The sequence below is a fragment of the Pongo pygmaeus genome, chromosome 21 (assembly GCF_028885625.2).
Source record: "Pongo pygmaeus isolate AG05252 chromosome 21, NHGRI_mPonPyg2-v2.0_pri, whole genome shotgun sequence".
In the NCBI taxonomy this organism is placed as follows: Eukaryota; Metazoa; Chordata; class Mammalia; order Primates; family Hominidae; genus Pongo; species Pongo pygmaeus.
The window spans coordinates 54,486,713-54,558,801 of record NC_072394.2 but is presented as its reverse complement, the minus strand read 5'-3'; the positions used below and the strand labels follow the sequence as shown (position 1 = coordinate 54,558,801).

The 72,089-nt window shown below is 44.7% G+C and overlaps 2 non-coding genes across 2 annotated transcripts; both read right to left on the bottom strand.

Annotated features, from left to right (window-relative positions):
* Nucleotides 1–41,637: 41,637 nt before the first annotated feature.
* Nucleotides 41,638–41,699, bottom strand: LOC129022168 (U7 small nuclear RNA). The gene has a single exon (XR_008496256.1). It is a non-coding gene; the product is annotated as a U7 small nuclear RNA (small nuclear RNA).
* A 2,566-nt stretch (nucleotides 41,700–44,265) lies between these two features.
* LOC129022241 (U6 spliceosomal RNA) lies at nucleotides 44,266–44,369 on the bottom strand. Its single transcript, XR_008496320.1, has one exon. It is a non-coding gene; the product is annotated as a U6 spliceosomal RNA (small nuclear RNA).
* Between the last annotated feature and the right edge of the window lie 27,720 nt (nucleotides 44,370–72,089).

Genomic DNA, 72,089 nt, shown 5'->3' with positions numbered 1-72,089 from the left:
AGGCCGAGGTGGGCAGATCACGAGGTCAGGAGATCAAGACCATCCTGGCTAACACAGTGAAACCCCGTCTCTACTAAAAAATAAAAAACAAAAAAAAGAAATTTAAAAAATATTTGCTGGGCGTGGTGCCACATGCCTGTAATCCCCGCTACTTGGGAGGCTGAGGCAGGAGAATCGCTTGAACCTGGAGGCAGAGGTTGCAGTGAGCTGAGATCGTGCCACTGCACTCCAGCCTGGGCAACATAGTGAGACTCCATCTCAAACAAAAAAAAAGAAAGAAAACTTGCTTATTGGCATGGAAAGACGTACATGGTGATTTAGAACACCAAGTAGTCACAAGATGGTTTATGCAGTATGATCATTTTTTTGTGAAAATACCTGTGTATTTAGGTCAACAGTAGTTATTTGTTCCATATTGTAACAAGAACATTTATTTTTCTTTTTTAAAATCTGTATTTTAAAATTTGTCTAGAAGAGTTATTTGTGTAAAATTATTTTTTAAAAAGAAGTAACTATACATATTTATATTTATGTTCCATTTATATTTTACTTTTGCCATATTCTACCTACACAATTTCCCAATTTTTGTTCTTGTCTCGCTACAGCATATAAGTTGGACTCTGTATTCATTAACATAACAGTGAAGGTGAGATTTCTGTTTTTCTTTTTTTTTTTTCTTTTGCCCAGGCTGTTGCCCAGGCTGGAGTACAGTGGTGAGATCTCAACTCACTGCAACCTCGGCCTCCCAGGTTTAAGCGATCCTCCTGCATCAGCCTCCTGAGTAGCTGGGACTACAGGCACATGCCACCACACCCAGCTAATCTTTGTATTTTCAGTAGAGACAAGGTCTCGCCAAGTTGGCCAAGCTGGTCTCAAACTCCTGACCTCAGGTGATCCATCTGCCTCGGCCTCCCAAAGTGCTGAGATTATAGGCATGAGCCACCGTGCCTGGCCGAGGGTGAGATCTCATGATGTGAATGAACACAGCTTCAGACCCTGGTTCCTTAGGGAAGCATGGATCTGCCTGTATCATAGTTTCTCATTCTGTGAGTGGATTCAGCAACTCTGTTCTCACAGTCACAGTCCACGAACAATTGCAAAATCCGAAAACAAAACAGTGGCTCTATGCAGTCTTGGCAATGCAAGGAGACTTATTTAAAGAAGCACAATCAAGCAACACAAGGAATTCTGATTTTTTCCTCTATCTAAAAAAAATTAAGAGGAGTCCATTTAAAGTGATTAGCACTATTTTTATTGTTTTATTTTTATAGATGAGATCTTGCACTATCACCCAGGCTGGAGTGCAGTGGTACAATCATAGCTCACTTCAGCCTTGAACTCCTGCAATCAAACAATCCTCCCACCTCAGCCTCCCAAGTAACTGGGACTATATGTACGTGCCACCACACCCAGCTAATTTTTAAATAAGTTTTTGCAGCAACAGGGGTCCCGCCCACTATGTTGCCCAGGCTGGTCTTGAACTGCTGGGCCCAAGCAAGCCTCCTGCCTCGACCTCCCAAAGTGCTGGAATTACAGGTGTGAGCCCCAGCCCAGTAGCACTGTTTATTAAAGTCCCCTTTCACTTTTCTCCCTAGCTCGCCCACAGGCCCTGCGTTAGTTCCCTCTTGCTGCTGTAACATTACCACAAACTTAAAGCTGAGGGGCTGGCCGGGCGTGGTGGCTCATGCCTGTAATCCCAGCACTTTGGGAGGCCGAGGCGGGCAGATCACGAGGTCAACAGATCGAGACCATCCCTGGCGAACACGGTGAAACCCCGTCTCTACTAAAAATACAAAAAAATTAGCCGGGCGTGCTGGCGGACGCCTGTAGTCCCAGCTACTCAGGAGGCTGAGGCAGGAGAATGGCGTGAACCCGGGAGGCGGAGCTTGCAGTGAGCCGAGATCGCACCACTGCACTCCAGCCTGGGCAACAGAGCAAGACTCCCTCAAAAAAAAAAAAAAAAAATCTTAGGGGCTAACAACACAAATTTATTCTTTTTTTTTTTTTTTTGAGACGGAGTCTCTCTCTGCCGTTCTCCTGCCTCAGCCTCCCGAGTAGCTGGGACTACAGGCGCCCAACACCATGTCAGGCTAATTTGTGTGTGTGTGTGTGTATTTTTAGTAGAGACGGGGTTTCACCGTGTTAGCGAGGATGGTCTCGATCTCCTGACCTCCTGATCCGCCCACCTTGGCCTCCCAAAGTGCTGAGACTACAGGCGTGAGCCACCGCGCCCGGCCCACAAATTTATTCTTACAGTTCTGGAGGGCAGAAGTCCTAAATTAGTCTCACGGGATGCATGCCAAGGTGTTGGCAGGGCTGGTTCCTTGGGTAGTCTGGAATGGAAAGTCTATTTCCTTTCCTTCTCCTGGCTTTCCGGCTGCATCCCTTGCTCCTGAAACCCTTCTCACATCACCCGACCGCTCCTTCTGCTGGTGCATCCCCTCTCTCCTCCTTTGACCTACCTGCCTCCCTCTTATAAGTAAGTACTTTTGATTACCTTGGGTCCACCCGTATAATCCAGGATGATCTTTCCATCTTAAAAGCCTTAATTTGGCTGGGTGTGGTGGCTCATAACTGTAATCCCAGCACTTTGGGAGACTGAGGTGGGTGGATCACTTGAGGTCAGGAGTTCCAGACCAGCCTGGCCAATATGGTAAAACCCCGTCTCTACTAAAAATACAAAAATTAGCCAGGCATGGTGGCGCACACTTGTAATCCCAGCTACTCGAGAGGCTGAGGCAGGAGAATCGCTTCAACTCGGGAGGCAGAGGTTGCAGTGAGCCGAGATCAGGCCACTGCACTCCAGCCTAGGCGACAGAGCGAGACTCCGTCTCAAAAAAAAAAAAAAAAAAAAAAAAAAAGCTTTAATTGTATCTGCAAAGTCCCTTTGGCTGTGTAAAATATTCACAGGTTTCAGCGACTAGGGCACAGATATCTTTGGGGGCCATTATTCAACCGACCACAGTCCGTATAATTTCATGACAGCCTCTTGCTCCACCAGGCATTGTAAACTTCTCTATCCCGTTTCTCTTTCCCGCCATACTTAGCCACTGAGACTTCTACTCCTGCCCGTTGATCTTGCTCATCTGAAAAATGGGGCTAAAAACAGCCCTGATTCTACAGGGCTGTGGTGAGACTTGGATTTAAAGCACTTAGCACTATGATCAACCGCCATCTACTGCTGGCACCGGCTGGGAGCCAGCACTCCTACCGCACCCAAATCTCATTAAATTGAGTCCCTAAACACTTGCTAGAGAGGAAGAAAATGTAAGTACTGTGGGCAATAATTTAATTCATCTGGAGCTTTTTAAAAGCATTAATTCTTGTGCCAATTCTTCCATAGGCATCTTTGGCAAGCATCTATTTTTCAAAAGGACACGGATGGTATTGATAGGATATTGCCTTTTCACTCATTCATGAAATGCATTTATTGTTTCTATTAAATAGGACACATGATGTAAGAAGACTTGCTTAAGGGCTCCATTTCACAACAGCAATAAAAAAGGAAACAACCTAAATATCTCTCTGTAGGGGAATGGACACATGAAATGGGTATAGACATAGTGGAACCCTCTACAGCTGTTAAAATTAATGCACTAGAGCAGGGGTCAGCAAACAGTGAGCCAAAAGTGACCCATTGCCTGATTTTGTACAGCTCATGGGCTAAGAATGATTTTTACATTTTTGAATAATTTTAAAAGGACCAAAGAAGAATATTCATAACATGTAAAATTATATGAAAATCAAATTTTAGTGTTCAATTTTACTGGAACACAGCTACATCATTCATTTACCTATTGCTATGACTACCTTTCAGCTATAGCATTAGCGTGTGGCAGAGTGAACAGGGACCATATGGCTCACAAAGCCCAAAATATTTACTCTGGCCCTTTACAGAAAAACAGCTCTGAACAGGAGATATATGAATCAACATGAATAGCTCCCAAAAATATAATGGCAAATTTGGAAAGCAAGTTGAAGAACGATATGTAAAATACCAATCATACAATTAAAAAAATAGTGTGAATTAATTTGAATTCTTTTTTATTTTTTTGTTACTGAGACAGAGTCTCGCTCTGTCACCCAGGCTGGAGTGCAGTGGTGCGATCTCGGCTCACTGCAGCCTCCACCTCCTGGGCTCACGCCATTCTCCTGCCTCAGCCTCCTGAGTAGCTGGGACTACAGGCGCCCGCCACCACACCTGGCTAATTTTTTGTATTTTTAGTAGAGACGGGGTTTCACTGTGTTAGCCAGGATGGTCTTGATCTCCTGACCTTGTGATCCATCCCCCTCAGCCTCCCAAAGTGCTGGGATTTCAGGCATGAGCCACCGTGCCCGGCCTGAATTCTTATATGCATAATAAAATATAACGAACAGATTGAAAGGTACACATACCGTCTTGATAATGGTTGTCTCTAAAGACGGAAGATGGAAAGTAGAATTTGGAAGAGCTGCCAAAGAGATTTCCAGTTTATTAATGATGACTTTTCCCTTTATTAAAAAGAAACTAGCTGGTGGGTTTAACAGTGTTTGTTATTGCAAACAATTTGTGCTATTCTGAGGTTTAACTATACACATACACACGTATTTATACATGTACTTAATTTTTTTTAAAAAGCTGACTATGCATGTGTTTGTATAGTCAATTTCTTTAAAAACAAAAAATTGCAGGGCACAGTGGCTCACACTTGTAATTCTAGCACTTTGGGAGGCCGAGGTAGGCAGATCACAAGGTCAGGAGTTCGAGACCAGCCCGGCCAACACGGTGAAACCCTGACTCTACTAAAAATACAAAAATTAGCTGGGCATGGTGGCAGGCACCTGTAATCCCAGCTACTCTGGAGGCTGAGGCAGGAGAATCACTTGATCCCAGGAGGCGGAGGTTGCAGTGAGCTGAGATCACGCCGCTACACTCCAGCCTGGGCGATAGAGCGAGACTCCATCTCAAAAAAAAAAAAAAGAAAGAAAAGAAAATTAAGGGCCAGGTGCAGTGGCTCACGCCTGTAATCCCAGCACTTTGGGAGGCTGAGGCGGGTGGATCACCTGAGGTCAGGAGTTCAAGACCAGCCTGGCCAACATGACAAAACCCCGTCTCTACTAAAAATACAAAAACTAGCTGGGCGTGGTGGCACATGCCTGTAATCCCAGCTACTTGGGAGGCTGAGGCAAGAGAATTGCTTAGAACCCTGGAGATGGAGGTTGCAGTGAGCCGAGATGGCGCCATTGCACTCCAGCCTGGGCGACGGAGCAAGACTCTGTGTCCAAAAAAAAAAAAAAAAAAATTTAAGTACCACTGCTGCACTTCAGCCTAGGCAGTGGAGTGAGACCCTATCTCAAAACAAATTAAAAAACTAAAAAAAAAAAATGGATGGTCAGGCCCAGTGGCTCACTCCTGTAATCCCAGTACTTTGGGAGACCAAGGCAGGCGGATCACTTGAGGTCAGGAGTTCGAGACCAGCCTGACCAACATGGTGAAACCCTGTCTCTACTAAAGATACAAAAATTAGCTGGGCATGGTGGTGGGCTCCTGTATTCCCAGCTACTCAGGAGGCTGAGGCAGGAGGATCGCTTGAGCCCAGGAAGCAGAGGTTGCAGTGAGGCGTGATTTTGCCACTGCACTCCAGCCTAGGCAACAGAGCCATACCTTGTCTCAAGAAAAAAAAAAAAAAGGTACCCCAAAAAGTGGACACTTCCATCTACTGATCACCACTATTAGATTTGGCAACCTCCAACCATACACTTCTCTGAGCATATTTGTGCACCATTTTGCTGGGTATGTTTTGTGTATACATTCTGCTCTGCCATCTGCATCTTTAAATTTCAACAATATGTTGTGGGCATCTATTTTATGACTCACTTTACTTTGTTTTTCTTTATTATTTCACTTACAAACTAATAGATGCCCTATTGTAACTTTTTATTTTGAAGTAATTTATAGATCACAGAAATGTAAAAATAGTACAGTAAGTCCTGTTTACTCATCACCCAGCTGCTCTCCACGGTGACATTAACAAAACCAGGCAACAGACAATGACACAATACAGTCAACAAGGCTACAGGCCATAATCGGATGCACTCACATATTTTTTTTTTTTGAGACGAGTCTTGCTCTGTCACTCAGGCTGGAGTGCAATGGCGCAATCTCAGCTCACTGCAACCTCCACCTGCCGGATTCAAGCAATTCTCCTGCCTCAGCCTCCTGAGTAGCTGGGACTACAGGTGCACACCACCATGCCTGGCTAATTGTTTGTATTTTTAGTAGAGACGGGGCTTCACCATGCTGGCCAGGCTGGTCTCGCACTCCTGACCTCATGATCCACCCTCCTCAGCCTCCCAAAGTGCTGGGATTACAAGCGTGAGCCACCGCGCCTGGCCCTCACTTTTGTTTTTTAATGTCCTTACACATAGATCTATGACATTTTATCTCTACATAATCTTTAAAAAAAAAAACCAGAAATATAAAGTAGAGAACATTCAAACCCACTGTGATGTTTCCCAAGTTATTTTCTCTGTAGATGCTATTTTTTAAAACAACAATAAAGGATCTTCTAAGCTGGAAATTTTATATTTTTTGAGATGGGGTCTTGCTATGTTGCCCACACTGGCTTCCAACTTCTGGGCTCAAGCAATCCTCCAATCTTAGCCTCCTGAGTAGCTGAGGAATATAGCTACCGTGCCTGGCTAAAATTTACTTTAAAAAAAAAATTGTGGGCCAGGTGCAGTGGCTCACGCCTGTAATCCCAGAACTTTGGGAGGCCGAGGCGGGTGGATCACGAGGTCAGGAGATCGAGACCATCCTGGCTAACACGGTGAAACTCCATCTCTACTAAAAATACAAAAAAATTAGCTGGGCGTGGTGTCAGGTGCCTGTAGTCCCAGCTACTCGGAAGGCTGAGGCAGGAGAATGGTGTGAACTCGGGAGGCGGAGCTTGCAGTCAGCCGAGATAGCACCACTGCACTCCAGCCTGGGCAATAGAGTGAGACTCCGTCTCAACAACAACAACAACAAAATTGTGGAAGAGGCCAAGCGTGGTGGCTCACGCCTGTAATCTCAGCACTTTGGGAGGCCAAGGGAGGAGGGTTGCTTGAGGCCAGGAGTTCGAGACCACCTGGTCAACATAGCAAATCCCCGTCTCTATTAAAAAAAAAAAATTGTGAAAATCTTTCTGTGTCAAAACATATTTAGATCAACCATATTGTCACTGTCTTTAGGACACTAAAACATCTGCACTGTAGCTATTGACTTCTCATGGAAGTCATCACCCAATTCATACACAGCCTTTAAATTTCATTGAACAACATGATGGGCCCCAACTGTCAGAATTTCAGAACTCGAGCCTTGGCATTTTCTGGCACTCTGTGCCCAGGCCTCCTCCTTGCCCTGCCCTGGGTGTAAGGGAAAGCATTTGCTTTCCCTCAGAGTGGGCAGGACTTCCGGTCCCTCTTCCCATTGTCCTCCCGGGGTTCACTGCCCCCACACCTGCTTAAGCTTGAATCGCTGTTAACATTTACAAAACATTTTTATGAGACATCCACCTTAACAACTTCCAGCGAAATCATTGGGGGGTCGTTGAGGGTAGGGGGTGGGCTTCTGGCTCCCCTTCCCCCACTCCAGGGCAGCTCATTTCAGGTCTGATGTGAACGGTTCCATTTCTGCTTTTATGCATTGGCATAAACATTTCTTGCAGCCCATAAACACCTTGGCCATTTTACCAGCGTCGTGAAGGATGTTTATGACCCAAATATGAAAACTTTGTGAGAATTAACACTTAGGCAAGCAGGCTGTGTTATTCTTGGAAAGAAATATCTTCTCAAAAAGACCCAAAGCAGGCAGGGGCTGCATTTGAAAATACACCCATGTCGGCACACTTAGGTCTAAAACCCTAAAGATAGTCTATGATCCAAACTCTTTGCTGTTGCTCAGTAACAAGGCGGTCCTGCAGTTTTTAATGGTTATCAGCTTCCTGTTTGAGTGTTTTTATAGCATTATTATGTTGCAAAGTGAATGAGGCAAAATAAAATAGGAAAAGAGATGCTGGACCAGGAGGTTAATAAAAATCCGTGTTGTCACTCGACAGCCTCCCCATACAGCTTCTTTTTCCATGCACCTCTGAGTCACTTTGTATTGACAGATGCCATTTGCTCATTTACGATGTGATAATAAAAACCTTCAGCCTTGTTCAATGTTATTCTTTTCCTCCCCTGACAGGAGGGAACCAAATGGCTTGTAGTCCGCTCAGCAGGCATTTTTTCATTAAAGATAATAACCTTGCAATGAACAACATTTGAAAGACATTTCAGAAAAGTAGCAGAATTTGGTCAGGGAGAGAAAGATCTATGGCGACATACTAACCACTCAGACCCAGAAACAGATCTGTAAAATGACCCAGGTTTTACACAATTAAAAAATATTTGGTAAGCATGGATGAATGCTCGACAAGTATGAACCCGAATGACAGTATGTACAGAGAAAATCAAACATAAGGCTCTGCTCATTTTTGCAGTTATGTTGTTTGCATAAAAGACGACATTTAAGCAATAATTGCCTGATATCAACTTTTAATTAACCCTATAGAATCTTACGCCAAAATATTACCCTGAATTTCTGCCATTAATCTGTTTCTAGTATTTGACTCTGAAGATAATTTAAAATGAAACCTGGAGGTTTCATAGCTTTTTATTCCAAAAAGCGACACTTTACCCAGCTTTATTGATAGCAATCATTTTCAAAATTAATGGTTTTCCAATCGGGTACGGTGGCTCATGCCTGTAATCCCAACACTTTGGGAGGAAGAGGTGAGCAGATTGCCTGAGCTCAGGTGTAGGAGACCAGCCTGGGCAACATGGTGAAATCCCATCTCTACTAAAATACAAAAAATAAAAATAAAAAATTAGCTGGGCATGGTGACACATGCCTGTAGTCCCAGCTACTCGAGAGGCTGAAGCACAAGAATTACTTAAACCCAGGAGGCGGAGATTGCAGTGAGACTGTGCTACTGCACTCCAGCCTGGGCGACAGAGCAAGACTCTGTCTCCAAAAAAAATAAAAAAGGTTTTCGGCCAGCAGAGCCATATGGCTTTTTTCTTAAAACATATATTATGAGTGCTTTTTGTCACTAGTTCAAATCATAGATTAATTGTACCCACTAGTTTCAAACAAAGCCATATTAGACAGTTGTGACTCAAATTGCTCCATTTCTATATGTGCCATAAACTATAAATCAGAATTGTTGGCAGTCGACAGATGTCTTTTGAAAGAATGTAGACAGATTGCTGTGTTTTAACATTAACTCTCTAGAGTCTAGACAGAAATTCCTTTATAACTACCAATTTTTGTGTATCCTTCCTGAAATGTTCTATATACAAATAAACCTACATAGTAAATACAAGTCACAGGCACAGCCTTGCTTGAAAAGCACAAATGTGATCAACCATATTCAACATGTTCTGCCATTTATTGGGTTTTTTCCTTAACCATAAATATGAACACTTCAGTACATATAGATCAACTTTAGTCTTTTTTTAATGTTCATTTCTAATACCGAGTTGTAATAATATATAATAGCAAAGAGTATTGAGAACTTACTCTGTGCCAGCCTTGTTCTAAACGCTGTCTGCACATTAACTAGTTTAGTCCTCATCATCAGCCAATAAGTATTCTGAATATCTTTGTTCTACAGATGGGGATATTGAAGAACTAAGAAGTCAACTAATTAATGATGGACTTATTAATGAACAGATTGTTTCCAGATTTTTCTTTTTTTTTGAGACAGAGTCTCTCTCTGTCACCCAGGCTGGAGTGCAGTGGCGCGATCTCGGCTCACTGCAAGCTCCACCTCCCGGGTTCATGCCAGTCCCCTGCCTCAGCCTCCCGAGTAGCTGGGACTACAGGCACCCGCCACCATGACCGGCTAATTTTTTTGTATTTGTAGTAGAGACGGGGTTTCACCATGTTAGCCAGAATGGTCTCAATCTCCTGACCTCGTGATCCGCCCGCCTTGGCCTTCCAAAGTGCTGGGATTACAGGCATGAGCCACCGCGCCCAGCCTAGATTTTTCTTTCTTTTCTTTCTTTTTTTTTTTTTGAGACAGGTCTGACTCTGTCGCCCAGGCTGGGGTGCAGTGGTGCAATCTCGGCTCACTGCAGCCTCTGCCTCCCAGGTTCCAGCGATTCTCCTGCCTCAGCCTCCCTGGTAGCTGGGATTACAGGCATGCACCACCACGCCCGGCTAATTTTTGTATTTTTGTATTTGTATTTTTATTTTTTGCGACAGAGTCTTGCTCTGTTTCCCAAGCTGGAGTGCAGTGGCGCAATCTTGGCCCACTGCAACCTCCGCCTCCCGAGTTTCTCCTGCCTCAGCGTCCCGAGTAGCTGGGACTACAGGCGTCCGCTGCCACGGCTAATTTCTGTATTTTTAGTAGAGACGGGGTTTCACCATATTGGCCAGGCTGGTCTCGAACTCCTGACCTCATGATCTGCCCACCTTGGCCTCCCAAAGTGCTGGGATTACAGGTGTGAGCCACTGCGCCTGGCCTTAAAATTCATTTTCTAAGTGCCCTTGAGTTAATAGCTTTTCATGCTAGCTGTCCCTCCCATCACCACCAAATGTAGAGGCTAGACTAAAAGACTGAGATTGTTTTCCAAAAATCATGGAAAAGCTATTTGCTGGACACAAATCTCAGCTTTTTCCCTTCATCTTCACTTAGTTATCAAGTTCCCCAAACTTCTAAAATCGGTTGTTGTTGTCATAAAATTCATTCTGAGAAGCAACACGCACACCAAATGGTGAGTCCCAGCAATGACCTCCTCGAGCAAGGAGAGGCTTCCTAAATTTTAGGCAGGAGTCATTACCCAGAAAAGACACTCAATCATCAACATTCCTAGTTCCCTTTCTCCCTTTCCAATGAGTACACAGCAAAGGCAAACAGCTTTGACTTCAAAAAAGCAGATCAATCTGCTTCCAAACTCACAGTTCAATGCTCATAAAATCGGATTGTGAGCAAGCCGGCTCTGAGTGTCTGCACACCTTCGTACTCAGCAAGACAGAAAGGCACTTCAGCAATTCCTGGTGATTGGTAGGCAGCTCTGTCATCTGTGAGCTGGAAGATCAAAGGCTTAACTCCAGGAAGGGAAATGAGGAGAATTAGTGTCCCGCCAGAAGCCTCTTGCCCCACAGTAAGGATGGTGGTTCTTATGATCACCAACTATTTGGGTCTTAATTTGGGATTTCATTAAGGGAATATCCACACTTGAATAAGGGGAATGAAGTTTGCTGTTTCTTTTGAAGTCCAGGTATTAGAGTGAATCGTGATTCAGAACTGTCCGTATTTGCGAAGCCCAGAGCTGGGTCCCTGGCACACAGTAAACCCGTGGTAGCTTTGGCCATGGTTTTTCTCATGAGCATAACTTGATGGCAAAATTACCTGCATGGTTCAAATAAAACAGTGATTTTATCCTGCTTTCATGGAGTGCTGTGAAAATTCCTAGAACGGAGTCTGGCACATAGAGGAGCTTAAAATCTTTCTTGTACAAATGACTCAGAGCTCTCCTGGATGATTTAGCAACCCCATGAGAAGCTGGCTGAGGCTCAAAGAGCTGATGTCATTTCCCTGAGGTGGGATTTGAACTCAGGTCTCCAGAGGGTTGCCCTGCCTTTATACTTTTCTCCACAAGTAAGTCCACGTGGCTGAGCCATTGAATTAACTGAGGTGTCTGTCTGTTCTAGTGCAGCCAGTACATGGAAGAGATCATTCTGCAAACGTGATGTAGCCAAGCTTAGCCTGTTGGAAACTCACAGACTTTGGGGCCCCACAGACTTGGGCTTAATCCCCAACCTGAAACTGTATCTGTGTGAACCTGGGAAACTCAGTTTACTTCTCCGAGCCTCATGCTCTTCATATGCAAAGTTGAGATCATGGCATACACGTTTTAGGATCCTTATGAGACTACATAAAATAATATCTGTAAAGAATCCACAATTATGGGATGTGGAGACACAGCTGTGTCTATAGGCTATCAAAATAGCTAGTGGGGTAGACAGAATAGTGGCCCCCTTAGAGATTGTGCACATCCTAATCCCTGACAACTATAAATATGTTATATTACGTGGCAAAGGGAAATTAAGGAAGCAAACAGAATTAAGGTTGTTAATCAGCTCACCTTAAAATACAGGGATTATCTTGGATGTTCTGAGTGGGCCCAAGGTCATCACAAGGGTCCTGTCAGTACAAAAAGGCAGCAGACTCAAAAAAAAAAAAAAAAAAAAAGGCAGCAGTAGAGTGGGAGATTGTTGTCTGTTGTTTGTCTGCTACTTAGAACTATGCATGGTACATAGTTGATGCTGAATAAATATTTGTGGCATGAACGACTGACTGAATGAATGAATGCTATGTTAGATCATTCCTGTGACCATTTTAGAAACTAAATTTGCCAGGCATGGTGGCACACACCCGTAATCCCAGCATTTTGGGAGGCTGAGGCAGAAGTATCACTTGAGCCCAGGAGTTCGAGACAAACCTGGGCAACATGGCGAAACCCTGTCTTTACAAAAAATACAAAAATTAGCCGAGTGTGGTGGCATGTGCTTGTAGTCCCAGCTACTTGGGAGGCTGATGTGGGAGGATTGCTTGAGCCCGGGAGGTCAAGGCTGCAGTGAGCTATGATTGTACCACTGCACTCCACTCTAAGTGACAGAGCAAGACACTGTCTCAATAAATAAATAAATAAATAAATTTTGGATTAGGCAAACCAAGAAATTTTCTGTTTAAATTGAATTTTTAAAAACAATTTTATTGTGGTGTAATTTATATACCATAAAATTCACCCATTTTTTGTGCACAGGGCAATGATTTTTTACGTATATGCACTGAATTATGCAACTAGTTTCATAACTCAGTTTTGAAAACATTTTCATCATGCTAATAAGGTTCCCTCATTTCTGTCCTTCCTGTTCCCACCCCCAGACCCTGGCAACCATTCATCCACTTTATGTCTCTATGGATTTGCCTTTTCAGCCAGGCGTGGTGGCTTATGCCTGTAATCCCAGCACTTTGGGAGACCAAGGTGGGCAGATTTTTTGAACGTAGGAGTTCGAGACCAGCCCGGGCAACATGGTGAAACCTCATCTCTATGAAAAAATATGAAAATTAGCCGGGCATGGTGGCACACACCTGTAGTCCCAGCTACTGGGGTGGACAGGCAGGGAAGGCTGAGGTGGGAGGAACGCTTGAGCTTGAAAGGTCCAGGCTGCAGTGAGCAGTGATCACACCACTGCACTCCAGCTTGGGTGACAGAATGAGACCCTGTCTCAAAAAAAAGAAAAAAAAAAAAGATTTGCCTTTTCTGGGCATTTCATTGAATAGCAGATCAGAAATACGACTAATGGCAGTGATAAGGCATTGTGATGGCTGCAGCCCCTTCCCGTGGAGGGCCCTATGTCATGGGAAGGTGAGAAAGGTGCAGTGAGCATCTTCCCTTAAGGCCGAGGCTCACAGACTGTGGGTGGGGACGGCTTACCCTGGAGACCTGGAGCTCTCAAAACTGGGGTAAAAGTCTCATTTGGTCAACATAGATAGAGATGGAGTGTGTATCAGATGTTAGCAACATGTATCCAGTTCTTCCTTAGTTAGGTTAAATGTGTCTTTTCCCCTATTATTTCTTTCCTCCCTTCCTTCCTTTTCTTCCTTCCTTTTTTTTTTTTTTTTGTTTTTGTTTTTGAGACGGAGTCTGGCCCTGTCGTCCAGGCTGGAGTGCAGTGTCGCGATCTCAGCTCACTGCAAGCTCCGCCTCCCGGGTTCACGCCATTCTCTTGCCTCAGCCTCCCGAGTGGCTGGGACTACAGGCGCCTGCGACCACGCCCGGCTGATTTTTTCTATTTTTAGTAGAGATGGGGTTTCACCGTGTTACCCAGGATGGTCTCGATCTCCTGACCTCGTGATCCACCCACCTCGGCCTCCCAAAGTGCTGGGATTACAGGCGTGAGCCACCGCGTCCGACCTTTTTTTTTTCTTTAGAGATGGAGTCTTGCTCTGTCGCTCAGGCTGGAGTGCAGTGACTCAATCTTGGCTCACTGAAACCTCTGCCTCCGGGATTCAAGTGATTCTCCCGCGTCAGCTTCCTAAGTAGCTGGGACTACAGGCATGTGCCACCACACCCGGCTATTTTTGGTTTTTGTTTGTTTGTTTTGTTTTTTGAGATGGAATCTCGCGCTTGTTACCCAGGCTGGAGTGCAGTGGCATAATCTCAGCTCACTGCAACCTCCGCCTCCTGGGTTCAAGCAATTCTCCTGCCTCAGCCTCCTGAGTAGCTGGGATTACAGGTGCCTGCCACCACGCTCGACTAATTTTGTACTTTTAGTAGAGACAGGGTTTCACCATGTTGGCCAGGCTGGTCTTGAACTCCTGACCTCACGCGATCCACCTGCCTCGGCCTCCCAAAGTGCTGGGATTACAGCCGTGAGGCACCGCGCCCGGCCTAATTTTTGTATTTTTTTAGTTGAGATGGGGTTTCACTATATGTTGGCCAGGCTGGTCTCGAACTCCTGACCTCGGTGATCCGCCCACCTCAGTCTCCCAACATGCTGAGATTACAGGAATGAGCCACAGCACCCGGCTTTCTTCCTTACTTTCTTTCTCCCTTCTTTTTTCCTTCTTCCCTCCTTTCTCCCTCTTCCCTTCCCTCTCTCTCTCACTTCCTTCTTCCCTTCCTCATTTCCACGTTCCTTCCCTTCTTCATGTCTTTCCTCCTTACTTCTAACTCTCCTGAGGATCCACTGTGCTCCAAGCCCCAGATAGAGGGTGAAGGGATATAACCCAGGCCCTCAGGGTACCCCCTGCTGTCCTCTCCCTGCGGGCCCCCACTTCCTGTAATCCTGCCCTACCTTCTCCCTGGCTAGCACAGTCTTCCAGATCTGGGCATCATTATCACTTCCTGAGGAGGGCCCCCCTCCCCCCAACTCCCCCTCATCACCTCACCACCTTTTACTAATCCCCTGCTTAACTCTTTAACTGTCTTCCTCCCACGGGGGACTCTAGGCACCGTGGGGATGGGATCAAGCTAGCCTGTCCCCTTCACCATCAGATCCCAGAAACCTGGCTGAAGTCTTTGCACAAAGTTAAGTGTCCCAATAAGTATTTTGGTTTTTTGGAGGGTTTTTTGTTGTTGTTGTTTGTTTGTTTTTTGAGACAGAGTTTCATTCTGTCACCCAGGCTGGAGGGCAGTGGCACAATCTCGGCTCACTGAAACCTCCGCCTGCTGGGTTCAAGCGATTCTCCTGCCTCAGCCTCCCCAGTACCTGAGATTACAGGCGTGTGCCATCACATTACAGGCGTACGCGAATTTTTGTATTTTCAGTAGAGACAGAGTTTCACCATGTTGGCCAGGCTGGTCTCTAACTCCTGACCTCAGGTGATCCACCCACTTCTGCCTCCCAAGGTGCCGGGATTACAGGCATGAGCCACTGCACCAGGCCTAGTGTCCCAATAAGTATTTGTTGAATGAATTAATGCTTGAATGAATGAATGGAATTACAGCCCCATATTCCACCAAATAATTAATTTGACTTTGTTGACGTTTTTCCTGATTTCCCCGCTCTCTACTATTACTCACTTCCTGAATTTACCAGAGCTGTATCTGCTTCCTGTTGCTTTTGTAACAAATTACCACAGACGGGTGGCTTCCAACACCATAAATTTATTATCTTACCAGTTCTGGAGATCAAAAGTCCAAAGGGGTCTCACAGACTACAATCAAGGCGTCGGCAGGACGGTCCCTTGTGGAGGCTGTAGTGGAGAATTCCTTTCGTTCCCTTTTCCGGCTGTTAGAGGCTGCCTGCCTGCCCCGGCTCACGGCCCTGTCCACCTTCAGGGCCAACAATGACGGTGGAGTCTCTCAGGCTGCATCCCTCTGACATGGACTCCCCCGCCTTCCTCTCCCACGTATAAGGAACCTGGGACAAGGTTATGTTACACAGCAAGGAGGGATTGAGGTTGCAGATGGGATTAAGATTGCTAATCAACTGAATGAGATATCCTGGGTTATTTGAGTGGGCCCAATGTAGCCACAAGAGGTGTTTGGTTTGTTTGTTATATACCAGGGGTCAGCAAACTTTTTTCCATCAAGGCCCAGAGAGTAAATATTTTAGACTTTGTGGGCTGGGCGCGGTGGCTCATACCTGTAATCCCAGCACTTTGGGAGGCCAAGGCGGGCAGATCACGAGGTCAGGAGTTAAAGACCAGTCTAACCAATATGGTGAAACCCCATCTCTACTAGAAATACAAAAATTAGCTGGGCATGGTGGCCCCGTGCCTGTAGTCCCAGCTACTCGGGAGGCTGAGGCAGGAGAATCACTTGAACCCGGGAGGTAGAGGTTGCAGTGAGCCAAGATCGCGCCACTGCACTCCATCCTGGGCATCAGAGTGAGACTCCATCTCAAAAACAAAAACAAAAAAAAATTTTAGACTTTGTGGGCCAAAAGGTAATGTCCTCAACTCCTCAAGCAACCATTCTTGCTAAAAGACTAAATTGCCTTTTTTGAGACAGAGTCTCACTCTGTTGCCCAGGCTGGAGTGCAGTGGTACGATCTTGACTCACTGCAACCTTTGCCTCCTGGGTTCAGGCAAGCACGTCCAACTAATTATTATATTTTTAGTAGAGATGAGGTTTCACCGTGTTGACCAAGCTGGTCTCAATCCCCTGACTTCGAGTGATCTGCCCACTTCAGCCTCCCAAAGTGCTGGGATTACAGGTGTGAGCCACCACACCTGGCCTTGTATCCTGTTTGTTTGTTTGTTTTTGTTTGTTTTTTGTTTTGAGACGGAGTTTTGCTCTTTTTGCCCAGTCTGGAGTGCAATGGCTCGATCTCGGCTCACTGCAACTTCTCCCTTCTGGGTTCTAGCAATTCTTCTGCCTCAGCCTCCCAAGTAGCTGCGATTACAGGCACCCGCCACCACGCCCAGCTAGTAGAGACGGGGTTTCACCGTGTTAGCCAGGATAGTCTCGATCTCCTGACCCCGTGATCTGCCCACCTTGGCCTCCCGAAGTGCTGGGATTACAGGCGTGAGCCACTGCGCCCGGCCGCTAATTTTGTATTTTTAGTAGAGATGAGGTTTCACCATGTTGGCCAGGCTGGTCTCAAACTCCTGACCTCAGGTGATCTGCCCGCCTTGGCCTCCCAAAGTGCTGGGATTACAGGCGTGAGCCACTGCGCCCAGCCTGTATCCCTTTTTGAAAGCTCACTATATATTATGAACATCTCCTTAGAATACTAAGCTATTTAACAATTCTATTTATTATTTATTTATTTATTTATTTATATTTAACTGCTCCTTAAAAATTAAGAGTAAAAGAGCAGGGCTACCCTATGAATAGTGTGCCCAGAGTAGCCTATTTATTTATTTTTAGAGACAGGGCCTTTCTCTGTTGTCCAGGCTAGAGTGCAGTAGCATGATCACAGCTCACTGAAGCCTCGAACTCCTGGCCTCAAGCAATCCTCCCACCTCAGCCTCCTGAGTAACTAGAACTACAGGTGCTTGCCACCATGCCTGGCTAATTTTTTATTTTTATTTTTTGTAGAAACCAAGTCTTGCTATGTTGCCCAGGCTAGTCTCAAACTCCTGGCCTCAAGCGATCTTGCCTCAGCCTCCCATGGTGCTGGGATTGCAGGTATGAGCCACCATGCCAGGCCTCAACAATTCTATTTTTATGATTACATAATATTTTCTTAAATATACAATGTTCACCATTTAATCTCTCTCACACTGTTTTTTTTTAGACTACTATAAATAATGTCATGCTAAATACCTTTGAACATAAATCTGTGTTCATATCTCTGAATGTTTCTGAGAATCAGTTCCCAGAAGTGGAATTACTTCTAACCTTTTAGACAAAAGCCTTTGAAAAGGTCAGTGGAATGAAATGTGATTTCAGCAAAAAAGGATAAAACTCTGAATACGGAGAAGCTTACGGAGGCAAAGAATTAGTTCAAAGAGGTTCTGCCTTCCCAGATAGCACCAGGTTCAAGTCCTGACTCTGCCATTTACTAACTCTACAGCCTTGTGTATGCTCCTTAACCTGCCTGGGCCTCAGTTTTCTCCTCTGTAAAATGGGGATAATAATAGAAGCTACCTTCCATTAAATGAGATCACACACATGCCTGGCCCACAGCAAGTGCTCAGTAAATAATGGCTTTGATCATTATGACCGCTGCTGCTACTCATTTTTACCAAGACTCTGAGAGGAAATGGAATCTATAGTGTGTTTCACTGACTCTTACCACCTTGATTTTAACCCTAACATTTAAATTTATTGGCCGGGCGCAGTGGCTCACACTTGTAATCCTAGCACTTTGGGAGGCCGAGGCGGGTGGATTGCCTGAGTTCAGGAGTTTGAGACCAGCCTGGGCAACATGGTGAAACCCTGTCTCTACTAAAATACAAAAAAAAAAAAAAAATTAGCCAGGCGTGGCAGCGTGCGCCTGTACTCCCAGCTACTTGGGAGGCTGAGGCAGGAGAATTGCTTGAACCCGGGAGGTAGAGGTTGCAGTGAGCCAAGATGGTACCACTGCACTTCAGCCTGGCGACAGAGCAAGATTCCATCTCTAAATAAATAAATAAATAAGTTGTTGTTTTGTTTTCTTTTGTTTTTTGGTTTTTTTTTTTTTTTTTTTTTGAGATAGGGTCTCACTCTGTCGCCCAGGCTGGAGTGCAGTGGTGCAGTCTCAGCTCACTGCAACCTCTACCTCCCAGGCTCAAGTGATCCTCCCACCTCAGCCTCCAGAGTAGCTGGGACTAGAGTAGCTGGGACTTTAGGTATGTGCCACCAGGCCTGGCTAATTTAATTTTTTTTTTTTTAAATAGCCGATGACAATACCCTTGCTACTAATTCTGGGGATCTTGCAGTGTTGATAGGCATGTTCCTTAACTGGGTTAGTCTTGTTTGTTTTGGAGTCTGGACAAGTTGTCTGACAAGTTGGGAATCTGTGCCTCAATTTCTCCATTTATGAAGCAGGAGGTCATCATGCCTGCCTTACCTGACTCATGAGGATCAGATGAAATAATTAGTTGGAAACTCAACTAAAGAAAAAAAGTCATGTTTATAGCAAGAGAAATACATGTTCATTAGTGCCATGAGTTTTGGAATTCAACATGTTTTCCACTTAGAAAGATAATACAGTGCTTATACCATGTATCAGTAGGGGTCTACATAGCATCATCAAACACATTGATATTTCTGCAGCAAAAACTATGGATATTCATAGAAATTCTCTTGTGCTGATTCAGCTCAAGTTTTGCCAACAAATGAGTTCAGATCAGATGAGCTTTGGCTATCAAAGTAGTTTTTTAAAGTTTAGTTTTCTGCGATTGTTGGATTTAAATCACACCCTTCTAAGGGCATTATGTAGGTGACTTACTCCAGTGTGCACAATAAGCTTATGAGATGGATACTATTATAATCCCCAGTTTAGAGAGAGAGAAACTGAAGCCCAGAGAAGGTGAGTAAATTGCCCAGCCACACAGAGCTAGTAAATGACAGAGCTGGGATCCCAACTCAGAGACCTTACACCAGGGCAGTTCTTACCTCAGCACCTCATCAAGAGATCTCTTTTTTTTTTTGAGATGGAGTCTCGCTGTCGCCCAGGCTGGAGTGCAGTGGCGCGATCTCAGCTCACTGCAAGCTCCGCCTCCCGGGTTCACGCCATTCTCCTGCCTCAGCCTCCTGAGTAGCTGGGATAAGCGCCCACCACCACGCCCGGCTAATTTTTTTCTGTTTTTAGTAGAGACGGGGTTTCACCATGTTAGCCAGTATGGTTTCAATCTCCTGACCTCGTGATCCGCCCGCCTCGGCCTCCCAAAGTGCTGGGGTTACAGGCGTGAGCCACCGCGCCCGGCCTCATCAAGAGATCTTACGGAGTTTGTGAACCTGGATAGGAAAAAAACACCCTTATATTTATTTCCATTGCCTTATTACTAAAATTTAGCATTCTTTTCAATTATGAATGGAGACAAGAAGCCACAGCAACATGAGCAATACCTGTGACTGTCACCCATAGGAATCCCAGGTTGTTTTCACTGCAGTTATAGCAGATAGCTCGAGACACCATTTATGTTCAGCACCACGCTGAAGTTACAGGAGCCCTCACATCCACTGCTTGATGTTGCCCTTGAATGCATTAGAAAAGCAGCACATATATTACTATGTCACAAGATGTTTTAAATATTTCAATAATTATAGTTTGATATAATTGATTACCTTTGTGTTTTAACTTATACATTTAATAAAAACCACTTTGAGAAGGGATCCATGGCCTTCACCAGACTTTCAAAGTCTGGTGCCAGGCGCGGTGGCTCAAGCCTATAATCCCAACACTTTGGGTGGCTGAGGCAGGAGGATTGCTTGAGGCCAAGAGTTCAAGACCAGCCCCGGGCAACAAAATGATACCCTGTCTCTACAAAAAAAATTTAAAAATTAGCTGGGCATGGTGGTATGCACCTGTATTCCCAGCTACTCAAAAAGCTGAGGAAGGAGGATCGCTTGAGCTTAGGAGTTGGTGGCTGCAGTGAGCTACGATTGTGCCGCTACACTCCAGCCTGGGCAACAGAGTGAGACCATGTCTCTAAAAAAACAAAACCAGAAAACTCCAGAGGGTCCTAGGGCCCAAAAAAGGTTGAGAACACCTGACCTAGAACTGTATTTTTTCTTTAACTTTATTGAAGCACAATTGACGAATAGAAATTGTATAAATTTAAAGCATAGACCGTAGTGATTTGAAATACACATACATTATGAAATGATTACCACAGTCAATCTAATTAATGTATCTGTCGCCCCACATAGTTATCTTTGTGTGTGTTGCAGCAAGAACACTAAAGACCTACTCAGCAAATTTCAAGCACACACTGCATTATTATTAACTGTAATACCCCATGCTATGCATTAGGCCTCCAGAATCCTGCGTAACTGAAACTTTGTTCCCTTTGAACATCTCTCCATTTTCCCTACTCCTCAACCCCTGGCAAATGCTATTCTACTCTCTGCTTCAACTTATTGGGTTCAACTTCTTTTAGATTCCACATGTAAATAAGATCAAGCAGTATTTGTCTTTCTGTGCCTGGCTTATTTTATTCAGTGTAATGTCTTCTAGGTTCATGCATATTGTTGCAAATGGCATGAGTTTCTTCCTTTTTAAGGCTGAATAATATTCCATGGTATATGTAGAAATACCAGATTTTTTTTCTTTTCTTTTTTTTTTTTTTTTGAGACAGAGTCTCACTCTGTCACCCAGGTTGGAGTGATCTCAGCTCACTGCAGCCTCCACCTCCCGGATCCAAGCAATTCTCTTGCCTCAGCCTCCCAAGTACCTGAGACTGCAGGTGTCTGCCATCAGGCCTGGCTAATAATTGTATTTTTAGTAGAGATGGGGTTTCACCATGTTGGCCAGGCTGGGCTCGAACTCCTGACCTCAGGTGATCCGCCCCCCTCAGCCTCCCAGAGTGCTGGGATTACAGGTGTGAGCCACTGTGCCCAGCCAAAAAAAAAAAAAAAAAGGTTGTTGGGCTTTTTTTTGTTTGTTTGTTTTGGGGGGTTTTTTTGAGATGGAGTCTAGCTCTGTCACCCAGGCTGGAGTGCAGTGGTGCGATCTCGGCTCACCGCAATCTTCGCCTCCCGGGTTCCAGAGATTCTCCTGACTCAGCCTCCCAAGTAGCTGGGATTGTGAGTGCAGTCCCGAGGCCTGCCCCGCGGGAAGGCAGCTAAGGCCCGGCGAGAAATCGAGCGCAGCGGCGGTGGGCTGGCACTGCTGGGGGACCCAGTACACCCTCCGCAGCCGCTGGCCCGGGTGCTAAGTCCCTCATTGCCTGGGGCCGGCAGGGCCGGCCGGCTGCTCCAAGCGCGGGGCCCGCCAAGCTCACACCCACCCGGAACTCCAGCTGGCCCGCAAGCGCCGCACCCAACCCCGGTTCCTGCTCGTGCCTCTCCCTCCACACCTCCCTGCAAGCTGAGGGAGTGGGCTCCGGCCTTGGGCAGCCCAGAAAGGGGCTCCCACAGTGCATCGGTGGGCTGAAGGGCTCCTCAAGTGCCACCAAAGTGGTAGCCCAGGCAGAGGAAGCGCCGAGAGCGAGCGAGGGCTGTGAGGACTGCCAGCACGCTGTCACCTCTCAGGATTACAGGCGCCCGCCACCATGCGCAGCTAATTTTTGTATTTTTAGTAGAGACGAGGTTTACACTGTGTTGGCCAGGCTGGTCTTGAACTCTTGACATTGTGATCCACCCACCTTGGCCTCCCAAAGTGCTAGGATTACAAACGTGAGCCACCGCGCCCGGCCAAAAACAAAAGGTTTTAAAGGCTCAAAAATCAAGAGGCTGCACAGGTGGCTGAACGAATTGTTATGGCGATAATCAAGCAATTATCACCAATTTATAATTTGTGTTATCTTATATCCTTCTTTATTTTTCAGGCGGTGTCTCTGTCGTGCAGGCTGGAGTGCAGTGGCACGATCATAGCTCACTTGCAGCCTCAGCCTCCCAGGCTCAAGCCATCTTCCATCTCAGTCTCCTGAGGAGCTGGGACTACAGGCCTGCACCACCATGCCTGGCTAATTTAAAAAAAAATTTTTTTTGTAGAGATAGGGGGTCTCACTATGTTGCCTACCCTGATCTCAAATTCCTTGGCTCGAGTATTCCTCCTGCCTTGGCCTCCCAAAGTGCTGGGATTACAGGTATGAACAAATGCACCTGGCCATATTCTTTATTTTATTTTTTTTAGAGATGGGGTTCTCACTACATTGCCCAGGTTAGACTTGATCTCCTGGGCTCAAGCAATCTTCCTGCCTCAGCCTCTCGAGTAGCTGGAACTACAAGTGTGCACCACTATGCCTGGCCTGGCTATTCTTTTTTTTTTTTTTTTTTTTAATCTCTGTAAACTGTCTTTTTTTGTTTTTTTTGTTTTGTTTTGTTTTGTTTTTTTTGTTTTTTGAAAAGGGGGCATTGGCCAGGCACGCTGGCTCATGCCTGTAATCCCAGCACTCTGGGAGGGCAAGGTGGGTGAATTGTTTGAGTTCAGGAGTTTGAGACCAGCCTGGGCAACATGGTGAAACGCTGTCTCTACCAGGAATACAAAAAGTTAGCCAGGCATGTTGGCATGCGCCTGTAGTCCCAGCTATGTGGGAGGCTGAGGTGGGAGGATTGCTTGAGCATGGGAGGCAGAGGTTGCACTGAACCAAGACCATGCCACTGCACTCCAGCCTGGGTGACAGAGTGAGTCCCTGTCTAAAAAATAAATAAATAAATAAATAAAATAAAGAAAAATAAAAGAATAGGAGGCATATGCAGAAATGATGGATAGATAAATAATAAAACATGCCAAACCTTTATCCTGCTTCATTCTACTTTCCATATACCACATTCTTTGCAATTCACCTGCCCCCATTTTAGAGATGAGAAAACTGAGGCTCAGCATGGACGCATAGGTTGCTTATCTGAAGTCAGCTAGTGTGCCAATGTCTGAGCTGGAACATAAAAGTTCTGTCCTTTTACTTAATGTAAATACTAAGAAAGGACAATGTCTTTCATAAAATGAACTGTTGACTCATCCTAACTGTCTAACTTTTATAAATACCAATGCTATAAATGGTGGCGATCACTGGGGCCCAAAAAAGGCTCCAGCTTTCTCACGTCACACAGCAAATTGGTGTATGAAGATGGACCTCTGGGTTCTCTTTTACTGTCCTCCGTGACTCTTGGATCTACCCTCTGGACTCTTGGATCTGTTCTCTGAGTCATCCTTTTCTCATGAAATGCAGCTCATGTTTGCAGCTGAAATACTTTGCAAGCTACTTCCTCCCTATAAAAGTTTGAGGGTTTAAAGGACTTTTTAAATTTTTTTTCTTTGAGACAGAGTCTCACTCTGTTGCCCAGGCTGGAGTGCAGTGGCGTGATCTCGGCTCACCTCAACCTCTGCCTCCTGGGTTCAAGCGATTCTCCTTGCCTCAGCTTCCCAAGTAGCTGGGATTACAGGTATGCGCCACCACGCCCAGCTAATTTTGTTTGTTGTTTTGTGGTTTCGTTGTTGTTGTTTTTGAGACAGAGTTTCACTCTTGTCGCTGAGGCTGGAGTGCAATGACGGGATCCCTGCTCACCGCAACTTCCGCCTCTGGGGTTCAAGTGATTTTCCTGCCTCAGCCTCCCAAGCAGCTGGGATTACGGGCATGCACCACCACACCTGAGTAATTTTTGTATTTTTAGTAGAGACAGGGTTTCACCATGTTGGCCAGGCTGGTCTCGAACTCCTGACCTCAGGTGATCCATCCACCTCGGCCTTCCAAAGTGCTGGGATTACAAGTATGAGCCACCTCGTCTGGCCAACCTGTAGACATTTAATTTCTTCTTTCTTCCAATAATCACGGCCTAAGATGAACACAAACCTGTGTTTTCACCCCTGAGTGGGTCTTACGGAGGATCGATTGGAAATATCTCCTTGCAAATTTCATGGTCTTTTGTTTTGCTACGGAAAGTCTTGCCTGACAGTATCTATGTGATATAAGCATAACTAATTAAAAGGTAGATTTACTTAGGCGACCATTTGTTTGGATTACATGACAAATGGTTGACTGATAATTTGGCCCTAAATTGACTAGATGGTTGGATTGGGATTTTTTTTTTTTCTTATTGAATTGACAAGTTGTTTTTGGAGGCATGTGGACACCATCTGACTGCTCCATCTCATTGGGGGATACTTAGCTAATGACAGGTCTTTCCAGATGTCCATGAAAATACATACTCAAATGTGTATGTGGACTGCTCTGCCGACTAAAGGAAGACATTTGGAACTGATACTGGCATTTTAAATATTTGCTCCAGATTCATTCTAATCATTACATTTTTAACTCAAAAATGGATCCTTATTAGGTTTTTTTCTCATCTTAAACAGAGTCAGACTTGGTGAAAAAAAGTACTTTTTGTGAAAGAGTCCAGAAATACAACACAGAGACTGGAGATCTCTCAGTCTGCCTCTCGGATCATCACTGTTTCCAGTGAGTTACCATCATTTATTTAAATGCTTTACATTGTGATCCATTGAAACCATCCTGCACTGGAGGAAGAAAAACAAAACAAAACCCATATTTAAACAAAACTAGATCCCCAGCATGTGTTAAAGATGGTTATTTCAGCCGGGTGCGGTGGCTCATGCCTGTAATCCCAGCACTTTAGGAGGCCGAGGCGGGCAGATCATGAGGTCAAGAGATCGAGACCATCCTGGCCAACATGGTGAAATGCTGTCTCTACTAAAAAATACAACAAATTAGCTGAGCGTGGTGGTGCATGGCTGTAGTCCCAGCTACTTGAGACGCTGAGGCAGGAGAATTGCTTGAAACCAGAAGGCGAAGGTTGCAGTGAGCCGAGATTGTGCCCCTGCACTCCAGCCTGGGCAACAGAGCGAGACTACATCTCAAAAAAAAAAAAAGATGGTTATTTCAAGGTGGGATTATGGGTGATTATTTTTCTATTTCCTGTTGTTTATATCTGCACTATCTCCAACAACATGCCACTTACGTATTTTTAAGTTATAAAGAAAGTAAAACGGTTCAAGAAGCCAATTTATTTCATTATATGCATATGTTTGTTGTGGTTTGTATGTGAACCAACTGACCATAAGTGACCAGCAAACTGCAGTGGTAAAATGTACACACTCAGCTTCTAGTCTCACCTCTATGAGGTTTCTTGTTTTTCTTCTTCTTCATTTTAATGGCACACTTTCTGGGAGATCTTAGCGTGTCAAAATCCTGTTTAAAAAACTGACAGTTAATCCAGAGACCAAGGAAAGCAAACTCTGCGTAATCTATCACCTTCCCCAGAACAACAAACACCATTTTGACATGGTAGCTGCCCCCCATGAAGATGTCAGTTAAATAAACATGCTATGAAGTCAAGATTTGAAGGGTCAGCTCAGTTTCCCACTCATTTGTTAATTTCTGATGGCTTATGTTCCAAATTAATAATAGCAACAGATATAATTTATTTTATTTCTTTTTATTTTTTTAGAGATGGGGTCTTGCCATGTTGCCCAGTGTGATCATAGCGCGTTGCAGCCTCAAACCCCTGGGCTCAAGCAATCCTCCAGTGTAGCTGAGACTACAGGCGTGCACCACCATATGCAAGCAGATCTAATTTTTTGAAAGCTTGCTATATTACAGGCACCAGTTAAAGCATGTTTCCTACAGGCCTAATCTCACTTTACACTTATAATTACCAGATGAGGTTGTAGCTCTACCACTTCCTGGCTGTGGGACTCTAGATAAGTTACTTCAGCTCTCTGAGCCTGTCTCCTCACCTTTAAAATGGGGGACAAGCATAGTAATATCTTTTTTTTTTTTTTAAGACAGAGTCTCACTGGGCACGGTGGCTCATGCCTGTAATCCCAGCACTTTGGGAGGCTGAGGTGGGAGGATCACAAGGTCAGGAGTTCGAGACCAGCCTAGTCAACATAGTGAAACCCCGTCTCTACAAATATTAGCCGGGTGTGGTGGCACGCACCTGTAGTCCCAGCTACTTGGGAGGTTGAGGCAGGAGAATTGCTTGAATCCAGGAGGCGGAGGTTGCAGTGAGCTGAGACCATGCCATTGCACTCCATCCTGGGTGACAGAGTGAGACTCCATCCCCTCACCTAAAAAAAAAAAAGACGGAGTCTCGCTCTGTCACCCAAGCTGGAGTGCAGTGGCGTGATCTTGGCTCATTGCAACCTCCACCTCCTGGGTTCAAGCGATTCTAATGCCTCAGCCTCCTGAGTAGCTGGGATTACAGGTGTGTGCCACCACGGCTAATTTTTATATTTTTAGTAGAGACAGGGTTTCATCATGTTGGCCAGGCTGGTCTCGAACTTCTGACCTCAGGTGATCCGCCCACCTCAGCCTCCCAAAGTGCTGGGATTCCAGGCGTGAGCCACCATGCCCGGGCAAGCATAGTGTGTTCTTCATAGGGTTGCTGTGAGTTTAAATGAGTTACTACATTCAAAGCACCTTGAACAGTGCTGGGCACATTGTAAACATTCAGTAAATTTAGCTATTATTTTTCTTATTACTCCCATTGAATAGGTGGGAAGACTGAGATTTGAAAATCTTCAGGAATGTGCTCAAGGACATACAGCTGAACAGAGCTGGATCCTCAATCTGGACCTGCCTGACTCCAACATTCATGTTATTAACACAGTTTTTAGTAAAGGCCAGATAGTAAATACGTGAGGCTTTGCAGATCAAGTGGCCTTTGCCTAAACTACTCAACTCTGTCTTTGCAGCACAAAAGCCCCCACAGACAATCCATAGGGAAATGGGCTTGGCTGTTTCTCAGGGAAACTTTATTCGCAAAGACAGAATTGGCCCAAGGGCCTCAGTTTGCCACCCTCTGATATTAACTGCTACATGGCAGGAGTCTGCACTATTCATTGATTCCCAACTTTTAACTGTGCTGAAAGAATTGCTTCTATGACATGATTTTCCTTCTGCTTCTGCTGTTTGAATTTTACATTAGCAGAATAAAGATTTCATATGCAGGGAATGCAATATTAGGCTAGTAACTATTAACTTTCCTTGTGTCCCTTAAAAAACAAATTCATGCCAGGTGTGGTGGCTCACGCCTGTAATCCCAGCACTTTTGGAGTCCGAGGTGGGCAGATCACAAGGTCAGGAGATCGAGACCATCCTGGCCAACATGGTGAAACCCTGTCTCTACTAAAAATACAAAAATTAGCCAGGCGTGGTGGCACGTGCCTGTAGTCCCAGCTACTCAGGAGGCTGAGGCAAGAGAATTGCTTGAACCCAGGAGGTGGAGGTTGCAGTGAGCTGAGATGGCACCACTGCACTCCAGCCTGGGTGACAGAGCGAGACTCCTTCTCAAAAAAAATTCATTGAATCTTTTTTTTTTTAATTCTACAGAGAAAAGTGTAGACGTGCATTCTATGAATTTTTATGTGTTTAGAAATGCTATTGTTATGTGAGGTCGTGCTATCTTGATTGACAGAGCCGCCCCGCCAGCCCACTGAAATCAGATAAAGAGATAGGTCAGACATTTAGATTTTTAATCAATATAGCTCTTCTTGCTAATGTTTAATTCCACCCACCTGCATCAGCTCTTGAAGTTCCTTGAGAACTTTTATAAAAATTGAAAGCAATTAATTTTGTTGTTAGCTCCCGTAGCCATGGATTCTTTTCTCCGTAGATGAGTTTGAGTGAGTATAAGAATGGGACCTATCTTAAAAGCTTTTTGGAATTTTTCGGTGTTTCAAAATACTGTTTGCATTTTGGAATCTGAGTCAGTTCCAGATAACCGTGAATCCCAGATCTGAGTGACAAGCTGCCATGGTTTGATTCTATGCTAAGGTATTTCACTGTGTAGAAGGCTGCAAAACGTCGCATCCATGCACTTTGGTTCTTCAGGAATTCCTTCATCAAAAATAAAATTAATCCAGCGTCTGCTACTGTGACGTGCGTTTGTGGCCAACAGTGTCTTCTAGGTTCCAATACTAAGTTTCAGAGGGCAATCAGGAAACTGATTTCTGATCAGAGAGGGGTGGGGAGCTGACTAGGGGAATATAACTATGGTCATTTACTATCTGAACTTATCTTCTTTATATATGACTGTACCGGGAAGTTAACTATTCACATTGGAAATAATACAGTGAAATTTGATCACTGAACTAACAGAAATGGTTTAACTGGTTAATCAGCTTCTTTCCTTATCTCCTAAGTCACCTTCTCTCTTCCATTTTGGAAAGTAAACAGAGTGCTTATAAGAAGTTGGGTGGGCCCGTCGGGTCATTCTAATATCTCAGTTTTGATAGAATCACCGGGAGGGCAAAATGAAGGAAGAAAAAGACAATAGCCACCCCATCCTATCACAGGGAGATCAAGGAAGCCATTTGACCCTGTCTTCAGATGCAGGGTCTAAAATGTGGACTTTTGACATTATCTCCACATGAGGTCATCCTCAGAATCACAGAGAAACACTGGGAAGAAGATGGGAAGATGACATTCCTCATGCCCTTTTTTTTCTCCTCAAAATATTCCTATTGTCTTCTAATCACTCTCATTTATAATACAGACGACTATATTAAGTATATACAGTACTTAATGCTTATCCTAAGCTCCTGAGTGTTCTGTGTTCTATTTTCACTTTTTATTATGAAAATTCTCAAGCATGTAGAAAAGCACAGACAGCAGTTTCTATCTGTATGCATGCACCCATTGCCTAGATAGGATCATGGTTCACATGCTGCCGTATTTGCTTCATTAATCATTTCTTTTTCCCTTGAAGATTTCACATTATAGACTTTATGAATGTTTGTCACTAGATCTCTCAGGCTGTATCTCCAAAACAATAGGGAGGACTTTTTAAAACAACCACATTTTTCCCAGAAATATCTTTTACAGCTGGTTTACTCAAAGCAGGATTTAATCAAGGCCCACACGTTGCATGTGGTAGTTATATGTCCTGTGTGTTTCTCTCTCTTTTTTTTTTTTTGAGGGGGAGTTTCGATCCTGTTGCCCAGGCTGGAGTGCAATGGCACGATCTCAACTCACCACAACCTCTGCCTCCCGGGTTCAAGCAATTCTCCTGCCTCAGCCTCCTGAGTAGCTGGGATTACAGGCATGTGCCACCACACCTGGCTAATTTTTGTATATTTATTAGAGATAGGGTTTCTCCATGTTGGTCAGGCTGGTCTCGAACTCCGAATCTCAGGTGATCCACCTGACTCGGCCTCCCAAAGTGCTGGGATTACAGGTGTGAGCCACCGCACCTGGCTATCCTGTGTCTCTTTTAAAATCTAGACCAGGCGGGACGTAGTGGCTCACATCTGTAATCCCAGCACTTTGGGAGGCCAAGGCAAGAGGATCACCTGAGGTCGGGAGTTCGAGATCAGCCCGGCCAACATAGTGAAACCCCATCTCTACTAAAAATACAAAAATTAGCCAGGCATGGTGAGCACGCCTGTAGTCCCAGCTACTCAGGAGGCTGAGGCAGGAGAATTACTTGAACCTGGAAGGCAGAGGTTGCAATGAGCCAAGGTCACGCCAGTGCACTCCAGCCTGGGCGACAGAGCAAGACTCTGTCTCAAAAAATAATAACAAATAAAAATAAAATCTAGACCAGCTCTCCCTGCCACCCCGCTTGTTTTTTTTAATGACATTAACTTTTTTTTTTTTTTTTTGAGACAGGGTCTCTCTCTGTGCCCAGGCTGGAGTGCAGTGATGTGAGCACAGCCCACTGCAGCCTCCACCTCCTGGGCTCAAGCAATCCTCCCACCTCAGGCTTCCACATGGACCACAGGCGTGTGCCACCATGCCTGGCTTTTTTTTTTTTTTTTAGTTAATTTTTTAAATTAATTTTTGGTAGAGATGGGGTTTTGCTATGTTATCCAGGCTGATCTTGAACTTCTGCGCTTAAGTGATCCTCCTGCCTCGGCCTCACAAAGTGCTGGGATGACAGGCATAAACTACCTTGCCTGGCTGGAATTCTGTGACACAATAAAGAGAAACTTCAAAAACATTATACTAAATTAAGGAAGCCAGGCAGGGTCTCACTATATTTCCCAGGCTGGTCTTGAACTCCTGGACCCAAGCAATCCTCCTGCTTTGGCCTCCCACAGTGCTGGGATTACAGGCATAAGCCACAGTGCCTGGCCCAGCATTAACTTTTTGACGCGCTCAGGACAGTTGCTCTGTACAATATTTCATCATCAGGAAGATTTTCTACAATTTTAAACGTGGGTCTCATCACTGGACCACAGCATACAGCACAAATGAATTAATGTTTCTTAAAACTATCTTTGGCTGGCCAGGCGCGGTGGCTCACGCTTGTAATCCTAGCACTTTGGGAGGCCGAGGCAGGCAGATCACTTGAGGTCAGGAGGTCGAAACCAGCCTGGCCAACATGGTGAAACACTGTCTCTACTAAAAATCCAAAACTTAGCTGGGCGTGGTGGTGCATGCTGTAATCCCAGCTACTCGGGAGGCTGTGGCACAAGAATCACTGGAACCCAGGAGGTGAAGGTTGCAGTGACCCAAATTTGTGCCACTGCCCTCCAGCCTGGTCAAGAGAGCGAGACTCCGTCTCAAAAAAAAAAAAAAAAAAATTATCTTTGACTAGCACAATTATGTTGCATTGGTTTTTGGGGTTTTTGTTTCTTTTTTTGCCTTTTTTGGGGGTTTGTTAAGAGTTATGATTTAAAACTGTACACATTTAACATATCACACAGTTTTGATAATATGTCACACAGAATATCCCCTTTTAAATTTTTTAATATACAGAGAATCTCAAGAAATGGAAGTGACTGGGCCTCTTGTGTTCCTGATAGCCACTGATTATATATACTCAAAAGTAACTGTGATCAGCCGGGGCAACAAAGCAAGCCTCAATCTCTACAAAAAATGAAATAAAATAAATTAGCCAGGCATAGTGGTGCACGCTTGTAATCCCAGCATTTTGGGATGCTGAGGCAGGAGGATCACTTGAGCATAGGAGTTCAAGGCTGCAGTGAGCTATGATTATGCTACTCTACCCTGGGCAACAGAACAAGATCCTGTTTTTGAAAAAAAAAAAAAAAAAAAAAAAGTAACCGTGGGTCCATCATAATTTTGCGGTTCCTGTTCTCTGTAATCATCATTAGATGTCTGCCACTCCCAAATCCATTCTTCATTTCCATTCCTGTAATATAGTCATGATTGCAGCCAGAGCCCGCTGCCCTTGGGCATGTCGCATGCAATATGAATTTGTTTCCGAGGCCGCCTGGCTGTTTCAGCCAGGGTTCTCCAAATCTGCACATGTACCTTCCTAAGGCTATGACAATCATTTCCTGGAGATTAAGCTGAATTATTTGGCCAGTAGCTCATGGCCCTTTTTTCCCTTGTCACCTTAATTTCATGCCAACCTTTTGTGGGATGGTGAGTTTTCCTCCTTCAATACAAAAGCCCTCTGCTTGCCAGGGGTTTCGATTTTAATCTGTGTTGACTGGGAGGATTATTTGATTCGAAGAGATCAGCTGAGCTGCCCCACACCGGAAGACCTGCCTCACCAGCCTGCACAATTATGAGATACATAGGTGGTTGTATTAAGCCATTAAGTGTTGAGGTGGTTTGTTATGCAGGAAACAAAGCTCTTTCTCTCTTTCTTTTTTTTTTTTTTTTTTTGAGACAGGGTCTCACTCCGTCACCCAGGGTGGAGTACAAAGGTGCCATCACAGCTCACTACAGCCTCGAACACTTGGACTCGAGCGATCCTCCCACCTCAGCCTCCCAAGTAGCTGGAACTATAGGTGCACACCACCATACCTGGCTAATTTTTATTTTTTTTTGCAGAGACAGAGTCTCACTATGTTGCTCAGACTGATCTCAAACTCCTGGCCTCACCTGTCCTCTTGCCTTGTCCTCCCAATGTGCTAAGATTACAGGCAAAAGCTGCCGTGCTGGGGCCAAGGGAAAGCTGCCCCCATAGGCAGGATTGGGCTTACTATTTTTTTTTTAATTTAATTATTTTTTTTTTTTTTGAGACAGAGTTGCGCTTTCGTTGCCCAGGCTGGAGTGCAATGGCGTGATCTTGGCTCACCACAACCTCCACCTCCCGGGTTCAAGCGATTCTCCCGCCTCAGCCTCCCAAGTAGCTGGGATTACAGGCATGTGCCACCACGCCCAGCTAATTTTGCATTTTTAGTAGAAACAGGGTTTCACCATGTTAGTCAGGCTGGTCTTGAACTTCTGACCTCAGGTGATCCACCTGTCTCGGCCTCCCAAAGTGTTGGGATTACAGGCGTGAGCCACCGCGCCCGGCAGGCTTTCTAATCAGCACTCCCCATTTTTCCTATTGCAGAGAAGGAAGCAGATGCCCTACAAAGCCCATGTATAGTCACCCAAGAAAATGTACTGGATGACTGCCATGCACCAGCCATTGGAGTAAGCACAAACAGACACAGCCCCTGACTTTGAGTATTTGAATAGATGAAATGGTAGTAGTCGAGTAGACAGATATTAATCATTCAGCAAATAATGCTTGAGCTCTGCCATGTGCTAGACATTATTCCAGATAGAGCAATGAATGAAGAAAGCCCCTAATCTCATGGTGCGCACATGGGGTGGGGGCTGGGGGGTGGTAAGGGAAAGGAGACAAATAATCAACAAAATAATCTAAGTAAAATGTATAATGTGTTAGATAGTGGTAAATGCTATGGATTTAAAAAAAAAAGTAGAGAGAGGAACCAGTGCTGATGGGTAAGGATTGTCATTTTATATCCAGAGGTCAGTGAAGGTCACAGAAAAGGTGATTTTTTTTTTATATATTTTTTATTTTTTTAGACTTGAGTCTCACTTTATCGCCCAGGCTGGAGTGCAATGGCATGATCTCGGCTCACTGCAACCTCTGCCTCCTGTGTTCAAGCGATTCTCCCGCCTCAGCCTCCCGAATAGCTGGGATTACAGGTGCCCGCCACCACGCCCAGTTATTTTTTGTATTGTTAGTAGAGACAGGGTTTCACCATGTTGTCCAGTCTGGTCTTGAACTCCTGACCTCAAGTGATCTGCCCACCTTGGCCTCCCAAAGTGCTGAGATTACAGGCGTGAGCCACTTCGCCCCACTGAGGGTGATTTGAAGGAAGGACAGAGCAAGGGAGGAGGGGGGCATGGAATATGGGGGAATTGCCCCAGACTGAGGGCACAGCCAGTGCCAAGGTCCAAAGGCAGAGCCTCCTGGGGGACTCGTGGAGCAGCGAGGAGACTGGTGTGGCTGGAAGAGGCAGCCAGGGGGAGAAAGTAGGGTAGCTGTGGTCAGGAGTCAAGGGAGGCAGAGATTGTGGGGATTCAGGCGTCAGCTGAGACTGCACGTGAGCTACGTAGTTCAGCCTGAACTTCCGTGGCATCACTCGGCCTGCTGTGTGAAGAACAGGGCATGGGGCAGGAGGCAGCTGGGGAGTTAGCACCACGTCCCGATTTGGACCAGGATGGGAGCAGTGGGGATGGAGAGGAGGGTCCGATTCCGAATCTGTTTTAAAGGTGAAGATGGATGGCTGGGTTGGATGGGAAAGCAGAGAAATCGAAAAGTCAAAGAAATCTCCTGTTTGTTTTTTTTTTGTTTATTTGTTTGTCCGTTGTTTTGCCAGTGGTGGGATAGAGTTGCCAGGAGCCAAGCAGGTGAATCCTGTAAGAATGCAGATTCGAGGTTGACCAGGAGTTTGGTGGGGGTTTTTTGTTTGTTTGTTTGTTTTGAAATGGAGTCTCCTCTGTCACCCGGGCTGGAGTGCAGTGGTGCAATCTCAGCTCACTGCCACCTCTGCCTCCTGGGTTCAAGCAATTCTTCTGCCTCAGCTGCTGAGTAGCTGGGACTCCAGGCATGCGCCACCACAGCTAGCTTGCTTATTTATTTATTTATTTATTTATTTATTTATTTATTTATTTAAACGGAGTTTTGCTCTATCGCCCAGGCTGGAGTGCAATGGCACGATCTCAGCTCACTGAAACTTCTGCCTCCGGGGTTCAAGCAATTCTGCTGCCTCAGCCTCTCGAGCAGCTGGGGTTACAGGTGCCCGCCACTATGCCCGGCTAATTTGTGTATTCTTAGTAGAGACGGGGTTTCACCATGTTAGTCAGGCTGGTCTTGAACTCCTGACTGCATGTGATCTGCCCGCCTCGGCCTCCCAAAGCGCTGGGATTATAGGTGTGAGCCACTGCACCCGGCCTTATTATTTATTTTCTAATACATTGTTAGGAAAGACAGTCAGACTTTAAGAAAATGGATCAACTCAGGAGAAAACAAAGGGAAGAGCTGAGAGACTAAGTCTGGGTAAGAGGCTAGTGAGATGGCAGGAGAAGGGCAAGGAGCTGAGACTGGACCTCCCGTCCTTCTTTTCTCTCGCTCCCAACCTCACTCTTCCTGCTTTCCTTGGTCTCCCCAGCATCACCTGCCACCCCATTCATTTCCATGGCCAAACTACCCCTGGGGAAAAAACACAGGAACACAAGGTCTGCCTCACAGCCATAATACAATAAAAAGCTAAAACAACCACAGCTGCCATTTATTGAGAATTCTCCTGGAAGTACAATACACACACACCCACACATCTATATATAAATTCACACACACACATATCTATATATAAACACACACACAATTACATGTGCAATATATACATATGCAATATGTGTACACACATATGTATACACACATGTATACCCTTAAAACAACCCTATGAGGTGGGGACTACTATTAGCCCCATTTTAAAAATGAGGACATCAGGTACAGAAAGGTTAAGGAACTTGCCCAAGGCCAAGGTGGAGGAGGCCTGGGTTTAGACCCAGACAATCATGTTCTAGATTCTACCTGCTTAACCACGATGCGATATGTCGGAAGGGTTTTAGATGGGTGAGGAACATCCTTAGAAAGCATTCTAAACAAGTGCCCGTTTGATTTAGGGTATTTATGCATCTGGGACTATCTCAAGCCACAAGTTCTTCTGATTTCATAGTTTTTCAAATACCAAAAAACACTGCACCAACAAAAATGTTGGTACTGTAGTTTTCAAAAAATAGTGCCTTATTAAAAGGGATATTAAAATCTCAAAAAGTGGCTTTGCAGTGAGTAATGGCTAATGACAAATAAATTTTAAAAGGAAATGAGGGTGGCTGTTTGAGTAAATACAGTCCTAGACAAGGGGTGTGTCGAGAGCAGGATTGGAATTCCACAGAAGTCTTTTCAGCGTGGCTGTACAAGAAAAGGAGTCCTTAGCCTGCTATTTTATGTTTGATCATGTCCTCTTGTTAATAAACTTGCTGTGCTCCTATTTGGCAAGCTCCTGGCTATGCTGTAAAAAGGCATTGTCCCCAGAACGTATTTAAATTTCAAATTCATGCCTAATAAAACCGAGCCCAGTGCTGGTTAAATTCTCTGCATAACTCAAGGGGTTATTTTCATTTCACTCCTGCTCTTAGGAGTTCTGCAATTGGGTTTTGTCCACCAGCCCCTGCCCCCAAGCCTGTCTTTCTTTCTCTCTGCAATCTGCTAGCGGCAATTAGCCTCAAAGATATACCTTTGTGCTCTGGTTTGGTTTAAAAAGGCATTAATCTTGGTTATAGGGAGAACACTCTATGCTAATGTGTGTTTTATTTTCAGCAAGTCTTATTGATCTGCACTTTCAATTCTTCCTTATTAATGTCCAGCAGCCCAACTTTTAAAGGGTCAGATTTCAAAGAGACTACATCCTCTCCTTGGGAAGTACTCCCCCCTCATATTTCTGGAAATGCAAGTAGAGTATCTGGCCCCTAATCTATATGCATGGATTGAGTCATAGAAGGCTAGAGGGTGCTGGATCCAGCCCTGGAAGCTAAGGATATCCACAGGAGCATTTCTAAAAGTCGTCACTGAACTTTTATAGAACGCTAAGAAAAAAAAGAAAACAGAAAATCACCTCTGAATTTGCAAATCTCTCTCTTTTGTTTTGGGACTATCTAAACGTAACTTTTCAATAGTTGCCTACTCCAAATGGTTTTCTCCTGCTATTTGTGGAAATTCCAAAGTTAGCCGTTAGTCATTGGTGGCTATTGTTAATGACGGTAATAGAAACTGAAGAGGAAAAAGATGATTCCAACCTCTAAACTTAAATTTTTAAAATACATTTCTTGTTTTGGAGTAATTTTAATTTCACCAAAAAGTTACAAAGACATTGTATTAAGAGTTCACACATACTCTCTACTCAATTTCCCCAGATTTTGACATCTTACATACCACGTAACTGAGAAATTAACATTAGCAAAACACCGTTAACTGACCTCTAGACTTTATTTGGATTTTATTAATTTTTCCACTAATGTCTTGTTCCTGTTCTAGGATCTAAGATGCCACATTGCATTTTTAGTGGTTTTCTTTTTTCAAATCTTATTTTGGTTTTATTTCCGTTGACCTCCCCAGGATACCCCTCCCTCCTTCCCTCCTTTTTTTGGCCATTCAATAAAAAATCACAGAAACGTCGGCCGGGCACAGTGGCTCATGCCTGTAATCCCAGCACTTTGGGAAGCCAAGGCGGGCGGATTGCTTGAAGCCAGGAGTTCGAGACAAGCCTGGCCAACATGGCGAAATCCCGTCTCTACTAAAAATACAAAAATTAACTGGGTGTGGTGGTGCATGCCTGTAATCCCAGCTACTCGGGAGGTTGAGGCACAAGAATTACTTGAACCTGGGAGGCAGAGGTTGCAGTGAGCCGAGACTGTGCTACTGCACTCCAACCTGGACAACAGAGTGAAACTCTGTCTCCAAAAAAAAAAAAAAAAAGCCTCTTCAATAAAACCTTATTGTAAATTAATATGTATGTATTCTATAAGATGTTGGACAAGGTAAGTAAACAATGAAAATCACTCAATGATGGCTCACGCCTGTAATCCCAGCACTTTGGAAGGCTGAGGCGGGTGGATGGCCCGAGGTCAGGAGTTCAAGACCAGCCTGGCCAACATAGTGAAACTCCATCACTACTAAAAATACAAAAAATTAGCTGGGCATGGTGGCACCTTCCTGTAATCCCAGCTACTTGGGAGGCTGAGGCAGGAGAATCACTTGAACCCGCGAGGCAGAGATTGTAGTGAGCCCAGATTGTGCCATTGCATTGGAGCCTGGGCAACAAGAACAAAATTCTGTCCCAAAAAAAAAAAAAAAAATCAGTCAGAATCTTATCCAAAAATAACAAGTATTATCTTTCTTCTTTTTTCTTTTTCTTTTTTTTTTTTGAGACGGAGTCTCGCTCTGTCCCCCAGGCTGGAGTGCAGTGGCGTGATCTCGGCTCACTGCAAGCTCCACCTCCCAGGTTCATGCATTCTCCTGCCTCAGCCTCCCGAGTAGCTGGGACTACAGGCGCCTGCCACCACGCCTGGCTAATTTTTTTGTATTTTTTTAGTAGAGATGGGGTTTCACCATGTTAGCCAGGATGGTCTGGATCTCCTGACCTCATGATCCGCCTGCCTCGGCCTCCCAAAGTGCTGGGATTACAGGCGTGAGCCACCGCGCCCAGCCACCAGTATTATCTTTCTATCCAATTTCCTATGTATAAAAGTATCTATCCATTCTTCCAATTTCCTATGCATAAGAAAGACATGTGCATGTCTTTTACCTTTTACAAAAATGGCATCTTTTTTTTTTTTTTTTTTTGAGTCTGAGTTTCACTCTTGTTGCCCAGTCTGGAGTGCAATGGTACGATCTCCCAATCTGGAGTACAATGGCTGCAACCTCTGCCTCCCGGGTTCAAGCAATTCTCCTGCCTCAGCCTCCTGTGTAGCTGGGATTACAGGCATGCACCGCCACACCCGGCTAATTTTTGCATTTTTAGTAGACACAAAATCTCTCCATGTTGGTCAGGCTGGTCTCGAACTCCTGACCTCAGGCGATCCACCTGCCTCAGCCTCCCACAGTGCTGGGATTATAGGTGTAAACCACTGTACCCGGGCATGGCATCATTTTTAATATATGTTTGGAAATTGGGTTTTTATCATGTTAAAATATATATAACATAAATTTTAGCATTTCAACCATTTTAAAGTGTACAGTTTACTGGCATTAAATACATTCACAGTGTCATGCATTGGTAACTGATTTTTTAAATTATTACATAATCTTTTAATATCTCTGTTTTTCTGCACTTGCTAGATTATAAACTCTATAACACTAGGAATTTTTTTTTTGAGATTGTGTTTCACTCTGTCACCCAAGCTGGAGTGCAGTAGCACAGTTGTAGCTCACTGCAGCCTCAAATTCCTGGGCTGAAGCCATCCTCCTACCACAGCCTCTGGAGTATCAGGGACCATAGGCACGCGCCACCATGCCTGGCTAATTTTTCTATTTTTTTTTTAGAGACAGGGTCTCACTGTGTTGCCAGGGCTGGCCTCAAATTCCTGGGGTCAAGCAATCCTCCTGTCTTGGCCCCCCTTCTCAAATTCTGGGATTACAAGCATGAGCCACCACACTCAGTCAAGGTAGGACTTTCAGACAAATAACTTTATTCCCATACCCCGATCAAAAGTCTTGTCTATATGCATAAACCTGTATAATTATTTACTTTATATTTTCCTTTAAAGCAACTCATATTTCTACTTAGCCTAACCTTATATAATTGTCTTTTTGAAATTATAGGCTTGATAAACTAGACATTCTTCTAATATGAATTAATGCAAATACATAACTATACAATTCAAATGTTCATCTGCGTTTCGTCTTATATCATCTTGTGTACAACCAGCTCTGTGTGTACCACATTTTGGCAAACGAACTTCTTTTTTTTTTTGGCTCTGTTGCCCAGGCTGGAGTACAGTGGCATGATCTCGGCTCACCACAACCTCCGCCTCCCAGGTTCAACAGGTTCAAGAGATTCTCCTGCCTCAGCCTCTCGAGTAGCTGGAACTACAGGCATGCGCCACCACACCTGGCTAATTTTTGTATTTTTAGTAGAAACAGGGTTTCACTATTTTGGCCAGGCTGGTCTTGAACTCCTGACCCACCTCGGCCTCCCAAAGTGCCGAGATTATAGGCGTGAGCCACCATGCCCAGCAGCAAACCAAGTTCTATAGCATCATATTATATGGCTAAATAGATTTTAGATTTTTAAATTATTGACTTTCTATATGTATGTACGTTCTATGAGTTTTAACATACTTTCAGAGTTGTGTAACCACCACTACAATAAGAATTCAAAACAGTTCAAATGCCTCCTGCTGCCTCTTTGTAGACTTCTCTTATCTAGACAAACTGTGATTTCCCACAGTTGCTTCCTAGTTTTCTCTTTGATGATAAACTTGCTTCCTTTCAGTGTTGTTGTGTTTGAAGCCATCTGGGATAGCTTGTAATCAATCCGGGATTTTTAAGCACTACTGTAAATACTCACACAGACATAATTCTCTGTCTCCCTGAGATTTTATGCATTTATAAGGAAGTCATGATTCTTGTTACTGAGCACAACTAAAGACAGATGGTATAAACATTTCAAAGACGGAGTATTTCAGATCTAATATCCAAAATATACTGGGCCTGGGGTGGTGGCTCACACCTCTAATCCCAGCACTTTGGGAGGCTGAGGTGGGCAGATCACCTGAGGTCAGGAGTTCAAGACCAGCCTGTCCAACATGGCGAAACCCCATCTCTACTAAAAATACAAAAATTAGTGGTGGCAGGTGCCTGTTAATCCCAGCTACTCGGGAGGCTGAGGCAGGAGAATCGCTTGAACTCAGGAGGCAGAGGTTGCAGTGAGCCGAGATTGCGCCACTGCACTCTGCCCTGGGCAACAAGAGCGAAACTCTGTCTCAAAAACAAAAACAATATGTATGGGTGTCTGATTTCGGCTTTCTCTCCCATTCCCCTGGGGCGTTCCCCGCCCTCTTGGTAGACAATCAGCCCTGACACTAACAACACTCTCCAGCACATGCACCCCCTCCCATTGGCCTGTGTCCACAAGAGGCATCACTAATCAACCATTACATTCTTCAGTTGAGCCCTGATATGCCTTAGAGGCCTTTGCAATCCAGCCTGCCAGGCAGTTGGGTGGAGTGGGCACATCAGAGGAAATGTATTTGCTATCCTCATTGAGTCCTAGATTGAAGTTGGAAAAATGTCTCTATCTCGACCTGCTGGGTCTCTTTGCCCACAAGTCTTCAATCATCACACCTGAGTTCACTCATCCTCGCCTTGTAATCCCAGCACCAGATCTTCTCTTAGGTGTAGAAGGATGGTGTGGTTATAAAAAGGGTGTCCCATGGCAGCTCTTCAGAGTGCTGGAACTGGTCTGCCTCCTGATAGTAACACAAATTGATAGATGAGTTAAAACACGTCAGCTCATGCCTGTAATCCCAGGCTCTGGGAGGCTGAGGTAGGCGGATCACTTGAGGCCAGGAGTTTGAGACCAGCTTGGCCAAAACGGTGAAACCCCGTTTCTACCAAAAAATACCAAAATTAGTTGGGCATGGTGGTGCACGCCTGTAATCCCAGCTACTTGGGAGGCTGAGGCAGGAGGATCACTTGAACCCAGGAGGCGGAGGTTGCAGTAAGCCGAGGTTACAATGAGCTGAGATCGCACCATCGCACTCTAGCCTGGGTGGCAGAGTGAGACCCTGTCTCCAAAAAAAAAAAAAAAAACCAACTGTACACCAAAAGGAAAACTCAATCCAAAAATAACATAAATGAGGGTGGGAGTGCCAGGCACTGTGGCTCACAACTGTAGTCCCATCTACTCAGGAGGCTGAGGCAGCAGAATCACTTGAGGCTAGGAATTTGAGACCAGCCTGGTCAACATAGCAAGACCTCATCTCTTTTTTTTTTTTTTTGAGTCAGAGTCTCGCTCTGTTACCCAGGCTGGAATGCCGTGGTACGATCTCAGCTCACTGCAACCTCTGCCTCCCAGGTTCAAGCGATTCTCCTGCCTCAGCCTCCTGAGTAGCTGGGACTACAGGTGCCCACCACCATACCCTGCTAATTTTTGTATTTTTAGTAGAGATGGGGTTTCACCACATTGGCCAGGCTGGTCTCGAACTCCTGAGCTCAAGTGATCTGCCTGCCTCAGCCTCCCAAAGTGCTGGGATTGCAGGCGTGAGACTTAAGATATATTTTGTTTTAGTATTATTATTATTATTATTATTTTAAGCATGAGGGGGCTTTCCGGCAAAAACCGGAAAGCCTGCTAGACAAATTCTATAAGAGCTATAACACTGGGATATATTTTAAGGGTCAGAACCAATAGTTTGTGGAAAGGCTGGATGGGGAGCCAAGGATTAAATGAGGGTCACCTGAGGAGCTAAAAAATATGAATACCAACAAACACAGCCCCTCCACCTCCAGACCTAACATTGGTACGTGTCTTAAAAGCTTGCCAGGTGTTTCAAATCTGCAGCCAGACTTGAGAGCAACCTAGAATAGCATTTCTCAAAGTTTGATGTGCATGGGGAACACCTGGTAGTCTTGCTAAAATTCAGTAGGTAGAGGCAGCGCTCGAGAGTCCTCATTTCTCACACGCGATGCAGATGCTGCTGATGCTGCTGGTCTATGGTCTACACATTGAGTCCCGCCTAGAGCTCATCCGCTCTGCCAGCCTCTGCTTCTCTGATACCCTGCTTCTATCAAAAAGTGAGTCCAATCAGCATTACCTTTAATATATCCATATTTTGACCACCTCTCACTTCCTCCACTGCACTAGTGCTGGCCACCGTCCATGTCTCACCTGGACAACCATCGTAGCCTCCCAGCTGGCTTCTCCCTCCTTCCATGCTTTCACTAACCGCTGTTTTTCTGTACAGCAGCCGAAGTAACCTTAACTTCAGCTGAGATCATATTGCAGCATTCTCTGCTCAATTCCCTGCAAAGGTCTACATAGCCTGCAATTTCTCCTCACCCCTTTTTTTGATCTTATTTCCTGCCACTGTGTTTCTCTTCCATATTGCTCCAGCCATACTGGTCCCTGTACTGAACCACAAGCGCATTCCTGCACCAGGGCCTTTGCCCTGGTCCTTCTCTCCCCTTGAAAGCTTCTGCCCTGTATCCACGTCAGTTGCTCCCCCACTTCATCCAGGTCTCTGCTCAGATGTCCCCACATCAGAAAGGTCTGCCCTGACCACCCTGTTTAATTAGCACTCGCTCTCCTACCACCTTCCACCTCAGTCTCTCGCCCCTTTATATTTTATATTTTATATTTTATATTTTATTGATTTATTTATTTTGAGACAGTTTCACTCTGTCACCCACGCTGGAGTACAATGGTGTGATCTCAGCTCACCGCAGCCTCCGCCTGTTGGGCTCAAGCGACTCTCCTGCCTCAGCCTCCCAAGTAGCTGGGACTACAGGCGCCCGCCACCACGCCCAGCTAATTTTTGTATTTTTAGTAGAGACAGGGTTTCACCATGCGGGCCAGGCTGGTCGCAAACTCCTGACCTCAAGGGATCAGCCTGCCTTGGCCTCCCAAAGTGCTGGGATTACAGGCTGTGAGTCACCATGCCCCGTCCTCTCCACTTTATTAACTATTCCTTACTGTGTAACAGATCATCCCCCAAGATGAATGGCTTAAAACAATAATCATGATTTATAATTTCATCTGGCTTCTGTGGGCCAGGAATTCAGAAAGGGCATAGTGGAGACAGCTTTCTCTGTCCATATTTATTGGGACTACAGCTGTTAAGAGTCAGAGGCTAGGCTGGGGGCGGTGGCTCACACCTGTAATCCCACCACTTTGGGAGGCCAGGGCAGGCGGATCACCTGAGGTCAGGAGTTTGAGACCAGCCTGGTCAACATGGCAAAACCCCGTCTCTACTAAAAATACAAAAATTAGTGGGGCATAATGGTGCACTCCTGTAATCCCAGCTACTCGGGAGGCTGAGTCAGGAGAATCGCTCGAACCTGGGAGGTGGAGGTTGCAGTGAGCTGAGATCGTGCCATTGCACTCCAGCCTAGGCAAAAAGCAAAACTCCACCTCAAAAAAAAACAAAAAAGAGTCAGAGGCTGAGGACAGATCACATGTTCTTTGTCACCCAAGTGCAGCTGGGGCTGTCACTCAAAACCTCTAATGTGGCTTCCTTGTGGCTTGGGCTTCCTCTCAATATGGTGGCTGGATTCCAAGGGCCGGCATCCCAAGAGACAGAAAGAGCTGGGCATAAAGACTCTCAGAAGCGACATCGCATCACTCTGCTATATTCACTAGATGTGGGCACACACACCAGCCCATGCTCAAGGAGAAGGAAACTAGGCTTCATCCTCTGCAGGGAGGAGTGTCAAGGAATTTGCAGACATAGTTTTAAGTCCCTATGCTCCCCCTTACCTTGCTTTCTTTTTCTTTAGAGCTCTATCATTTCCTGACAGATTGTGTATCTATTTCTGTTTATTGTCTTCTTTCCCATCAAAATGTCAATATCTGGGGCCGGGTGCGGTGGCTCACACCTGTAATCCCAGCACTTTGGGAGGCCGAGGCAGGCGGACCACGAGGTCAACAGTTCAAGACCAGCCAGGCCAACATGGTGAAACCCCGTCTCTACTAAGAATACAAGAATTAGCCGGGTGAGGTGGTGCATGCCTGTAATCCCAGCTACTTGGGAGGCTGAGACAGAAGACTCACTTGAACTTGGGAGGCAGAGGTTACAGTGAGCCCAGATCATACCACTGCACTCCAGCCTGGGTGACAGAACAAGACTCCATCTTGGGGGGGAAAAAAAAAAGTCAATATCTGCCTTGCTCACTCCTGCCTACCTTTTGCTTATAGGCATGTGTAATGCATAGTAGGTGCTCAATATATATACACATATGAAACGCTTTGTGAATTTGCCAGTCATCCTTGCTCACGGGCCATGCTAATCTCTGTATTGTTCCGATTTTTGGCATATGTGCTGCTGAAGCCAGCAGTCAATATATATTTTTGAATGAGTCAATTACCACGTATTCATCTCTGATAGATTTTGAAAACAATCAAACTGCTGGGAATCCAAAGAATTGGATTGAGAGGCCGGGCACGGTGGCTCACACCTGTAATCCCAGCACTTTGGGAGGCTGAGGCAGGCAGATCACCTGAGGTCAGGAATTTGAGACCAGCCTGGCCAACATGATGAAACCCTGTCTCTACTAAAAATACAAAAAATTAGGCTGGGCGCAGTGGCTCACGCCTGTAATCTCAGCACTTTGGGAGACTGAGGTGGGTGGATCACAAGGTCAGGAGTTTGAGACCAGCCTGGCCAACATGGTGAAATCCTGTCTCTACTAAAAATACAAAAATTAGCTGGGCGTGGTGGTGGGCACCTGTAATCCCAGCTACTGGGGAGGCTGAGGCAGTAGAATTGCTTGAACCCAGTAGGAGGAGGTTGCAGTGAGCTGAGATTGTGGCATTGCACTCCAGCCTGGGTGACAGAGAGACTTGATCTCAAAATAAATAAATAAAAATACAAAGAATTAGCTGGACATAGTGGCGGGCGCCTATAATTCCAGCTACTCAGGAGGCAGAGGCAGGAGAATCACTTGAACCTGGGAGGCAGAGGTTGCAGTGAGCCGAGATCACACCACCGAACTCCAGCCTGGGCAACAAGAGGGAAACTCCATTTCGAAAAAAAAAAAAAAACACAAAAACAAAGAATTGGATTGATGGAGAGACAGTCTCTTCATGGAGAAGAAGAGCAGAGAAGCTTAATGAAGCAATACCCTGTGACCGTGACTGTAAGGACCCCATAACTGAGGGCATATAATAGGGTTGCTTTCCCAACTGGCCTTCGCTGCAACCGATCAGGTTTCTAGGAGCAGGGGCAGCTTATCTAGGAGTGCCTTGGCACCCACTTCTTGGGATTATCTCTGATCTATACAAGTGAGAGACTTGCCTTCCCAAATGGCCTGCTTTTTCCGGAAGGGAAAGAAGTATGTCTTATTTTCTTGGCATCCTAAGTATAATGCAACATACTTAAAACTCAGGCCGGGCGCGGTGGCTTACACCTGTAATTCCAGCACTTTGGGAGGCCGAGGCAGGTGGATCACAAGGTCAGGAGTTTGAAACCAGCCTGACCAACATGGTGAAACCCCGTCTCTACTAAAAATATAAAAATTAGCCAGGCATGGTGGCGCGTGCCTATAATCACAGCTACTCATGAGGCTGAGGCAGGAGAATTGCTTGAATCCAGGAGGCACAGGTTGCAGTGAGCCGAGATTGTGCCACGGCACTCCAGCATGGATCACAGAGAGAGACTCTGTCTCAAAAAAAATAAAAACAAAAAACTCAGTGGCTACATAATTGAGGGTCACCAGACATGTTGGAACACTAATAACAGCTGTGGGTTTTTTTTTTTTAGTTTTTTGTTTTTGTTTTGAGACAGTCTTGCTCTGAGGCTCAGGCTGGAGTGCAGTGGTGCGATCATAGCTCACTGCAGCCTCAAGCTCCTCGGCTTAAGCAATCCTCTTACCTCAGCCTCCCAAGTAGCTGGGATATAGGCAGACACCACACTTGGCTAATGTTTTGTACTTTTTGTAAAGACAGGGTCTCACTATGTTGCCCAGGCTAGTTTCCCAGGCTGGACAACATAGTGAGACCCTGGGCTCAAGTGATCCACCCACCTCGGCCTCCCATAGGATGACAGGCGTGAGCCACCGTGCCCAGCCCAACTATTGTTTATTGAGTGTGTGCTGGGTGCCAGGTACTTGTGATAAACATTTGATGTGTACTGCCTCTGAATCCTCAAACGGAATTATGTTCATTTCATAGATGAGGAAACTGAGACCTAGAGAGATAAAAACAAAGGTCCAACACGTGGTGGGGCCTTAGTTAATATTTGTAGAATGATTAGATTCCAGTTATCTGGTTATGCCTCCATATTTATACACTGGACCACCATATACTGTGTGGAGTACATAATTGTGGATATAATAGGAGTGTATAATTTAGGGGTAAATAAATGTATGCTTTGGCCACAGGCTACTAGCTCCTGAGAAGCCACAACCTGACTAAACCAGCAGAAGCCACGTCATCCAGAGATAATGGGATGGAGACAGGGGTGCCTCTGAGGCTGAGGTGACTCCCATAGGGATGGGTAAGTCTGTTTTACTGTATTAATACTGGGCAGCTGAGGTAGCAGTTTGGGAATTTTAAGCAAGGAAGAAGGATGTACATTATCTGTGTGATTCTGTGAGAATGGCGTCCCCCAGAGCTGTGCGGCACATTGCTCTCATCTTCCCAGCAAAATTTTTCCTCCATCAGCCATCCCACTACCTTTAGGGAACTTCTTCCTGACTCCACTAGGGCATGGGGAAGCTGTCAATCATGTTGCCTTACTGCACACGCCCCATCTACCCACCCAAGTCAGCCAATCAGAGACCTGTATTCCATGCCCCTACCATCAACACTGCCTTATAGTTCAGGGATGAACAAGAAATCACACTACGCTAATCAGAGCACTCCCTCAAATTCCTCTGCCCCTGCTAGTGTGGAGAATACCGTTACCTTTCAAGTTTAAGAAAAAACTCTCCACATCAAGGGCCTTTAGATCTATGTTATCCTCAGGCCGAGTGCAGTGGCTCACACCTGTAATCCCAGCACTTTGGGAGGCCAAGGCAGGTGGATCACTTGAGGTCAGGAGTTCGAGACCAGCCTGGGGAAACCCTGTCTCTACTAAAAATACAACAACAACAACAAAAATTAGCTGGGTGTGGTGGCACTGCCTGTAATCCCAGCTACTCGGGAGGCTGAGGCAGGAGAATCACTTGAACCTAGGAGGCGGAGGCTGCAGTGAGCCGAGATCACGCCACTGCACTCCAGCCTGCTTGACAGAACAAGACTCCATCTCAAAAAAAAAAAAAAAAAAAAATCTGTTATCCTCACCCCTACCTCTATCCCACAGAGTCAATCTACCTAATTGCAACTTCCTGAAGGCAAAGAGAGATTTCTGTCCTTCCCCACAATGCCTGTCCTCCCAATGCTAATTTACATCTATCAGTTTATTAGACTTGGCAGGGAGGGCCTGGCAAAGGAAAGTATCGGCTTCTTTCCATTATATTTTGGGCACTTTTTAAAAATACTTAAAACCTGGGTGCACTTTAGTACCAACAGAGACCATGTTTAAACTTGGATGCTGAATTCCCAGTAATGAAGGCTTTGAAGCATCTTGTCAGGCTTTCATTCCTGTCTACTGCACAGTGATTCTGTGCTAGTCATTGTGCTAAGCACTGGGATACAGTAAGAAGACACTATTCTAGAATTTGCAACCCACCAGAGGAGCAGAGCGTTAGAGTTCAGCTTTCTTTGTCTTTATGAAAATTGTTTCCTAGGCTGGGCGCGGTGGCTCACACCTGTAATCCCAGGACTTTGGGTGGCCGAGGTGGGCGGATCACCTGAGGTCAGGAGTTCGAGACCAGCCTGACCAACATGGAGAAACCCCATCTCTACTAAAAATACAAAATTAGCCAGGCATGGTGGCACATGCCTGTAATCCCAGCTACTCGGGAAGCAGAGGCAGTAGAATCGCTTGAACCCAGGACGCAGAGGTGAGCCGAGATTGCACCATTGCACTCCAGCCTGGGCAACAAGAGTGAAACTCCATCATAAAAAAAAAGAAAAAAAGAAAATTGTTTCCTAAACCCACCTCCTAAGAGCCCCCATGGTACCTTGTTAACCCCACCTGGTGGCTTCAAACCTGTCAGCCCCAGCATCTTCCTCAGAGTACGTGAAATTCTGGCAATTCTTCCAGAAGATTCTCTCAGGTTTCTCCTCCAACCACGCTCTCGGTTCATTTAACTTGAAGTACTTTAGAATTTCAGAGTTTGACTTTATTTTGTAGTGTTTATTTCAAAACAAATTATGTTCCTTATTTAAAAATTCAAATACTGTATGAATATATGGTATTAAAAGTCTTCAACATGGCCAGGCACAGTGGCTCATACCTATAATCCCAGCACTTTGGGAGGCTGAGGTGGGTGGATCACAAGGTCAGGAGTTCAAGACCAGCCTTGCCAATATGGTGAAACCCTGTCTCTACTAAAAATACAAAAATTGTCCGGGCATGGTGGCACACGCCTGTAGTCCCAGCTACTCGGGAAGCAGAGGCAGGAGAATCACTTGACCCCAGGAGGCAGAGGTTGCAGGGAGCCGAGATCCTGCCACTGCACTCTAGCCTCAGAAACAAAAGGAGACTCCGTCTCAAAAAAAAAAAAAAAAAAAGAGTCTTCAGCATGTCTCAGGGAAACCCACTATTACTAGTTCAGTGTATTTTCTGACTTTTAAAAATTTATAAATTAACATATTTATTATCTTTTAGAGGAATCATACTCTTCATTTTTCAACTAGTCTGTTCTCAAAACACATTTGAAATATGTGAGGTCTAGTACAATATCATAGGCCACATGTGGGAATTTAAATTCAAATAAATAGCGGCGTGCAGTGGCACACACCTAACATCCCAGCTTCTTGGGAGGCTGAGGAAGGAGAATTGCTCGAGGCCAGAAGTTCAAGACCAGCTTGGGCAAGATTGCAAGACCCTGTCTCTAAAAATAAATTAATTAATAACATAAAATAAATAATTACTTTAGCTACATTACACACTCAGTTTCTCCACTGCACTTGCCACATTTCGAGTACTACATGTGACTAGTGGCTACTTTATTGGACAGCACAGCATAGAACATTCCATCATTGCAGAAAGTTCTATTGGGTAGCACTTCCTAGCACTGGTCTACATAACTTTCTACGTCATTACATAAACTTTCTGCCTCATTTTTTTTTTTTTTTTTGAAACAGAGTCTTACTCCATCACCCAGGCTGGAGTGCAGTGGCCCAGTCTCAGCTCACTGCAAACTTTGCCTCCTGTGTTCAAATGATTCTCCTCCCTTAGCCTCCCAGGTAGCTGGGATTACAAGTATGCACCACCACCTGGCTAATTTTTGTATTTTTAGTGGAGACGGGGTTTCACCATGTTGGCCAGGCTGGTCTCGAACTCCTGACCTCAGGTGATCCACCCAACTCGGCCTCCCAAAGTGCTGGGATTACAGGCGTGTGCCACCACGTCTGGCCATTCCTTTTTTTTTTTTTTTTTTTTAATCAATCCCTCACTTTTCCATATAGATATACAATATAATTAATCACTTCCCTACTGATGGGCGTTGAGTTTATTTCCAATTTTCACAGTTGCAAACAAAGCTGCAAAACACATCCTCACGTAAAAAAATTGGCTTGTTTATGACATGACTCTCCAGAATGAAGTTCCAGAAGTGAAAATACTCAGTAAAAAGCTACAAACCTCAGTTGGGCACGATGGCTTATGCCTGTAATCCCAGCATTTTGGGAGGCCGAGGCAGGCAGATCACAAGGTCAGGAGATCGAGACCATCCTGGCTAACATGGTGAAACCCCGTCTCTACTAAAAATACAAAAAATTAGCCGGGCGTGGTGGCGGGCACCTGTAGTCCCAGCTACTCCAGAGGCTGAGACAGGAGAATGGCGTCAACCCGGGAGGCGGAGCTTGCATTGAGTGGAGATCGTGCCACTGCACTCCAGTCTGGGCAAGAGAGCGAGACTCCGTCTCAAAAAAAAAAAAAGCTACAAAACTCGATTCAAATTTTCAGTTGTTAAAATAGAACCTTTGTTCTTCACGACCTGAGACTGAAGGAAGATGTTCTCATTGGTCAATATGTCTGATTATATGTCAATATAGGGTAAAAGAAAGGAAAATAGTTTGTGGCTTTGGGTAATTTTAATATCCATAAATTGTAGCAGTATAATTTTTAAAGTTGCATTTGAACTGGAGGTTTGGTTTTGAAACCACTGGAGAAAGTAAAAAATTGGAGCTGGGCGTGGTGGTACACACCTGTAATCCCAGTCACTAGGGATACTGAGGCAAAGCCTGGGTGACAGAGCAAGACTCTGTGTCAAAAAATAAAAAATAAAGAAGAAATATAAAGAAAGTAAAAAATTACATATAATCAAAAAAATTGGCTTCAAAACAAAGTCCCAGCTGGGCATGGTAGCACATTCCTCTAGTCCCGGCCAGTCAGGAGGCTGAGAGAGGAGGATTGCTTGAGTCTAGGAGTTCAAGGCCATAGTGCACTATGTGAATAGCCACTGCACTCCAGCCTGGGCAGCATAGCAGGACCCCATCTCAAAAAAAAAAAAAAAAGTGGATGATTACATGCACCAAATATATCAATAAATTATTTTGAAAAATAATTCTTGGCTGGGTGTGATGGCTCTTGCCTGTAATCCCAGCACTTTGGGAGGCCAAGGTGGGTGGATCGCTTGAGGTCAGGTGTTCAAGACCAGCCTGGCCAACATGGTGAAACCCCGTCTCTACTAAAAATACAAAAATTAGCCGGGTGTGGTGGTGGGCACCTGTAATTCCATCTACTCGGGAGGCTGAGGCATAAGAGTCACTTGAGCCTTGGAGGCGGAGGTTGCAGTGAGTTTAGATAGTGCTACTGTACTCCAGCCTGGGAGACAGAGCAAGACTCTATCTTGGGAAAAAAAAAAAAAAAAAAAAAAAAAAAAAACCCACAAGGAAAGAAAACTGGCACAGGCTGGAAGACACTAAAGACAACAATCACATGCAATGTGGGACCCCGGGAGGGATCAGGGAACACAAAAGAGACATTGAGGAGAGCAGCAATGAAATTTACATGAGGTCTGTAGTAGTAGCAGTAATGATAATAATGTACCAGTGTTCAATTTTCTGTTCTTGGTCATTGTACTCTACAAGTATGCAGACTGTTAATAGAAGGAAGGTGGGGATACAAGAGGACTCTGTACCATTTTTGCAGCTCTTCTTAAGTCTAAAATTCATACTAAATGAATAGTTTTTAAAAATTAAATGTTGGTGCCAGGCGCAGTGGTGCGATCACAGCTCACTGCGCCTCTACCTCCGGAGCTCAAGCAATCCTCTCACCTCAACCTCCTGAGTAGCTGGGACTGTGGGAATGCACCACCACACCTAGCTAATTTTTAAGTGCTTTGTAGAGACAGAGTCTCACTATGTAACCCAGTCTGGTCTCAAACTTCTAGGCTTAAGTGATCCTCCCTCCTAAACCTTCTAAAGTGCTGGGATTATAGGTGTGACCCACTGCACCCAGCAGGCCCTTTTATAAGGGGCCAAATCCCCTCTACAAGGGCTCTAATCTCATGACTTAATTACTTCCAAAGGCCCCACCTCTTAATACTGTCACTCTGGCCATTAAGTTTCAACACATGAATTTTGGAGGAAATATTTAGACCATACAAAGGGCTTAGTCTTATGGACTAGAGCAGGGGTCCCCAACCCCCAGGCCGTGGACAGGTACTGGGCTATGGCCTGTTAGGAACCAGGCCACAGGGCAGGAAGGGAGTGGCAGGCGGGCGAGCGTTGCCGCCTGAGCTCCACCTCCTGTCAGATCTCTCTAGGCATTAGATTCTCATAGGAGCGGGAACCCTATCCTGAACTGTGCATGGGAGGGATCTAGGTTGCACGCTTCTTATGAGAATTTAATGCCTGATGATCTGAGGTGGAACAGTTACATTTCAAAAGCATTTCCCCCAACCCATCCCATCCATGGAAAAATTGTCTTACACAAAACCAGTCCCTGGTGCCAAAAAAGTTGGGACCTACTGACTAGAGCTCTGAGTTTGAAGACACATATTGGGAGGAAGTTCCATTGGATCTCTATATTCTACATTCTAGCAAGAGTGTGGAGGGGAGAGGAAGGGAGATAGAGATGGCAGGCGACAGCAGATCTTACATTTGTAGCAATGACTCGCTTTTGTATAGTACTATATATACAGCTTTCAAAGTCCTTTTCCAACACTCATCATCCCAGCACTCAGGAAGGACGGAGGAGGTAAGAGGAACTATCTGAAGCTCAGGGAGTTGAAGAGAAGCCTGATGCAGACACATAGAGAATATGTCACTGCAAGATCACAGACCCTAAACAAATGAATAAATAAATAAGTACTTTCTGATGAGTAAGTTGGCTGGAGGAGCAAGGTAGTATGGAACTGGTGAGGAGAATGAGGGTGACTTGGAGAGGTACCTGCGCCAGAATAACTCTAAATTTTGTCGTTATCCAAAGTATATGGTTCTTGGGGATTTTGGCAAACTACTTTTCCGTTTCTGTCATTTTGGTTCTGAAAGTAGACATGAGCTCATAAACACAGAGCTAAAGATTTTCTTTACAGTAAACAAATACTAGCTCAGCCAGCGGAGCCAAGTTAACATCCACAATGATAAGTTGTGTTGATAGAATGTACCTTTGATCTAATGTGATGAGAATGGCTTTACCTCTGTGGTTTTCCTTCCACAAACATTTAACAACAAATAAATCCAAATTGAGAGACATTCTTTTTTTTTTTTTTGAGACAGAATCTCACTCTGTCGCCCAGGCTGGAGTGAATGGTGTGATTTCAGCTCAATGCAACCTCCACCTCCCGGGTTCAAGCAATTCAACTGAGGGACATTCTACAACATATTTGCCCAACGCTCCTCAAAACTGTCAAGGTTGTCAAAACAAGAGTAGTCTAAGAAACTATGACAGCTAAGTGTAACCTAAAGAGACATTAGAACTAAATATAATGTGGTGGTTTAGATAGGATCCTAACGCAGTAAAAGGACATTAGGTGAAAACCAAGGAAACCTGAATATAGTATGCAATTGAATTAACAATAATGTATGGCTGGCCGGGCGCAGTGGCTCACACCTGTAATCCCAGCATTTTGGGAGGCCAAGGTGGGTGGATCACCTGAAGTCAGGAGTTTGAGACTGACTCATGGCCAACATGGTAAAACCCCATCTCTACTAAAATTACAAAAATTGGCCAGGTGCAGTGGCTCATGCCTGTAATCCCAGCACTTTGGGGGGCTAAGCTGGGTGAATCGCTTGAGGTCAGGAGTTCAAGACCAGCCCGGCCAACACGGTAAAACCCCATCTCTACTAAAAATACAAAAATTGGCCGGGTGCGTTGGCTCACACCTGTAATCCCAGCACTTTGCAAGGCCAAGGCAGGTGAATCACTTGAGGTCAGAAGTTCGAGACCAGCCTGGCCAACATGGTGAAACCTTGTCTCTACTAAAAATACACAAAATTAGCTGGGTGTGGTGGTGGGCGCCTATAGTCCCAGCTACTGAGGAGGCTGAGGCAGGAGAATCAATTGAACCTTGGAGGTGGAGGTTGCAGTGAGCCAGAGTCACACCACTGCACTCCAGCCTGGGTGACAGAGCAAGACTCCGTCTCAAAAAAAAATAATAATAATAATAAAATAATAATGTATGGCTAATAGTTTAACTGATTAAAACAAATGTACCATGCTAAGGTAAGATGTTAATAACAGGGGAAACTGTGTTTAGGGTATATGGTAACTCTTAGTACAATCTTTTCAACTTTTCTGTAAACCTAAAACTGTTCTAAAATTAAAATTTTATTTATAAAGAAGAGAATTGCCGGGCGCAATGGCTCATGCCTGTAATCCCAGCACTTTGGGAGGGTGAGGTGGGTGGATCACAAGGTCAGGAGTTCAAGAGCAGCCGGGCCAACATGGTGAAACCCCGTCTCTACTAAAAATACAAAAATTAGCTGGGCGTGGTGGCACATGCCTGTAGTCCCAGCTACTCAGGAGGCTGAGGCAGAAGAATCGCTTGAACCAGGAGGCAGAAGTTGCAGTGAGCCGAGATTGTGCCACTGCACTCCAGCCTGGGCGACAGAGCGAGACTCCATCTCAAAAAAAAAAAAACAAAACAAACAAATTTAAAAAACCCAAATATTTCAGGGTTTATAACATAAGTAGTAATAAAATCTATGACAAATACAGTGCAAAAGACATGGGGGGATGCAAGTATATAGCTACAAGATTTTTATATTATATGTGAAGTGTTATCATTTGATGGTACATTGTGATAAGCTGAAGATGCATACTTTAAACCTTAGAGCAACCAAAAAAAAAACCAAGATATAGCTAATAAACCAGTCATGGAAATACAATGGAATCCTAAAAAATAACTCATTCCAAAGGGAGCCAGGCAAAAAGAAGGAAAAAGAATACACTACAGATAGGATAATAAAAAATAAAGAGCGAGATGGTAAATTTAAGTTCAACCATATAAAAAATTCCTGTAAGGGTAAATGATCTAAATATTCCAATTCAAGTCAGAAGTTGTTGGTTTTGTAAAAGAGCAAGACCCAACCATATGCTGTCTCTAAGAAACTCCACTTTATTTCTTATTTATTATTTTTTTGAGGTGGAGTCTCACACTGTTGCTTAGGCTGGAGTGCAGTGGCACAGTCTCAGTTCACTGCAACTTCTGCCTCTTGGGTTCAGGTGATTCTCCTGCCTCAGCCTCCCAAGTATATGGGATTACAGGCGCGCGCCAGCACACCCAGCTAATTTTTGTGTTTTTAGTAGAGAACCAACCATGTTGGCCAGGCTGGTCTCAAACTCCTGACCTCAGGTGATCTGCCTGCCTCAGCTTCCCAAAGTTGTGGAATTACAGGCATGAGCCATCGCACCCAGCCTGAAACCCCACTTTAAATATAAAGACCCAGGTAGATTAGAAGTAAAGGATTGAAAAAGATACTCCATGCAAACACAAAGCCTAAAAAAGTGGAATGGCTGCATTAATTTCAGACAAAATAGATTTCAATTTGAGAAATATTTCCAGGGATAAAATGGTACATTTCAAAATGATAATGGAGTCAATTCACCAAGTGACATAATCCTAAATATGTACATCCTGATAATGCAAAACTAAATGATACATGCATGTGGTTTGGAATTCAAAACAAAAATATGAATTCTGATTGGCATATGAAGAGGGAATTGATCCATAGCAAGAACTCCTATAAACTGAGTTGCTGGGTGAAAGTATTTGTTTAAAGTTTAGCGAATACTGCCAAACTGCTCCCAAATGAAGTTATACCAAGTTATAACCAAGTTAAAGTTATACCAAGTAATTGCAGAAATTACTTTTGCACTAACTGACTATAAATTGCCATTAAAAGTAAGGCAAAAAAGTGGTCGGGGATGGTGGCTCCCACCTGTAATCCCAGAACTTTGCGAGGCCAAGGCGGGTGGATCATCTGAGGTCAGGAATTCAAGACCAGCCTGGCCAACATGGTGAAACCCTGTCTCTACTAAAACTACAAAAATTAGCCAGGCTTGGTGGTGGGTGTCTGTAATCCCAGCTAATGGGGAGACTGAGGCAGGAGGATCTCTTGAACCCAGGAGGCGGAGCTTGCAGTGAGCCGAGATCACTGCACTCCAACCTGGGTGACAGAGCAAGAAAAAAAAAAAAATTAGTAAGGCAAAAACTACAATTACTTTTGCACTAGTCTAATACTTCTCCAACAACAGGAGATGGAAAAGTACAAGAGCAACTGCTGTTAACAATAACCACCCCAATAAGAATAACAGCTAAGATTTTCTGAGCGTGTACTGTGTGCCAGGCTAGAATAAACATGTGCCTATCTATCAACCTTTTACTCCTATGAGAGAGGTGCCCCGCTTCTTCCCCATTTCACAGAAGATTGCTAGGTAGAGGATTATAAAAAGCACTGCGGGTGCAGGGAGTCAGACATTCCAAGTTATGATTACCAAAATCCTGGAAATCTTTCCTTATACACATTTTCTATTTTTCCTATGTCCTCGGGTAGCTAAAAATGAAGCATAGAGTAGCCAGTTCATCTTTCATCTTCCCCCTCTCTCAGGATTGCTTTGCTTTGCTTTGCTTTACTATTTTGGCTCCTGAGACCAGAAGCTACATTCCAATAAAGCTTTCTTAATGGACACTGAAATGGGAATTTCATATCATTTGTATGCATCATAAAATATTCTTCTTTCGATTGTTTCTCAACCATTTAACCCAAATGAAGTGTTTTACCTTTGTGTATGTGTGTGTATGTGTGTGTGCACTACACACAAACTGAACACTGCGCCCCTCCCTTTCAAAGATATTCAACCACCTCTGCACCCCTCCCCCTAATGGGCACCAGCTTAACTTTCCTTCCATTGTGAAAAGAAAATTCCATGAATGCAAAAGCTGAGACTTGTGAATTTCTTTTTTCTCCTCAAGGTGCTTACCTAAGGTGAGCTTTACGATTGAAATGCAAAGAGTCATCAAACACGTCTCAGTCGCATTAGAGGAGATAAGCAGTTATCAGATGGTTTGACTGATTGGACGCCTAAGTATTGGGGGAAGGAAACCACTTTCAATATTGCACATTACAGGGCTTATAACAAACTGTCTGGTCTGGCAGTTATCCTTGCTAACTTTTACTTTGGGTTTATTAATTTTTTATTTTTCTACCAGTAGCAGCCAACACAGGTTTTCGTTTTACAAATTAAAGGGCCGGAAAATTTCTCCACTTTGTTGCCTGCCAAGGGAATCCCAGATCACTCCAGGTAATCCCCACAGTAATCAAAGAGTGGTCTGTTTTCTAAAATGAGGGTGTGGGACAATATAAGGTTGTTTGTAGGTTTGCTTCCAAGATGCGAGCTTCCATTTCTAGAAATTCCAAAGAATTGAAAGCCATGGGTGAAAACTCCTGTGGACTTAGAGGAAAAAAAAATCAAATCCCAACTGCTCCCAATGCATACAAATCATTTTAAATCAGTTTTTACTTTCTTTCTGAAAAAAGACATTCTCAGAATTTGAAAAAGTGAGACCAAGGCAAGAGAATTGCTTGAGACCAGGAGTTCAAGACCAGCCTGGTCAACATTGCCTGATGCTCACTACAAAAAAAAAAAAAAAATTTTTTTTTAAAAAGTCCATTCACTGGACAAATTGTAATGTTCGCTATACTCATATAATCATAAAAATGACAAGGATTTCAAAGCCAGATTTCAATTTGTTGAGAAAGAGTTTAACAGGCCACGGAGGCAGAGGATCCTGGAGAGGTTTCCTTCTAGTCTGTGCAGGGTAACTTGAAGGAAAATCCTGACTCCAATTATAAAGCAAGGACAAATCCTTGAATCCTTTCAATATATCCATCTTCCCTGGCCAAATTGTATTCTTTCTCCCTCCCTCCACCCCCTTTTGCATTTCCATCAACAATACGGCTATCGGCTGAGCCCCTTGGTCAGCAAATAAAGGCAGAGGGCGAAGTAAATTTGCTTCCCAGCAATTATTTTTGTGAAGTCATGGAGTGAAGCGTTAAAAGAATACTACCGTGGAGGGGAGTATTCAGTAACTGTATGATCTGTGCTGCAAAACTGACAAAAGAACTCAGCCAGTCTTTTACTTTCATACCCACAGAAATCATTGACCACGGGGTCTTTGTTCCCTAAATTCATCTAAGAGGAATCTTTCACATGAACGCCCCTGCATGGAAGCTAATCCCCTCCACCCTCAGCTTCCTGAAGAAAGTCCATTTGGTCATTTGCTCTGTGTCTACACCTGCAAATTATCAGGATAATTTTGATCTTAAGAAAATAAAAGAACAAATGGGTAGGGGGAGGGAAGGAAAGAAAAAATCCAGTAAGATCTTTAGTATCTAGAGCAGGAATTAGCAAAGTCTTTCTGTAAAAGGGCAGGTGGTGAATATTTTCAGCTTTGCAGACCCTGTGGCTTCTGTGGTGAGACCACTCAACTCTGTGTTACAACACGAAAGCAGCCCTGGGCAATACTTTTATATGAATTATGGTGGTGACTGTTCCAAAGAAGTTTTCTTTGTGGACACTGAAACTTGAATTTTATATAATTTTCATGTGTTATAAAATATTCTTCTTTTAATTGTTTCTTTTTTTTTTTTTTTGAGACCGAGTCTCGCTCCGTCACCCAGGCTGGAGTGCAGTGGTGCGATCTTAGCTCACTGCAACCTCCACCTCCCAGGTTCAAACAATTCTCCTGCCTCAGCCTTCTGAATAGTTGGGACTACAGTGTGCACCACCATGCCCGGCTAATTTTTATATTTTTAGTAGAGATGGGGTTTCGCCATGTTGGCCTGGCTGGTCTCACTCGAACCCCTGACCTCAGGTGATCTGCCTGCCTTGGCCTCCCAAAGTTCTGGGATTACAGGCATGAGCCACCTCATCTGGCCTTCTTTTGATTGTTTCTCATCCAATTAAAGAAATATATAAAAGCCATTCCGTTCATGGGCAGGCTTGGCCGGGACTGTGTCTTACAGAGCCTTGATCTAGAACAACCTAGCCTTAGAAATGCCTTTTGGTCTGAGTGTTGTGAATCCCATTGAATGAGTCTCACAGGGAAGTGTGGACACTTGAAAACACAGTTGGGCAATGATTTCTGGATTTTAATATCCTATTCAAAATATCAGGGGGAATTCCAGGAATTCAAGCCAGGAAAATAGACACCATGCCACATACACTGAAGAGTCCTTATCAGGCTTTTAATTGCAAAGTAACCCACCCAGATCCTGAGGAATTCCGCATTCTGGTCATACAGAGAAAACTGTCACCCAAGTGCCTTCCTGTAAACCATGTTTCTCAGCCTTAGTACTCCTGACATTTTGGGCCAAATACTTCTCTAGTGTGAAGCTGTCCTGTGTATTGTAGCATGTTTAGCAGCATCCCTGGCCTCTACCCACTAGATGTCAGGTGCATCTTCCAAGCTGTGATAACCAGAAAGGTTTCCAGACATTGCCAAGTGCCCCTTGGGAGGCAAAATCTTCTCCAGTTGAGAACCACTGATCTCAGCTCCGTCAATGGAACTTTCTGTGACAATTGAAATGTTCTATATGGGAACTCTCCACTAGCCATTTGCCACATGTAGGTACTGAGCACTGGAAATATACTAGCATGCCTGGGGAGCTGCGTTTTTAATTTTATTTAACTTTCACTACTTTAAAGTTAAATTTAAATTGCCACATGTGGCTAGTGGCTACCATATTGGACAACGCTGCTCTAAATCATGACCAAACCCACTACCACACAAAGAAGGGTGTGAGAAGAAGCACAGCCTTGTGTTAAGTACAGGGGCTTGTGAGTCAGACACTAAATTCTGTTATTAATTCATTTATTCAGTCAACACATATTTATTGAGCATCTACTATGTGCCTGGCACTGTCCTGGGGATATACAGATGAACAGGAGCAATAAAGTCCCTGTTTTTATGAGGCTTTCATTTCTAGTGATGAGGACAAACCAAAATATAAATTGAAATAAAGTAATTGCAAGTCATGATCAGGGTTATCTGCCACAGAACAAGAGGGTTGGAAGAGTTCCTCCTTTAGAACAGACATTCAGGAAATGCCTCTCCAAAGCCTAGTGGACAGCTTAGATTTAAATATGTAGCTTAAAATTGCAATGTGAATTGCCTCACGAGGTCCACAATGCCTGCTCTTAATACATTTTGGGCTGAGCACAGTGTCTCACCCCCTGTAGTCCCAGCAATTCAGGCGGCCAAGGCAGGAGGATCGCTTGAGCCCAAGAGTTTCAGACCATCCTGGGCAACACAGTGAGACCCCCATCTCTAAAAATCAATAAACAGATAAAAGCCATGGCTGCAGCATGTGGCTTCCTGACCGACTTGTTCCTTGAGAGACAACAGCGGTGAGGCAGGATCAGGAGCAGGCAGACCTCTGCTTCGCAGTACCTGTAGCTGCATCTTCCTCAAAAAGCCCACCAATCTTCACAATGATTTTTACATCCACTGCAAAAATTTTACATTTTTGCAGACAAGGGAAACGGAGGCACATAAGCTGGTTCAACATTGCACAGCTAGATTAGAGTTCGGATTAGAACCCAGGCAGCCAAATGGAAACTGGATCTACTATTATATTAACTATAGTGACTTATTTGAATTTTCCAGAGTGCTCTGGAACCAAAAGCATGTTAGAATCGGTTTTTGTTGTTTTTTTTTTTTTTTTTTTTTTTTGAGACGGATTCTCACTCTGTCACCCAGGCTGGAGTGCGGTGGCGCGATCTGGGCGCACTGCAACTTCCACCTGCCGGGTTCAAGCAATTGTCCTGCCTCAGCCTCCCGAGTAGCTGGGACTACAGGCATGTGCCACTATGCCCAGCTAATTTTTTGTATTTTTAGTAGAGACGGGGTTTCACCATGCTGGCCAGGCTGGTCTCAAACTCCTGACCTCGTGATCCACCCAACTCGGCCTCCCAAAGTGCTGGGATTACAGGTGTGAGCCACCACATCCAGCAGTTTCGTTTTTGTTTTGTTTTTTCTCTTGAAACCGAGTTTCACTCTTGTTGCCCAGGCTGGAGTGCAGTGGCATGATCTCGACTCACCGCAACCTCCGCCTCCTGGGTTCAAGCAGTTCTCCTGCCTCAGCCTTCCTGAGTAGCTGGGATTATAGGCATGCGCCACCACCGTGCCCGGCTAATTTTGTATTTTTAGTAGAGACAAGGTTTCTCCGTGTTGGTCAGGCTGGTCTCGAACTCCCAACCTCAGATGATCTGCCCGCCTCGGCCTCCCAAAGTGCTTGGATTACAGGTGTAAGCCACTGCGCCCAGCCCAGAATCGGTTTTTAAACAGCGAAACCAGCCAGGTGTGGTGGCTCACGCCTGTAAGCCTAGCACTTTGGGAGGCCAAAGCAGGCAGATTACTTGAGGTCAGGAGTTCAAGACCAGCCTGGCCAACATGGTGAAACTCCGTATTTACTAAAAATACAAAAATTAGCCAGGTGTGGTGGCGTGCACCTGTAATTCCTAGTCACTCAGGAGGCTGAGGCATGAGAACAGCAGAATGACTTGAACCCGGGAAGCGGAGATTGCAGTGAGCCAAGATCGTGCCACTGCGCTGCAGCCTAGGTGACAGAGTGAAACTGTGTCTCAAAAATAAAAGAGTAAACAGCCATGTCCTAGGAACAAGAGAGAGGGAAATAATAAGATAGGCTCTCCTGTACGGAGGAAGAAGGACTTCTGCATTCTTCAACTCTTGGCTGAAATATCCTAGCCACAGAGAATCCCTCAATAATCAGTTGTGACTCATCTTGGGGGTGTGAAATCTCTGTCTCCCAAATGCTATGGAAAACACTCCCTTTCATTCACAGTTCTTGGTGAAATCTGGGATTCTGGATCAGTTAGGAGACTCTCAGCTACAAATCAGGAAAAATTTCGACTCTAACATTTCTCCAGCAATACTCCCAAGGTTTTTCATCATCGGAATGAAGCTGGCTCTTCCAAATGCACTTATGCAATGGTGGTCTTCAAAAGACAGTGATCCCCATTAATTGAGGCCTGCATGTTTTCAAATTCACCTACTCACTGAAATTTATTTGTAACCTCCAAATTAATGCTCCTGGTGCTCTTAAGGTCATTTGCAGATGTGCACAGAGCAGTGCCTGACATGGAAAAGACAACACGCTACCTTCTAATTACAGCTCTCATTCTATAAACAAGTGCCTTTTCTGGGTGTATTTATTATTTTATTTTTATTTATTTTTTGAGAGGAAGTCTTGCTGTGTCGCCCAGGTTGGAGTGCAGTGGCGCGATCTCAGCTCACTGCAACTTCCGCCTCCTGGGTTCAACGTATTCTCCTGCCTCAGCTTCCTGAGTAGCTGGGACCACAGGCGCACGCCACCATGCTGGGCTAATTTTTGTATTTTTAATGGAGGTGGCATTTTACCATGTTGGCCAGGCTGGTCTCAAACTCCTGACCTCAAGTGATCCGCCTGCCTCAGCCTCCCAAAGTGCTGGGATTACAGGTGAGAGCCACCACACCCAGCCCACATTTTCTTTATCCATTCATCCAGTGGGCATTTTGGTTGCTTCTACATCTTGACTATTGTCAATAGTGCTGCAATGAACATGCTGCAAATCTCTCTCTGAGATCTTGTTTTCAATTCTTTTGGATATATACCCAGAAGTGGGATTGCCGAATCAGGTGATAGTTTTTTATGGTCATTAATTAATTGAATAATTAATTATTTTGAGATGAAGTCTTGCTCTGTCACCCAAGGTGGGGTTGCAGTGGTGCGATCTCAGCTCACTGTAAACTCCCAGGTTCAAACAATTCTCCTGCCTCAGTCTCCAGAGTAGCTGGGATTACAGGCACGCGCCACCATTCCTGGCTAATTTTTGTATTTTTAGTAGATACGGGGTTTCACCGCGTTGTCCAGGCTCAAACTCCTGACCTCAGGTGATCTGCCCATCTCAGTGTCCCAAAGTGCTGAGATTACAGGTGTGAGCCACCGTGCCCAGCCATTTATTTTAAATTTTTTGAGGAACCACTATACTGTTTTCCATGGTGGCTACACCATTTTTCACTCCCACCAACAGTATCTAAGGGTACCAATTTCTTGCCAATACTTGTTTTCTGTTTTTGTGTTGTTTTGTTGTTTTGTTTTGAGACAGAGTTTCGCTCTTGTTGCCCAGGCTGGAGTGCAATGGTGCGATCTTGGCTCACTGCAACCTCCGCCTCCTTGGTTCAAGTGATTCTCCTGCCTCAGCCTCTCGAGTAGCTGGGATTACAGGCATGCGCCACCACGCCAGGCTAATCTTTGTATTTTTAATAGAGACGGGGTTTCTCCACGTTGGCCAGGCTGGTCTCGAACTCCTGACCTCAGGTGATCCGCCTGCCTTGGCCTCTCAAAGAGCTGGGATTACAGGCATGAGCCACCGCGCCCAGCTGTTTTTTGGGTTTTTTTCCGATAGTGGCCATCTTTATGGTATGAGGTGGTATCTCATTGTGGTTTTGATTGGCATTTCCCTAATGATTAGTGATGCTAAGGAATTTTTCATATGCTTGTTGGCCATTTGTGTATGTTCTCTGGAGAAATGTCTGTTCAATTCTTTTGCCCTTTTTTTTTTCTTGAGACGGAGCCTTGCTCTGTCACACAGGCTGGAGCGCAATGGCACGATCTCAGCTCACTGCAACCTCTCCCTCCCGGGTTCAAGCAATTCTCCTGCCTCAGCCTCCCAAGTAGCTGGGATTACAGGCGCCCGCCATCACGCCCAGCTAATTTTTGTATTTTTAGTAGAGACAAGGTTTTGCCATGTTGGCCAAGCTGGTCTCAAAATCCTGATCTCATAATCCACCTGTCTCGGCTTCCCAAAGTGCTGGGATTATAGGCGTGTGCTACCACGCCTAGCCAAGAGTTCTTTGTATATTCTGGATATTAATTCCTTCTCTGATATATGGTTTGCAAGCATTGTCTCCCATTCTGTAGGTTGTCTTTTCACTCTGTTGATTTTTTCCTTTGCTGAGCAGTTTTTAAGTTTGACGTAATTCTATTTGTCTGTTTTTGCTTTGTTAGCTTTACATTTGATGTCATATCTAAGAAAGCATTGTTCATTCCAGTGTTATAAAACTTTTCGACTATATTTCTTTCTTTTTCCTGCTTTTTTTTTTTTTTTTTTTTTTTTTTTGAGCTAGAGTCTCTGTTGCCCAGGCCGGAGTGCAGTGGCAGGATCTCGGCTCACTGCAACCTCTGCCTCCCAGGCTCAAGCAATTCTACCTGCTTCAGCCTCCTGAGTACCTGGAATTACAGGCACCCACCACCATGCCCAGCTAATTTTTGTATTTTTAGTAGAGACGGGGTTTCACCATGTTGGCCAGGCTGGTCTTGAACTCCTGACCTCCAGTGATCCCCCTTCCTTGGCCTCCCAAAGTGCTGGGATTATAGCTATGAGCCACTACGCCCCACCCCAGTATACTTCCTTCTAGAAGTTTTATAATCTCAGGTCTTATGTTTAGGTTTTTAATCCTTTTTACAATTATTATTTTTGTAGACATGTGGTCTTGCTATGTTGCCCAGGCTGGTCTCAAACTCCTGGCCTCAAGCAATCCTCCTGCCTGTGTCTCCCACAGTGATGGGATTACAGGTGTGAGACACCACACAAAGCCCTGGCTCCTAATCCATTTTGAATTTATTTCTGTATATGGCACAAGAAGAAAAGGGTATGTCTTTAGTTCTTTGCATGTAGATATCCAATTTTCCCAACACCATTTGTTGAAGAGACAATCCTTTTCCCCTTGTGTAGTTTTGGCACCCTTGTCAAAGATCATTTGCCCATATACATGAAGGTTTATTTCTGGGCTCTCTTATTCTGTGCCAGTGATCTACTTCTTCCCTTTTTACAGCTGAATAATATTCCGTTGTATAGGTAGACCATATTTTGTTTATCAGTTCATCAGTCAATGGACATTTACGTTGGAATAATGCTGCTATAAACATTTGTATACACATTTCGGTGTAGAGGGCCAGGCACAGTGGCTCCCAGCACTTTGGGAGGCCAAGGTGGGTAGACCTCTTGAGGCCAGGAGTTTCAGACCAGCCGGGCCAACAGGGTGAAACCCCATGTCCACTAAAAATGCAAAAAAAAAAAAAAAAAAAAAAAATTGGCCGTGTATGGTGGCACATGCCTGTAATCCCAGCTCTTTGGAAGGCTGGGGCACGAGAATTGCGTGAACCCTGGAGGAAGAGGCTGCAGTGAACCAAGATCACACCACTGTATTCCAGCCTGAGCAACAGAGCAAGACCCCGTCTAAAAAAAAAAACAAAAAACAGTTTCTTTGTAGACATATGTTTTTAATTCTCTCAAATATATACCTAGGAGTAGAACTTCTGGATCAAATGAAAATTATGTTTAATATTTTAAGAAACTACCAGATTTTTCAAAAGCAGCTGTACCACTTACACTCCCACCAACAATGTATGAGAGTTCCAATTTCTCTCCATCTTTGCCCACACTTGTTACTCTCCATATTTTTTTATTATAGCCATCCTACATGGTCTCAGGTGGCATCACATTGCAGTTATGATTTGCATTTCGCTAATGACTAATGATCCTGAGCATCTTTTCATGTGTATTTTGGCCATTTGTATATGTACTTTGGAGAAATGTCTATTCAATTTTTTCCCCCATGTTTTAATTGGATTTTTTGTCTTAAAAACAATGAATACAATTGTCAAGTGGTGAGAGTTGTTTTCATATTTTGGATACTTATCAGATATGTGACTTGTAAATACTTTATGGAAAAGTCTTAATCAAGGCAGTGAAATAATTTATCAGATTAGTGGCTTAGAAAAATGAATTGTACAGGCCGGGCGTGGTGGCTCACGCTTGTAATCCCCGCATTTTGGGAAGCCAAGGCGGGCAGATCACAAAGTCAGGAGATCAAGACCATCCTGGCCAACATGGTGAAACCCCATCTCTACTAAAAATACAAAAATTAGCCTGGCATGGCGGTGCGAGCCTGTGGTATCAGCTCCTCAGGAGGCTGAGGCAGGAGAATTGCTTGAACCCGGGAGGCGGAGGTTGCAGTGAGCTGAGATTGCGCCACTGCACTGCAGCCTGGGTGACAGAGTGAGACGCCATCTCAAAAAAAAAAAAAAAAAAAAGAAAAGAAAAATGAATTGTACAGGTTTATTCATCATTTGCTGTTTCGCAAGAGATAAAGATGATAATGGTACCCATGGATGTTTTTGTATGTTCAACTCATCAAATAGGAATGGTGCAGTTTTAAAGACTATGAGTGGTGGCCAGAATAATGATACATTTATAAGTTAACACTATTTTAATCATGTCACACATTTTAAACTTGTTTAATCTTTTTTTTTTTTTTTTTGAGACTGAATTTCGCTCTTGTTGCCCAGGCTGGAGTGCAATGGCGTGATCTTGGCTCACCGCAACCTCCGCCTCCCAGGTTCAAGCAATTCTCCTGCCTCAGCCTCCCAAGTAGCTGGGATTACAGGCATGTACCACCACGCCCAGCTAATTTTTTTTTTTTTTTGTATTTTTAGTAGAGACAGTGTTTCTCCATGTTGAGGCTGGTCTCGAACTCCTGACCTCAGGTGATCCGCCCACCTCGGCCTCCCAAAGTGCTGGGATTACAGGCGTGAGCCACCGTGCCCGGCCTGTTTAATCTTTCTATAATTACTCTTTTTTTTTTCCAGACAGAGTCTTGCTCTGTCGCCCAGGCTGGCATACCGCAGTGCAGTCTCAGCTCACTGCAACCTCTGCCTCCTAGGTTCAAGCAATTTTCTGCCTCAGGCTCCCAAGTAGCTGGAATCACAGACATGCACCACCACGCCTGGCTAATTTTTGTATTTTTAGTAGAGATGGGGTTTCTCCATGTTGGCCATGCTAGTCTCAAACTCCTGGCCTCATGTGATCCACCCATCTTGGCCTCCCAAAGTGCTGGGATTACAGGCATGAGCCACCGCACGCAGCCTGTAATTACTCTTAGCTATCCCATTTTAGAGATGCAGAAACTAAGGTATAGAGAATTTACGTATCTTGTCCAAGGTACACAGCTAGTATGAACCAGAGCTGAATATTGAGCCCAGGCTCTGGCTCCCAGGTCTGAGAACCTAAACACAGCACTACAGGGAGCCCAGGGTGCAGCTGGGCATCTGTCTTCCCATCTGACATCTGTATATTAGTTTCTGAACCAAGGTAGACTCTCGGCCTCATCATTCTAAAATCACGTTATTTAATTAGTTGATTCCTAGAACCTTCTTCTGCTCAAAATTTCTGATGTCTTGGCCATATCTCTCTTAACTAGGCATTTAGAGACAGCTTTACAAATCACAGTCAATCTCATTTACATCATCAAAAGGCAGCTTCACGTCGAATGACTTGGGGTACTGTTTTTGCAGTCATATGTTCCTAGGTTCAAATCCCAGGTTTGCCACTTTCAGGCTGTGTGACCATGGGCAAGTCACTTAACCTCTCTGACGCTCAAGAACCTCACCTGTGATGCTAATAAATGTTCACACTTTATAGGTTAGTCAAGTGACATAACACACATTCACAATACTTAGCTAAAAGTTTATACTTAATTAAATAACTGTCAATTATAATGAAAATAAATAGGCTAGGCATGGTGACTCATGCCTGTAATCCCAGCACTTTGGGAGGCTGAGGTGGGCGAAACACAACGTCAGGAATTCGAGATCAGCCTGGCCAACATGGTAAAACCCCGTCTCTACTAAAAATACAAAAATTAGCTGGGTGTGATGGCACATGCCTGTAATCCCAGGTACTCAGGAGGCTGAGGCGGGAGAATTGCTTGAACCTGGGAGGCAGGGGTTTCAGTAAACCGAGATCCGCCACTGCACTCTAGCCTGGGTGACAGAGCAAGAATTCGTCTCGGAAAAAAAAAAAGAAGGGCCAGGTGCGGTGGCTCACACCTGTAATCCCAGCACTTTGGGAGGCCGAGGCAGGCGAATCACAAGGTCAGGAGTTCGAGACCAGCCTGACCAACATGGTGAAACCCCGAAACCCTGTCTCTACTAAAAATACAAAAATTACCTGGGCGTGGTGGCATGCACCTGTAATCCCAGCTACTCAAGGCAGGAGAATCGCTTGAACCTGGGAGGTGGAGATTGCAATGAGGCAAGATCGTGCCACTGTACTCCAGCCTAGGTGACAGAGTGAGACTCCGTCTCAAATAATAATAATAATATTAATAATTTAACAATGCAGTGGCATACATATTATCAGTTTCACTTTACTAATAAGGACATGTGGGGTCAGAAACAATGATTGATGGGATCAAGATCACATTATTGCTAAGGACAGAACTTGAACCCTGACCCTCCAACACCAGGTTTTGTGGGTTTTTCCCCTACAATGCCTCCCCAGAGAACTAGGAACCAAACATATACATTGCACATATAAATTATTTATTCGTTCAGAGGCTGGAAACAACATAAAATGTTGCATGATAAAATCTATAATTCCTACACTTTTTCAAATATGTCCACACAAGTGAAATATAAATATCTATTTTTCAAGTTAAATATAAATGATATTCAGTCAACAGGAACTATGAAAGCCAAATAGGGACTATGTGAAATGCTGATGTTAAAATTTAATAGCAATAGGCCGGGCGCAGTGGCTCACGCCTGTAATCCCAGCACTTTGGGAGGCTGAAGCAGGCAGATCACAAGGTCAGGAGATCAAGACCATCCTGGCTAACAAGGTGAAACCCCGTCTCTACTAAAAATACAAAAATTAGCCGGGCGTGGTGGCGGGCACCTGTAGTCCCAGCTACTCACGAAGCTGAGGCAGGAGAATGGTGTGAACTCGGGAGACGGAGCTTGCAGTGAGCTGAGATTGCGCCACTGCACTCCAGCCTGGGCAACAGAGCAAGACTGTCTCAAAAAAAAAAAAAATTTAATAGCAATAAAGAAATAACCATCTAATAGTCAATTATAATATTTAATTGAGTAAAGTCAGGAAGCGTCAATATATACCATGTCATGTGTACTTTTCTTTAAAAAAAAAAAAAAAAAAAATCCCCAAATAAGGATATAAAGTATAAAGGAAAGGGCCAGTCACCGTGGCTAATGTCTATAATATCCCAGCACTTTGGGAGGCCAAGGTGAGTGGATCACTTCAGGTCAGGAGTTCGAGACCAGCCTCACCAGCATGGTGTAACCCCATCTCTGCTAAAAATACAAAATTAGCCGGGTGTGGTGATACATGCCTGTAATCCCAGCTGCTTGGGAGGCTGAGGCAGGAGAATTGCTTGAACTTGGGAGGTGGAAGTCGCAGTGAGCTGAGATTGCACCATGGCACTCCAGCCTGGGCAACAAGAGCAAAACTCCGTCTCAAACAAAAACAAACAAAAGAGGATATAAAGGAAAGGATTAAATTATTTTCTTTATTCTTCAATTTACAGATTTCAAGATTAAACCTGAGATATTTGTCGCCATCACAAAGTCTGGTTTGTGGTGGTCATTTTATTTTACTTGATTGAGAGGAACACTTATCATGAGATATACCCTTTTAACAAATTTTGGGTTTTTTTTAAATGAAAAATAGAGGCAGGGTCTCACTATATTGCCTAGGCTGACCTCGAACTCCTGGGCTCAAGGAATCCTTCCGCCTTGGGCTCTTAAAGTGCTCGGATTACAGGTGTGACCCACAAAGGCTGGCCCTTTTTTTTTTTTTTTTTTTTTTTTTGAGACGGAGTTTCGCTCTTGTTGCCCAGGCTGGAGTGCAGTGGCGCGATCTCGGCTCACTACAACTTCCACCTTCTGGGTTCAAGAGATTCTCCTGCCTCAGCCTCCCAAGTAGCTGGGATTACAGGCATGCGCCACCACGCCTGGCTACTTTTTTTGTATTTTTAGTAGAGACGTGGTTTCTCCATGTTGGTTAGGCTGGTCTCTAACTCCCGACCTCAGGTGATGCGCCCGCCTTGGCCTCCCAAAGTGCTGGGATTACAGCCATGAGCCACTGCTCCCAGCCATATGAGGCTGGCCCTCTTAAGAAATTTTTCGGTGTATAATCCACTGTCGTTGACTCTAGGTTAAATGTCATACAGAAGATCTCTAGAACTTATTCCTGTTGCTTAACTGAAACCTTATGCCCATTGATTATCGGCTGATTGGTAATTCCCTATTGTCCTCTCCCACAACCCCCTGGCAACCACCAATCCACACTTTGATTCTGTGAATTTGGCGATTTTAGATCCCTTATATAAGTGGCAGTATTTGTTTTTTATCAATGAAGTAGCATATCATTGTGGAGTTTAGGACACCCTCAGTCTTAATTGAAGTCTATTTCAGAAAGGATATTAACTTATGGTAAAACATCACAGTATTTATCAAGGAACTCCTCTTCCTGCAGAGAAGCAAAAGTGGTTTTGTTGTTGTTGTTGTTATGTTATTGTTTTTCCCCAGAACTGTAACTGTTAAATTCCTCACCAGTAAGGAGAGAAATGTGAACACTTTCTAGAGCCACACCTTCAGTCCAAACTCAACGGAAACTCTAATTAATTTCAGGCAGGCTGGCCAGAGTTTCTCAGAGGTGAACAGCTTGGCAAGAAGAATCCTGGGCTGAACTTTATTTAATAAGGTTGAATTCAGATTGTGGTTGAAGCAGCTTGGGCGTGTAAATTGCAGGAAGTGCCCGAGAACTAAAGATGCTGCCTCTGAAGCGCTTGTGTCAGGAAGGGGTGGCATCAAGGATCATAAATTACCCTGTGGCTTTTCAGGGGTTTATGAGCTCCCAGGCCTCCTCCACAATAGGATGCAGGATGACTCTTAACACCTCATTAAGGATGTTTTTTTACCAAATGCTGATAATAAAAAACAGCCCTAAAAGCCGGGCTCATTTTTATTCAGAATCCTCTCCTGTGAAATATAAAAAGATGTCATAAAATGGAAACACAATGGAGAGCCCCCATCTCAGGTGGACTCATTACAACGTTCATGTGGACAGATCCTGGGGAAGTCAAGGGTGGGTCCCTGCCATGGGAAACTACCTTTTTCTCCTGGCAAAGGTGCCTTCAGTTTCTGGAGAAAGGAAAGGCCAGTGAGATTCATAATCCTTGCTTTGTTTCATCACCAACTGAAATGTTATTTTGAGCTTTTCATTTCTGATCACATTACAACTTTGCCACTGGGGCCTTTCATGGCTAACCCTGAAACCTTTTATTTATAGAATAGTGTAAAACTCGTTTTTGTTTGTTTGTTTGTTTGAGACAGAGTCTCACTCTGTCGCCAGGCTGGAGTGCAGTGTCACGAGCTCAGCTCACTGCAACCTCCACCTCCCAGGTTCAAGCGATTCTCCTGCCTCAGCCTCCCAAGTAGCTGGACTACAGGTGCCTGCCACCACGCCCAGCTAGTTTTTGTATTTTTAATAGAGATGGGGTTTCACCATGTTGGCCTGGATGGTCTAGGTCACTTGATCTCATGATCCACCCACCTCGGCCTCCCAAAGTCCTGGGATTACAGGTGTGAGCCACCGCGCCCAGCCTGTTTTATTTTTTTAGAAAGGGGCTGCCTGGGTGCAGTGGCTCATGCCTGTAATCTCAGCACTTTGTGGGGCTGAGGTGGCAGAGACAGCTTAAGCCCAGGAATTTGAACCCAGCCAGGGCAACATAGTGAGACCCCGTCTGTACAAAAAATTAAAAAATTAGCCGGGTGTGGTGTCACACATATATAGTCCCAGCTACTTGGGAGCCTGAGGCGGGAGGATCACTTGAACCCAGGAGGTTGAGCCATGATCGCACCACTGCACTCCAGCCTGAGTGACAAAGGGAGACCCTGCCTAAAAAAGAAAAAAGGTAAGCGAGAGCAAGTGCTGAAAAGGGGATATATTTATAAAACCTGGAACAGTGAAAAAAGTTGCTACATGTGGGCTGGGCGCGGTGGCTCACTCCTGTAATCCCAGCACTTTAGGAGGCCAAGGCGGGCAGATCATGAGGTCAGGAGATTGAGACCATCCTGGCTAACACGGTGAAACCCTGTCTCTACTAAAAAAATACAAAAAAATTAGCTGGGCATGGTGGTGGGCGCCTGTAGTCCCAGCTACTCGGGAGGCTGAGGTAGGAGAATGGCATGAACCTGGGAGGCGGAGCTTGCAGTGAGCCCAGATTGCACTCCAGCCTGGGAGACAGAGTGAGACTCTGTCTTTAAACAAGAAAAAAAAAAAAAAAAAATGTACATGATGTAAGCCCTGGAAATTATTCTTGTTTCCAGAGATTCTGGTATGAGGCAATGTCATTGGAAGTTAAACTTTGACCACCCTGAATGGAAAACCTCAGTCACTGGCCAAGCTGTATGACTCTGGCATGAGACCTCTTCTCTCTGTCTCTTTTTTTTTTTTTTTTTTTTTTTTTTTTTGAGACAGAGTCTTGCTCTATCACCCAGGCTGGAGTGCAGTGGTGCGATCTCGGCTCACTGCAAGCTCCGCCTCCTGGGTTCACACCATTCTCCTGCCTCAGCCTCCAGAGTAGCTGGGACTACAAGTGCCCGCCACCATGCCCGGCTAATTTTT